The 71,194-nt window shown below is 39.4% G+C and overlaps 6 protein-coding genes across 6 annotated transcripts; 3 read left to right on the plus strand and 3 right to left on the minus strand.

Moving 5' to 3' along the window:
- Window positions 1-14,278: 14,278 nt before the first annotated feature.
- ATP5MF (ATP synthase membrane subunit f) lies at window positions 14,279-17,451 on the plus strand. Its single transcript, XM_053470703.1, has 4 exons — window positions 14,279-14,413; window positions 16,107-16,214; window positions 17,084-17,200; window positions 17,326-17,451. Exons 1-4 carry the CDS (start codon window positions 14,398-14,400, stop codon window positions 17,352-17,354), a joined length of 270 nt encoding a protein of 89 aa, XP_053326678.1. The 5' UTR covers window positions 14,279-14,397; the 3' UTR covers window positions 17,355-17,451.
- A 4,592-nt stretch (window positions 17,452-22,043) lies between these two features.
- Window positions 22,044-26,821, minus strand: CPSF4 (cleavage and polyadenylation specific factor 4). Its single transcript, XM_053470697.1, has 8 exons — window positions 26,571-26,821; window positions 25,433-25,483; window positions 24,969-25,121; window positions 24,682-24,777; window positions 24,498-24,591; window positions 23,944-24,016; window positions 23,694-23,864; window positions 22,044-22,393 (listed from the first exon to the last, which is right to left on the minus strand). Exons 1-8 carry the CDS (start codon window positions 26,671-26,673, stop codon window positions 22,325-22,327), a joined length of 810 nt encoding a protein of 269 aa, XP_053326672.1. The 5' UTR covers window positions 26,674-26,821; the 3' UTR covers window positions 22,044-22,324.
- Window positions 26,822-36,682, plus strand: PTCD1 (pentatricopeptide repeat domain 1). Its single transcript, XM_053470678.1, has 9 exons — window positions 26,822-26,882; window positions 27,354-27,866; window positions 28,699-28,839; window positions 29,923-30,141; window positions 31,375-31,476; window positions 31,671-32,354; window positions 32,902-33,018; window positions 35,311-35,493; window positions 36,166-36,682. The coding sequence occupies exons 2-9, from the start codon at window positions 27,402-27,404 to the stop codon at window positions 36,331-36,333; spliced, it is 2,079 nt and encodes a 692-aa protein (XP_053326653.1). The 5' UTR covers window positions 26,822-26,882; window positions 27,354-27,401; the 3' UTR covers window positions 36,334-36,682.
- BUD31 (BUD31 homolog) lies at window positions 36,441-40,232 on the minus strand. The gene is made up of 4 exons (XM_053470701.1): window positions 39,978-40,232; window positions 38,743-38,865; window positions 38,162-38,328; window positions 36,441-36,610 (listed from the first exon to the last, which is right to left on the minus strand). The coding sequence occupies exons 1-4, from the start codon at window positions 40,069-40,071 to the stop codon at window positions 36,560-36,562; spliced, it is 435 nt and encodes a 144-aa protein (XP_053326676.1). The 5' UTR covers window positions 40,072-40,232; the 3' UTR covers window positions 36,441-36,559.
- Window positions 40,233-40,409: 177 nt separating this feature from the next.
- Window positions 40,410-52,107, plus strand: PDAP1 (PDGFA associated protein 1). The gene is made up of 6 exons (XM_053470700.1): window positions 40,410-40,741; window positions 45,813-45,904; window positions 46,861-46,968; window positions 49,568-49,689; window positions 51,327-51,478; window positions 51,814-52,107. The coding sequence occupies exons 1-6, from the start codon at window positions 40,729-40,731 to the stop codon at window positions 51,873-51,875; spliced, it is 549 nt and encodes a 182-aa protein (XP_053326675.1). The 5' UTR covers window positions 40,410-40,728; the 3' UTR covers window positions 51,876-52,107.
- A 4,561-nt stretch (window positions 52,108-56,668) lies between these two features.
- ARPC1B (actin related protein 2/3 complex subunit 1B) lies at window positions 56,669-66,408 on the minus strand. The gene is made up of 9 exons (XM_053470692.1): window positions 66,343-66,408; window positions 64,788-64,892; window positions 64,135-64,357; window positions 61,549-61,656; window positions 59,765-59,971; window positions 58,870-58,945; window positions 57,849-58,045; window positions 57,434-57,524; window positions 56,669-56,919 (listed from the first exon to the last, which is right to left on the minus strand). Exons 1-9 carry the CDS (start codon window positions 66,404-66,406, stop codon window positions 56,881-56,883), a joined length of 1,110 nt encoding a protein of 369 aa, XP_053326667.1. The 5' UTR covers window positions 66,407-66,408; the 3' UTR covers window positions 56,669-56,880.
- Between the last annotated feature and the right edge of the window lie 4,786 nt (window positions 66,409-71,194).

Consider the following 71,194-nt stretch of genomic DNA (forward strand, 5'->3'; position numbering starts at 1 on the left):
TGAAAGTAGGATTCTCAACTCTTTTCTGCAATTCTTCGCTAATTTTAATTGTCACAGCAAGTATTCTAATTTAAGTAGCAGATATTATGCAATCTTGCAGTGCATTCCTAACCATGACCAATAGTAAAATATATATTTTGCCTACCTCAGGTAGTGTCAGTGTTCATTAATACAAATCTCACCTAGTCTTATGTATGTGCCATATCTGGAACTGGAGCCCTGCCATGCATTATATAAGTAACCTGAAAAGTTACTTTGTCCTTGCATTCGCTTCTTTGTCAGTAGTCATTGCGCAAGTAGTCATTGTTACTAAATAAAACCAATTATAAGAACTCCTATACTTTCAACCCAATTGCCTTGGGCTTGTTGTCTTGGGAATATTTTTTTTATTAAACAACCACCTAGATTCTTGTGTCAAAATGTGAGCTACATGCAAGGAGCATTTTTCCACAAGATTGACTGCAATGCCCTATTTTCTAAATCAGGCAATGTTGCATAACAAATACAATGCAGGTGTGTTTCATAGTCCGTTAAACCATTTTTTTTTTAAATGAGAAATGCTCCACTTTCACATTGATTCTTCTTAAACACAGATGTATTTGTTGTCATGCTTAAGATAAAACATTTTATTTCCCTAGTTTGAAAGAGTTTTTTGTGGTTCTGCTTAACAAAGTCAAGCACACATTCCAACTGTCCTGAATCAGAGGGATTTTGAGGGATCCAAAAAATGTGCAGAGCAGGGTAAAGAAGGTAAGGTGGAGGGCTGAAGAGAGTTTATATCAATATGATTTTCTTTGGGGTTTATTAAAATAGGTATGCGTATACAGAAAATGCTTGCCGCACACATAAAAGTATACTTTTAACCAGATAAATATGCATTCATCAACCACAAAAACATTTAATATAAAGATTAACAAGGAGATGACTGCAAAAAGACAAATGCAAACAAATATATATTCTAAGATGACCAGAGCAGTTTTTGTGCTTTTGCTATGTCTTTATTCAACTGTGATTACCCACTAAATCATTTAGTGCACCCCGACAAAATATATATAGTTGTTTTCAGCACAAGTAAGGCTTTCTTTTGAAATAATAATTATATATATATATATATATATATATATATATATAAACATAATTTAAGATGAAAAATATCTAGAGAATGTAGAGAAAATGTAGAGGAAATTAGGGAAAACTACATATACAGCCAGTACAAATAAAAAAAATCTCCAAAATTCTAATTACCGTATTTGCTCGATTATAAGACGAGGTTTTTTCAGAGCAAATGCGGTCTGATTATGAGACTAAGATGCAGCGGTGCGGGGGATCTGGATCCTCCTGTCTCCCCCCCCCATACACACACTTACCGGTGCTTCCTGCTGTATTGCCGGGGCAGCGATCCGCGTAGACAACATCCGCTGCAGCCGGAAGGAGGTGTGGCTAGCAGCGGGGGTTGTCTGCGTCCGACGGAAGGAGACGTCAACCCGCTGCCCCGGCAAAACAGCAGGAAATTGGAAGCACCGGTAAGTGTGTGTGTGTGTGTGTTTGTGTGTGTGTGTTAGTGTGTTAAATGGGGGCATAGGGCATTTCACCTCCCTATATGCCACTCTGCCCCATAATATGCCTTTTAACCCCCTAAATGCCAGAGTGGCATATAGGGGTATAAGGCATTTCTGGAGGCAGAGTGCTCTATACAATGCCTTTTAACTCCCTTAATGCCACTCTGCCTCCTGGAATGCCTTATACCTCCCTATATGCCACTCTGCCCCATAATATGCATTTTAACCCCCTAAATGCCTAAGGCATTTCTGGAGGCAGAGTGGCACATAGGGGGTCAAAAGGCATACCATGGGGCACAGTGGCATATAGAGGGTTAAAAGGCATATCATGGGCCACAGTGCCATATTGGTGTGGCAAGTCTGGGGGCAGATGTGCGTAACTGGGGGACAGATTGGAAAATACAAGAAAATAAAAACAAAAAAAATATTTTTCTCAATCATAGCTTTTATTAAAAAAAATTGTTTACATGAATTAACATTTACTGGTAAAACTTTTTTCCTTTAGGGTCGTCTTATATTCAGGCTTTTTCTTTTTTTCCTAAGTTAATATTCAGATTTTGGGGGATCGTCTTATAATCAGGGTCATCTTATAATCGAGCAAATACGGTAGGTATCTGTCCTGTTTTTGGAAACACCTCAGATGGCTGTTTGAAACGCTCCTAGGACTTTTTGTGTGTCACTGAATGCCTCCATATAGTGTCATTTCAGCAACACTGACTATTCAACACTGATCAAAATCGCCTCCTAAGAACTTTTTTTAGCAGCCGGGCGCCACCATAATTGACAGGCATTTAGCCTTTTATCATGGTGAATAGCAACACATACAATAATAACCCATAGATTCATAATCATACCTCCTTTTGTGCATATCTAGAACGGAGAAAGCACACCCTACAAAAAGAAAGCAAATATGGCTAGTGCAACTTAAGCTGTTTGGAAGAAATTGTGGTATTCAGTCATAAGTAGCAAGTGTGACATATATGGACTTCATAATTTACAAGAAATTCGTAAATCGGAGAATTATTGCTTTGGGGAGCACAGGAGGGACAATAAAATAAAAAAAATGATTTATGTTGACTGAAAAAAAAAAAAAAAAACATTTATATTTAAGCCACATTTTACATCCCCAAACAGTTGCATAATAATTATCTATTGTACAATATTAAATATTGAATCTTAAATCACCCATTAAGTGTGTGGGGGGGGGGGTATGTGGTATATATATATATATATGTCAGTGTAAAATTATGAAACTTGTGAAAGTCAGTATAGTGAAACTGACAAAATATGTGTTGGAGTGTATAGGAGCGTCTGAATGTATGAAAGTCAATATAGTGTTGGCCTGACAAAATATGCGTGAAAGTGTATGAAAACGTGTAAGTATAAAAATAAAAAAAAAGATAATCAGTACTAAGTTTAAGATAATTCTTAAAACAAAATTATGTCCATGTGACCAGTAGGGGGAAAAAAGTGTAATTCTAACTAGAATATGTGATATAGTGTAGAAGAGTAGTTGGATAATGGTGAAGTCCATGGAAAAGAGAAAAAAACCATAAACCCCCTTAATGTACTATAGGTCATATAGCAATGATATTTTTAGCTTTCCACCAATCTTGTGCCTTTTTAGGCGAATCTCATATATGTACTTGTCCATCAAAAGATAGTTTTAGGAGGGAAACCCCATGAACAGCCAATATTATTTTCTCTGAGTGTCTCAGTAATATCCTTTTATTGGGCTCTTTGTTGACGAGTTCTCCGGGATAAATCTTGGAAGAAAGTTACATTTTTAAATCTGTTGTCTTCTGCATTATATGATCTTGCGGCTAAATAAATATTTTGTCGCGTTCGAAAAGTTGTAAATTGAACAATCACATCTCTGGGCGTTTCCAGAGCAATGGAGTTAGGTTTCGATATCCTATGTGCCTTATCTGTCATGCTCTCGCTTTGCGCTTCTTGAAGTCCCATATCACGAAATAATAATAATAACCATTGGATTAAGATCTTTTGTAATCTCTTTCTGGACCTCTAATTCTTAGGTTTTTACTCAGAGTTATCTTCCAATGAGAGTATTTTATTTGCAATATTTGCAATATCTATTTTTATGTCGAAAAAAAATGCTTTTTAATTCTTGTTTTATTTGTTTTAGTTGGTGCTCTGCACCAGCTTGGATACAAGACTGCAAGTATTCTTGAGTAAGTATTTCATCTTGTTTGGTAGTTATGTTTGAAGTACCCTCTTTAGTAGTTATCTCTGCTATTTCTTCTAAGACATCTCCAGCTGAAAGTATGGAACTTTGTTCAAACTCATCAGATGTCTGATCAAATGCTTTCTTTTTTTGGAGAGCAGGAGAGAAGAGTGTAACCAGCTTTTTTTCTTTCTTATTTTCTTGTTCATTCTTTGTCTCTTTCCTTTTTTCTTCTGCAATTTTTCTTTGTGACATTTTGTCCCAAATTCAGTAAAATACGATTTAACAGTGTCTCCCCTCTTTTTTTCTTTTCTTTTTCCTTTCTTTTTTCTTCTTTTTTTTTCAAATGCAGAGTAGTATGTATATAATCTCCAAGAGGGATAATTCACTACTTCTGTATCTTTATATTTTCAGTTTTAATCTATTAACCGCTTCAGAGTGTTTATGCAGAAAAGTATATATATATATATATATATATATATATATATATATATATATATATATATACTCGCAAAATGTAGTAAACTTACTACATCTATATCTTTATAATTAGAATTTTAGTAAATTTCTCATTAGGCCTTTCTTAAATCAGTCACTCAGAGCCTTTTGTCCAGAATTTAGGACTTAACTTCTCAGACTATAAATCTCAGTGAACTTCTCTATTCATCTTCATAGTTCAATATTTAAATATTTCCCCCTTCCCCTCAGGCAAGTTCATATGATATATATAACGGATTTTAAACAGAATATCCTCACCAATAGCACACAGTAGGGTGGCCACCTCGCATTTTCTCTCCACTGTTTCCACAGTGAGTTTTGATGGAGCGTAACACAGGTATGTCTAGCCAGCTATTCACATTGCTCTCGGGAAGGGGGTATATAAAATTTGTTTGCCCGCAAACGCCAGACGCTCCACCCACCTAGCATCTCACGTCATGACATTCCCGGAATGGCCAGGTCTCCCCTTGGGCTACCATTTTAGTCCCTTGGACAAGTAGATTTTTTTAAAATTTCCACACCCCTGTCTGTTCTATGTTCTGTGTATCCCTTGGGAGTAGAGCGCAGCTAGGCGGACAAGGGCCATGTGGTGTGATAGTGAGGAGGGGAGGAGTCCCGTCTAGTAGGACATAGAGAGGTGTCACCTCCCCTCACCCTTCACTTTGCCACTTTTAAATCAATGGCTTGGTAACAGCTTTCCACCCACCCTCCCTCTTATTACTTGTTTTGTTTTGTATGCTAATGCTATTTCATTGTCCTCCTCTGTTATAGGAACATTAATATATCCCCCTCAAAAAATGTGCAATAACTTTAAATATTGGTAAGTAAGAAAGTCAGGTGTGTTTATATTAGCTACAGGGTCTTTACCAATATTTAAGATTGCTATTCATTTTTGGGGAGATTATCATTAAGCGCATGTATCACCAATTTTGGGTTGTTTTTAGTCTGCATTTTTTTTAAAGGGGAGTCACATAGATTTACAGTGCAGCTGGTGCTGGGTTATGCAGCAAGTATTCTTTTGCAACTTTTATCTGCATTTAATATATTCCTCGTTAGTAAGTCTCCTGATGAAGCAAAATACCTCTATCCACTAAAGGACAATAGCAATCCTCTAAGGGACAATACTGTTTCATCGAACTGTTAAGTGTGTTAATGTAGATTGTTGGTTCTTTGTTTTAGCATTTCAACCAAAACTAAAAGCAAAATGCAAAAAGATCTCTCTAATTTGTGTGCTCTCTGTTAATGTTTAGGGGAAGCTGCTGGCACGCCCTCCAGTGGCCAGCTGTAAAAAAAACAATATTGGAATCTTGTTTGAGCTTCCTATAGATTCCAAAGGGTAAATGGTTCCCTGGTGCAGTCTGGCAGGATACAACAAGAAAAAATCATGCAGAAGGGAGCCATTGCCTTCCATCTTTACACCGCACTAGCTGACTAACCCTGAAAGTTAAGAATACAATGCTGCTTGTGCTTAAGTATGGCACATTTGTATGGCACAATATTAATATTATTATTATGATCTTTTATTTATATAGTGCCAACAATTTAAGCAGCTCTTCATACAATACATATATTCAAGGAATATGACAAGACTAGAATAGACAGACTAAGACAAACTGATACATTAGGTGAAGAGGGCCCTGCTCGCAAGCTTACAATCTTGAGGGGATGGGGTGAGGACCAACATAAGGCACAGAGAAAGGGTGAAAGGTAGTGTGGGGTTGTGTCAATGACAGGAACGTTCTAGCAGCTAAGATGGTATGCTACTTTGAAGAAGTGGGTTTTGAGATGTTTCTTGAATGTTGAGAGGGAGGGTGAATGCTGAAGTAGGTTCCAGAGATATGGGGCAGCCCAAGTGAAATCTTGTTGACGGGAAAAGGAAGAGGTGATTAGTGAGGAGGAAAACTTTAGCCCATGGGAGAACGTAAGGATCAAGTAGGGGAGTATTTGGTTATGAGGGCATAAATGTATGGAGGAGCAGTGTTATGGAGGGCCTTATATATTATTACCAGGATTTTTAATTTAATTCTAATAATAGGTAATAGGGAGGCAGTGGAGGATTACACATAGTGGAGAAGCGGAAGAGGAGTGGCGTGCAAGGAGGATAAGCTTAGCAGCAGCATTTAGGACAGATTGTAGAGGAGAGAGTCCACAGCAGCCAACATATGATCTGCATCCCTGTACCTCAGTCTGTGGATGGGGCTCTGGCATCCTGCATCCCAGCGCTTCTGACTCTCGTGGGGGTTCTTCTGTTCTGCATCTCTGTACATTAATATGCAGAAGTGGATCACATTCCAGCTTGTCCAAAAGCTGTGGTGCTTCTCTTGACCTGCATCTCCGTACCTTTGCACTCCTCTGTATTCCTCGATAACATCTATGTTCTTGAGACCACACAGTTCCTTGTGAGTTTCATAATAGTACTGGAGATGCTGGGTATCCATTCTGACTCGGTCTGTGTCCCAGGTGGTGGTTTGGACCGTCTGTAAGGAGTATCAGATCCCACTGCTGCCAAAAATATAACAGGAACCAGGGGGTTACTAGACCCCCTGGTTCCAGTTACAGTGTCATTTTGTCTGATCTGTCTGGGATTAGTTCTCTTGATATGCAAAGGGCTGTTAGTATTGAAATGTAACTCCTGTGCTTCTGATATCTGCGCTTGCAAGGTTGTAATACCTGTGGTGCTATATAATCTTGGGATCAGGCCCGGACTGGGACAAAAAATAGGCCCGGGCATTTCAGACTGAGCAGCCCATTTTTATGAAAAAAACATATATATACATACAAATACATAATACTTGGTCATTCAACATGGGAAGCCTGAAGCCACAATTTAGTACAACTAATCCTTTAAAAAATATTATAGAGTAAATAACACAAAACCTTATCTTTTCCACTAAATGATTTCAGGGCCTTGAATGTTTTGTCCCCTGAAGTCACTACAAATTCAGGAAGGCATTTTATCTCTGGATAAGTAAAAATGAAATAGTTCCTACTGTAAATTAAGGAAACAGATAAGCAAACACACACACCAGGACAGGCTTTTCCACACCGACACCCAGACACACACACCAGGACAGGCTCTGCCACACCGACACCCAAACACACACCAGGACAGGCTCTGCCACACCGACATCAAAACACACACACACCAGGACAGGCTCTGCCACACCGACATCCAAACACACACACATACCAGGACAGTTAAAAAAGAAGAAATGGTTCATCACTCAACTCCCAGGAAGCTGGGAGTTAGCAGGAAAAAAGGGCAAAACAAAAACAGAAAGCATAACAAAAATAGCAATGTTTGGCCGAAACGTTGATTTTTTGTTTTGCTTTCTTGGAATAAAGTAACCTAAGGATTAGAAGCTGATTGGAGTGCTGTGGTTCTTTTCTGTGTTCAAACACACCAGGACAGGCTCTGCCACACCAACACCCAAACACACGCCCCAGGACAGGCTCTGCCACACTGACACCCGAACACACACACTAGGACAGGCTCTGCCACACTGACACCCAGACACACACATCAGGACATGCTCTGCCACACTGACACCCAGACACACACACACCAGGACAGGCTCTGGACAGGCACACCGACACCCAAACACACCAGGAAAGACTCTGTCACACCGACACCCAAACACACACACCAGGACAGGCTCTGTCACACCAACACCCATACACAAACACACACCAGGACAGGCTCTGCTACACTGACACCCACACACACACCAGGACAGGCTCTGCCACACTGACACCCAAACACACACACAACAGGACAGGCTCTGCCACACTGACACCCAATCACAAACACCTGGACAGGCTTTGCCACACTGACACCCGCATCCGGAGGGTTTCCACGGACGGTTTCACTCAGCCTGCCTGTGGCATCTTTGCCACTAAAACAGCCTGCCTGTGGCATCTTTGCCCCCCCTTACACATCCATGCTATCGCACACACATATTCATTCACTCTTTCACAAATATTTATTCACTAATTCACAGATAATAATTCCCTCATTCAGATACTCATTAATTCCCTCATTCAGATACTCATTTACATATACGCATTCACAAACATTCACTCACTCACTCCTTCACATATACTCATTAATTCATTCTTTCATTCAATCTCTCATACTCCATACAGCCTCCCTCACCCCCTTACCTGAACTAATGATGTACGCGCCGCTCGCAGACTTCCGCAGATCTGCACAGGGGAAGCAGACGCGCAGCAGGGTCATGTGACGTACGTGACGTACGTCACATGGTTCCGTTAGATTCCTGCGTCCCCCTGGCGGTAGAAGAGACGCTGCTCACGCGCGTCTGCCAGGTAAGTAGCGGGCCCGCTGCTAGAGTTGCGGGCCCGGTCGCAGTTGCTGTGGGCTTAAGGGGCAGGTGCCCCTTTTGCCCTGCATCTGGTCCTGACTGGGCCTATTTTAAGGTAGGGGCCTGGAGCTGCAGCTCCATTAGCCCCTAAGTCAATCCGGCCCTGCCCCGGCCCGGCCCACCAGGTAAATGCCCGGTGTGCCCGATGGCCAGTCCGGGCCTGCTTGGGATACACTTATCATAAATGATTATATTCGCAACTATTCATTAGATGGTCTAGCTTGTCTGTGAGAGTCTGAATTTGAGAAGCTTGTGAAATTATTTCACCTTGCTTCTGGGTTGGCAACTGCATTCTCTAATATCTTGTGGCCTTTATTTGAACGAATTAAGTTTAAATCTTCTATGGATACACCAGATTGTCTATAATACCAACAGAATCAGGTCCATTGGCATTGCTCTGTCTCTGTTCAAGAGACCAAATTCTGTTTGTATTATGTGAAATCTGTTGTAAAGATGTATCCACAGATGAATTCATCTTAATGAATTTATATTCAAATAAAGGTTGCAGAATATTAGAGAAGGCAGTTGCCAACTCAGAAGAAGACTCAATTATGTTGAGATACGTATCAGATATGTTTGGAGACAAAGAAGGTGTGGAGCCCCAATGAAAGAAAAAAGTATTTATAAAAACTTTAAAAAAAATTATAGTTCTCAAGGAAAGCAACCAGAACAGTTTGTCAATGATGACCAATCACATGTTGGGGTAATACAGGTACCCATCTGAATGACCAACCTCGACAGCTCATCTCGACTCGACCAACTCATCTGGAACACGTCCTTTCTAAAGATGTGACCAAAGTACCGTATTCATAATGCACAGTACCAGGTTGAGCAAAAACCAAACACAGCATATCAGCACAAACATCTTTTACTATGGGCTTTTTTTGCAACCACAAGACCTGGGAATCTTGCAGTACCACAAGACCTGGGAACCTTGCAGAATCAAATTTAAACTTCTAACCCTGACTTATAGAGCCCTCAACAACTCAGCACCCCCTTACATCTCTACCCTCCTATCCAAATACATCCCTACCCGCCCTCTTCGTTCCTGTCACGACCTGCTGCTTTCTTCTACTGTTGTTACCTCTTCCCACTCCCGTATTCAGGAGTTTACCCATGCCGCTCCCCTCCTGTGGAATCCCCTTCCCCGTTCAGTCAGACTTTCTGCCTCGTACACAACTTTCAAAACCTCTTTGAAAACCCACTTGTTCAGGGAAGCGTACAACATTGCTTTACAGTACTCCCAACCATCATCCTAATTACAGCCATCGGAACAAACAGCTTCAACACATCAGAAGCAGATCAACTCATCCTCACCCAAGCTGTCCTCTCCTATTGTCTCACTCCCCTCAACCACCGGCTACATTGTACTTGCAAGAGCAGGGCCCTCTTCTCCTTTGCACCAGTTTGTTATTGTATGTGTTATTGTGTTTGTTTATAAATTGTTCTAATGAATGTAACAGCGCTGCGGAATTGGCCGGCGCTTTATAAATAAATGTAATGTAATGTAATGGGGGATCTAGATCTTAGTCTCATAGTCAGACCTAGTTGAGGTCTGATTATAAGACTACCCCGATTATAAGACGAGGGGTATTTTTCAGAGCATTTGCTCTGGAAAAAGCCTTGTCTTATAATCGAGCAAATACGGTAATGTTTTTGTGAAGGTGTTGCAATGGCCCACTCAAAGTACAGACCTCAACCCAACTGAAATGCTGTGGCAGAAACCTTAGAGTTGTGCATAAACAAACGCCGCAAACCTCAATGAACTGAAGCAACTTTGTAAAGATGAGTGGGACAAAATTAATTCACAATGATGTTAGAGACTGATAAAGTCAGAAAGAAAACAATTACATCAAGTTATTGCTGCTAAAGGTGGTTCTACAAGCTATTGAATCATAAGGTGTATTTGGTTTTTCTCACATGGCTTCTCAATTTTGGCTGTATTTTTGTTGAATAATATATCATGTGTTGTTGTTCATCTGAAGTTGTATTTACCTCATTTTTAGACCTGCGAAGGAACGCATGATTGTTATTATGTCCTCATAGGTAAAATCATTGAATTCAAAGAGAATATACTTTTTTCACATGACTGTATATCTTGGGATAGCAGTGTTAGCCAAGTAGGAAAAAAACTTAACTTCTAAATGGACATACAAGTGTTGGACCCCCTTTTGCGTTCAGAGCTGCCTTCATGGCATACATTCTATGCAGTGCTGTAAAGATTCAGTTGGTACTAAGGGGCCCAAAGTGTACCGAACCGTTGATACAAGGCAGGATGGATCCATGCTTTCATTTTGTTTGCCCCAGAAATTCTGACCCTGCCATCTGAATGTCACAGCTGGAATCAAGACTCATCAGACCAGGCAACGTTCTTCCAGTCTTCCATTGTCCAATTTTGGGGAGTCTGTGCAAATTGTCTCCCATTCTTAGCTGACAGGAGTGGCACCCGGTGTGGTCTTTTGTTTTAAGGTTAGACGTGTTGTGCGTTCAGAGATGGTATTCTGCATACCTTTGTTGGGTGGTTATTTTCTCCCCATTCTCCTCTGACCTCTGACATCAGCAAGGGATTTTCTTCCACACAACCGCCGCTCACTGGATATTCTCTCTTTTTCGGACCATTCTCTTTAAACCCTAGAGATGGTTGTACATAAAAATCCCAGTAGATCAGCAGTTTTTGAAATACTAAGACAAGCCCATCTGGCACCAACAACCATACCTCGTTCAAAGTCACTTAAATTATTAGCTATTTGTGTTCACAAGCAATTGAACAGGTGTACCTAAAAAAAAGTGGCCAGTGAGTGTGTGTGTTTATATAAAATAGGCAGCAAGTGAACGTGATGTCTTAAAAGCAGGAAAAATGGGGAAGCCAAGGGTCAGATTGATGGCTAGACGACTAGGTTAGAGCATCGCCAAAACTGCAGTTCTTGTAGGTTGTATCTGGTCTGCAGTGGTCAGTAGCGATCAAGTGATCCAAGGAAACAAAAGCAGTGAACCGGCGATTATGTTATTATGTCCTCATATGTAAAACCATTGAATTCAAAGAGAGTATACTTTTTCACATGACTGTATATCTTGGTATAGCAGTGTTAGCCAAGTAGGAAAAAACCTAAACTTCTAAATGGACATACAAGTGTTGGGCCCCCTTTTGCGTTCAGAACTGCCTTCATGGCATACATTCTACAAAGTGCTGTAAAGATTTAGTTGGTACTAAGGGGTCATGGGAGTCCAAGGCTCATTGATGCACATTGATGCAAAGGCTGGCCCGTGTGGTCAAATCCAGATGAGCTACTTAGCTCAAATGCTGAAAAAGTTAATACTGGTTCTGATAGAAAGTTGTCAGAACACACAGTGCATCGTAGTTTGTTGTGTATGGGGCCGAAAATGTGTCTACAATGGGCATGCGAGCATGAGAACTGGACCACTGAGAAATGGAAGAAGGTGGACTAGTTTGATGAATTATGTTTTCTTTTACATCATGTTACAAGGCCAGATGCGCGTGCATCGCTTACCTGAAGAATACATGGCACCAGGATGTACTATGGGAAGGCAAGCCGGCAGAGGTGTGATGCTTTATGCAATGTTCTGCATGGGTCCTACCATTCATGTTGATGTTACTTTGACACGTACCAGCTACCTAAGCACCGTTGCAGACCATGCACACCCTTTCATGGACACTGTATTCCCTGATGGCATTGGACTCTTTAAGGAGGATAATGTTCCCTGCCACAAACAAAAAATGGTTCAGGGAAGGTTTGAGGAACACAACAAGTTCAAGGTGTTGACTTGGCCTCCAAATTCCCCAGATCTCAATCCAATTTAGAATCTGTGGGATGTACTGGACAAACAAGTCCGATCCATAGAGACCACACCTCGCATAATACGGGATTTAAGGATCTGCTGCTAACGTCTTGGTGCCAGATACCATAGCACACCTTCAGAGGTCTAGAGGAATCCATGCATCAAAGGTTCAGGGCTGTTTTGGGGGCAAATACACAATATTAAGCAGTTGACCATTTATGCCTGGATCATCAGCTGGTTTTATTTGATAACGTATTAAAAAGTTGTTAAATATTATAATCAGTTCATACTTATGATTTAGGAGTACATTGTTTAAACAACGAAACTAATTACTTTATCTATAAGTGAAATTGCCACTTACATCAATATCCTGTTCACACACCATTTGTTTATACAGTACATTTTTAAGATTGGTGTGATACTATGTATTTAATTCAAAGGCTAACATCCCTGCACACTAGTGAGGTGAATTAGTCTTTTAACAAATTAAAAGTTAATATTAATTATATTAGCGCCCCACTTCCTTTGAAGAAGGCCATCAGTTAAAATACCATTTGTAATCATGTCAAACAAGCTCAGTGAACACTTGGAGGACAAGTTATTCTCCAGGCTGGAAACCATTTCCAGTGCAAATTGCTGCTAGGTTCACATTTGAAGCCCAGCTGATCTAAAATCATCTTAATTCAGTAAGCAAACACATGTGGCAAAGTGAAGCCTTCTTGGGAGAGTAGAAGTCTCTAAAACAAGTCTTTGCATTTAGTACGGGCCAAACAACGCACAAAGAAGGCTGGAAAAATATCCCGTTTACTGGCAAACAGTTGCATGAGAGGCATGGTGTCTAAAACCTACAATTAAATACGATGCATGATATATGGTGTGTGGGTGTTTTGCCTATTCTGGAGATGGTGGCATTAACACATGGACCAAGTAAAAGTATGACTATTCTGCAGATATATGCCTTGTGGCTTACATTTATGTGGAAGATGATTCATTTTCCAGCAGGTCAACAATCCTAAACACACATTGAAACTGGGCCAGGGGTATCTGAAGTACAAGCAAGAGCAAGGAATGCCAACTTGCCCACCACAATTACAGGACTTAAATCCCACTGAACATCTTTGAGAACATCTTAAAACACACTGTGACATTTCTAGACACTCTCTAGGATGCTCTAATTACTGTGCTAAAATAATGTGGGTTATACAATTTTCCACAATCATATAGAACCAACCAGGCCAAATTATAGTAGTAATTTTAGAAACAATGGTCATATCAAAGATTGGGATTTTTTCCCAATATGTATTAACATGTTTTTATTACTTTGGCTAGTGACATAAACAAATACGGTTTACTTCGAAAAAAAATTTTCTTAGAAATTATTAAATTACAGATAAATGCGACAAAATTGTACGTGATTAAATAATTATTTGTATTAAATGTTTGGTTGTTCTCTATGATAAGAATGATGTTTATTTAATCCTGCATTTAGTTTCACTTCAATGCAAGTTTATCAGAGTAGAGGGGACAGCAAATTTAAGACAAAAACAGTAAAGGTCCCCATTTTACAGAAAAAGATTGAGAATCGGAAAAAGTATGAGGATTGTGGTTCAAAATTGGAAGGACAAAACTTTTGTGGTATATGGGATATTGCTGAATTGAGGCTAAGGCAGACAATATCAAAGCCGAAAACGCACATGGAAACATTATAAGAAGAAATAACATACCCACCACGAAGTTGTATAAAACATTTATTTTAAATGATCGATTGTATATTGGGTCGCGTTAATTATTTTAATCTACGGTTGATTTCGCACACGTACATAAAATCCCCTTTCAACATGGTTGCACTAACTGGATGACTGGAAGTGACGAAATTTTATAGCGACGCCTAAATCCTTTTCCTGTCACGCCTCTGCACAGTCTTTAAGATCTTCCCACAGTTCCAAGCAGCAGTGACATTTCGGACAGCAAAATGGCGGATAAACCTGGTAAGTGGAGGAGGTCAATGGGACACGATAAGAGAGGAAACAGAAAGTCTTTGACGTTAGTTATTCTCAGCATATGTTTTCGAAAAGAGAACGGTGAAAGTTTAAATTCAATTTAGAGGGTTGTATCCGAGTTCTGCAACGAATGACGCTGATCTGTGGTGGTTTATCCGATGCAGTCCCGATCATCATATGTAATTCGGTACACCCCCCCCCCGTACGTGTGTATATATATATATATATATATATATATATATATATATATATATATATATATATATATATATATATATATATATATATATATATATATATATATATATATATATATATATATATATATAACGTAGGGCATAGTAGTTACTAAGGTGGAAGATAGCATTTGACAAACGTGTCAGGTACTTATTTAGTGTTCGTGTTAGTTTAAGAATGCAGTAAGAGCCAAATCCACGTTTAAGGAGAACTTATTATTGAGTCTAAATCAAGAGGAATTTTGGAAACCGGAATGACCTTGGGAAGGCAAGGTAGCTACAGCCGGTATCAACTGCGTTACCCTCTAACTATTTTAACTAGCGCATTAATCTAGAGACAATGTAACTTTAATTAATGTTTGCTATAATGTGATGCACTCACTTTTAACCCTCTGTAGCAAAATGTATAATTGAAGATAAAACACTGGCCATAAATCAAAAAAGGCTGTTTCAAATTAAGCTCTGTGCTCGATTTAACACAGAGAGCTGGTGTTTATTGTACACAGCTTTTACTTGCAATGATTTGAAATAAACCGCACACCTGCAACAAAGACAGAAGCAACATCGTTATTAAAGTTTGCCAAGCTCTTGAAGCAATGAAAGCTTCTAGTTACAGAACAACTTGATATCACAATACAAAATAGTCTTTAAATTTTTTTCCTCCTGAAAATTAGAATCCAACAGCATGTTTTTCTGAATAAACCCTTGTCTGTGTGCTTGTATTGTATGTTGGGGAAATCTATACAAACTCATTTTGAACTTTTGGTAAATGTAACAGTGCTATCAAAAATGAAAACTCACACAGGTTAAGATGGAGGCAGCTATTTTTATTATTCTTATAGGGTTCAATCTTGAGAAGATCAAATATTATGCTAAATATGATTCCTTATCTCAATTGTAATAAAATAATTCATTTGAAATATCTACCGCTTTGCTACCTTAATATAACATGGAAATAAAAAAAAAATTAAAAATCTATATTAATATAAATAAAACTTTTGAACAGTATTAATAAAAATACTGACTGTTGAATAATTATCATTATCAGAATGTTGAATAATTATCTTTTGTAATGTCAGCCGTTCACTGGCAGGAAAGTGTTCCCATTAAAATTAATTGGAGAGCCAAATGCAAATACCAATAAGGAATCTTATCAGAACCCCTGGAAACCTTTGTGCGAGTCAGTGATGGGCCTGGTAGGAGGTGCACTGTATGATGGATTCTCATGAATATCTCTGCATCTGGATAATATCATATCAGCCCTCATATGCATTTAAGTTGACAAAAGAGAAAAACCAACAAAGGCAGCCAGTTAAAAGTGACAAGCCTTATGGGAGACTGTGCATATAGGGCATTATAATAAAATGCTGACCACTGATTTTGTTTCTGCCTACCCCTATTCCTGCTATAACTTCTTCTTTTTTTTTTTGTATCCCCTGTGTTAGTGCCCATTGCAGAGAGAAGACTGCTGGATGTTAAACTGGGACAGCTACCTAATTGGTTGGCAGGTCGTGATTTCACACCAAATGGCGTTATTGGAGGATTCCGTCAGGGTTAGTACTTATTTATTTGTTCTACGTGCTTTGATATTTGTAAACATTCTTAGTTTAGAACAGGTTGAAAACACCAGACATTAATGATCTACATTTGTAATCAAAGTGGGTTAGTACAAATAAATGCTAACCTTTAATTTTATTTAAATGCCATAGTCATTATTTCCTATTTTATCCATTGGGTTGTGTTGGTGTTGGCCTGCCACTTTGCAGTGGCAGGGGGTGGGGAGCACTCAGAAGGATCACTTACTCTGGAAGGTTGGTGCTCAGAAGGGTTGTGTGACCCTAAAGTAGTAATGTGACAGGTAACATGTGTTGTAGATACTGGGATTTATTCACTAACGTGGAAATTTGCAAAGAGGTTCTGGGTTTCAAGTTCTTGAATCGCATTGTAAATGACCTTAAATGTGAATATTCATGTAGGAAGGGTTGGGCTGAGCCTTTTAGAATATATAATTCAGTCATGGAGTTACTGATTTAAATTATTTATGGCTGTCCATCTTCCATGGTTCCAGTTCTTCTCCCAAATTACCACCTTATATTGGGCTTCAATGTTTGAGTTGCTTTTCTTTTTGTTGTCTGGCATGTTGATTCATCTTGCAAATAACCTTGTTATGAGCCCAGAAATACCCCCCCAGGATGACAGAATTCAGTATGATTGTATGACATTTTGTGCTTTTTGCAATCGCCATCTAGATTGGCCTTGGTTGAATCGGATCCCTTTTTATATTGTGATGGATCAGTTCTTGCTTTGGCTAATCCCTCTTAATAAAATGTACACAAAGCATTCTTATAGCAGGTCATGGGTGATGTAAACATACAGATTGCCGCTAATTGTGCTTTTTTTTTTTTTTTTTCTTTCATTGCAGGTTACAATCGATATTTTAACAAGTACATCAATGTTAAAAAGGGTGGCATTGGTGGTTTAGCCATGTTTTTAGCTGGCTATGTGGTGCTCAGTTATGTCTGGGAATATGATCATATAAGTAAGTTGCCTTACTAGAACTTAAATGCATATCCATGCTGGGCTATGGTTATATTTGTGAGATTCGAATACATTTTCATTTTAAAGCAAGAATAATAGTTCCTGGTTTTTTTTTTTTTTTTGCAGAACATGATCGTTCAAGGAAGTACCACTAGCTGTTTGAGACACTGCAGCTCTGACATCTGTTTGTTATTGTCACTGTTCCTGTATATATGAAGCGGTTTATGACCAATAAACTCTTTTCTGCTTCAAGTGTTTTTTCTTTTTCCTTCACGAAAATGAATAGTATACTTGTCCTGTTTAACACCTGGCAACATATTTTGTCAGTGCTTCATTGGTCTATGTACAATACATTTTTGGATGCAGCTATAATGAAAACATCCTTTAAAACCAATTCTTCCAGGTGCTTTGATTTGTACTTGGAAAGACCCATTTGAAAATCCATATTATCAGTGTTATTATCCAAGTCAGGTTTTGAAGGAAATATCCAAAATTCACAGGGGAAAAGATGGGATTAATCTCGCTAATGCTCCTTTTGGTTTGACCCTGTGAATTTTTTGTTATGCTGTGCAGCTTTAACAACTGCTATTTGCTATGCAGTGCTGGGACTGTGCGCCAGGATTATACAGAGCAATAGAATGCAGAAAGCATAAGAATAGTCTACCTAGGACCATTGGGGATATCCAGTGGCTTTTTTCATGTCACATAGATTCTGATTTCCTGTTAGTTAAAAACGCCTTAAAGTTTCTGCTACAACCGACAATTAAGTAATGTAGCATCACGGCAGCTTGAGGACTACAAGATACTGTATAAACCTCCCCACAATTGCTTCCCTTGTGGGCTGCAGTAAAGAACAGAGCAATAGTAGCTTTGCATTTATAACTTTCACAACATTGATTAGGGCACATGTAGTATCCATAAAATAAGATTTTCTAAGGGGGTTGGATCTGGAACAGTGTATTATGAGCTATTCTTGATTTTTTTGATGACAAACTGGTTTATTGTTGAGATTGTTTTAAGTTATGGAGATAACTCTTAAGGGAGTTCTTCTGAAAAAATATACATTTTTGGGTCATAACTGTTTATAACATTTATATGCCTAAGCCATGTAATTTCCAGATTGTTCCATCTGGAAACCTGTGAGAGAATTCTTGGAGAAATCAATAAGTAAAGATAAAACCTTACCTTTGTCATTTTTGTACCTAAATATTCCATGGCTTGACTTTTCCAATAAAGTCTGTACAAGGAACCAAGCTCATCTAGATCAGCTTGAGTAGTAAAGGTGGTAATTACCTGTGTCTTTCCAAGGTTAATTTTAACTAGACTTGGGCACCAGGGGGCTCTTCGTGCTCATCTTCGGCAAAAAAAAAAATCTTTGTATTCCGTGACTATTCGCCCGTTCCTGTCGTCTCTTCGGGCGAATGTTCGTGGACATTCTTCGTCTTCGTTTTTTCCGTTTTTTTTTTTTTTTTTTTTTTTTTTATAAGGGGATAATACGGGGTTAATGCGTACCGCAGCGGCTCTGGCGGCAGGAGTTTAAATGTCCGTATGAGCAACTCTATTGGTCGCTAGCAGGGGGCTCATCTGACGAGGCGACCCTATTGGTCGCCTACAGGGACCTCCTCTGGCATGAACCAATTGGTTGATGCCAGAGGAGGTCCCTGTAGGCGACCAATAGGTTCACTCGCACTGCCCTGTAACCCCTGATGGCGAACCTACGGATTTCCGTTTCTGTCAACTCCTGCGATGCTGCGAAGATAAGGTAGGCTAGATAGGGAAGGGACCAGGGAGGTTAGTAGACGAAGACGATCACGAAGATTCGATCATGAAGATTTGTGTTGTGTGTCTTCGTCTATGTTTTACCGCCGCTGTCTTCTCTTCTTCATATCTTCGGAACGAACACGAAAACGCACTCTTCGTGTTCATTTTCATGTCCCAGCGCAGAGATTGCATACATAGGGCTGGACCCAGCACCCACATATCCTATTTCCCTTTTCTCCCCTTCTCTCTATCTTTTCCTCCTCTCTATTTATTCCACCCTTTTTCCTATCCCTCACCTTTTGGTTTAACCCTCCTTTCTGTTTATCTCTCCTGTTCATGCTCATTATTCCTATTCCTCTTTGTCTCTCTTTTCTCCCTACCTTTTTTCTTTGATCCACTTTCTCATTTGCTCTCCTCTTTTTCTTTCTTTCCCATCTCTATTTCTCCCATTACTCGTTAACCCCTTCTCCTCATCTCTCATTATTTCACCTATTTTATTTATATCTCTTCTATCTCATTTCACTTTCTCTCTCCTTATTCATTATCTCAAGATTTCTTGTTTTGTTTGCAACTTTCCCCATCTCTAATTTCCATTCTCTCCGATCTCTCTTCTTTCTCGTTACCTTTCCCTTCTCTCAATCTCGTCCTTTTTTCCTCCTCATTATCTCTCCCCTTCACTTACCTTGCTGAGGTCCTGTGGTGGAAGCGCAAGACCTCTGTTTCGCTTCTCCAACGCAATGGGAGCGGATTCGGAGCCTGACCACGGGAGGGGCACTCACACTAACACACATCTAGACAGTCACACAGACACTTACACCTAATACACATCCACACAAATATTAAAGACACATGTTCATATGCTGACATACCCAGACACACATACATACCCAGGGAGGCAGACACTAACATGCAGCTCACTTTACCTTTCTTTTCACATGGCTTCCCCTAATTTCTGAACTACTAACATGTTTGCAGTACTATTATTGCCAGCTTAAAATATTCTAGAACTGTTCCTGTCGATAATAAATGGTTAAATAAGTACCGCTGACTCACAGGTCTTTATTCGGAGAGCTGAAGTAGAATGTTTTCCTCAAGACGTTTAATGTTTTGTGTTTAAATAATATACCTTCATTTCCGTGTGGATAGTTTACTAGATAAAATAGGGAAACCACACAACTTTCACCCTTACAAGGAGATCCTGTTAAGCTAACTTCTGTGGTTGACTGGGTAACTAAAATAGTTGACACTGTACCCCATAGAAAACGTATAAATTACTGTTTGGATGCAAAATAGTTAAAATAAGCAATGCAACGGTTGAGTGATAGGGGGCAGAAGTTTGTAGTTGTGTGTATAGTCATAGGAAGGTCTTGTCACTTGTACCTCGGGGATCAGTAATATTACAATCTTAATGGTAAGGTATATCTTTTTGCAGTTGATGCAAAGGTCTGCAACAGGGTAGCCCTTCCAGTGCAACCAGTGGAACAAAACTGCAAACGATTTAAGTAAATTAGGATGATCAAGTGTGCGGCAGCTACAGTTTAACGATGATAAATGTAAAATACTGCACTTGGAACATAAAAATCCCAAGGCAGCCTATGGCACTGGGGGCATTGCTCTGTCAATGACAACAGAAGAGAGGGACCCAGGAGTAATTATTTCTGAGGACTTAAAGGTGAGCAAACAATACATTAAAGCATAGGGAAAAAGCATACAGGGTGCTGGATTATTATAGAAACAGGAATTACTAGGGGGAAGGAGTGGTTCTGCCACTTTGCTGATCTCTGGGCAGGTCTCACCTAGAGCAGAATAAAAAGTATCCGGGAAGGCTAAGGGATCTTAAAATACACAGCTTGTAGGAAAGAAGATATAATAGAAACATTTGAATACTTTAAGAGGCAAGCTTATTTGTAAGGAGGAGCAATGTTAGAGGTCATAGTCTGTTTTAGAGGGTCAGGGGCTTAGATGTAATGTAAGAAAGTTCTACTGTAGTGAGAGTAGCAGAAAAATCAGGCTCCCGGCAGAAGCGGTGGAAGGTAATACGGTAAGGAAATTGAAACAAATATGGGCTAGACAAAGATGTTCCCTCACTATCGGACCAGTTCAAGGACTAATAGGGGATTCAGCCCCTAACTTTAGGAAAAATGGGCTGATTGGTTCTTATCCACCGTCAAAATCTATGTTTCTTTGTTTATGCTTAAAAGGCCTACAATGTGCAGAAAATCATTCAAGAGGGTGCTAACAGTTAAAAAGCAGATATGATATAGGAAAGTAAAAGCGGATGACATTTAAGCTAATTTGCACCCTTTCCCTCTTCATTAGCCAAACTTGGGCTTGACATCACACTGGCTAATCCACTGAAACTGGTGGCTGATAAAGTGGAATAGCCTTCCAACACAAGCTTAAACAAGATACACATAAGGTAGACTTGTGCAGATTTATACAAAATTGCAAATTTAATGAAGCTTTCAGATTTTGTCAATCCCTACGAGTCTCCAACAAGGCCAGACCCCCACGAAACAGATGAAAACAAACCAAAAGGTCCGAATTATCATCCGCTGCTGGTGACGTCCTCTAGAGTGATTGGCGTGTCGGGTAGAGAACATCAGCGAAAGCTCCATCATTTTGACCCAAGATAACCCTGTGTGAAATGGTGGAAGCCTCTGGTGACGTCAAACAAAAGTTTGATTCTAAATCTACAATGCCCCTGATTTTCATCCAAAACGAATGGCCAGGAAACTTTGTTTTCCAAAAACTAATAGGTCGGTATTGGACAAAATCATTCTTGGCCCATTTGCACATTTAAAGGATATCCTAAACATAAGACACACCACAAATGATCGAATGTGGTTTGATGCTTCAAAGGCAAAAAGGCATAGAGCAAGTTGGTTAGAAGAGAATGAAGGGAGCTATCAAAACCTGGAGTGCAAACACAGAATTTCACAGCAGATAAGAACCATTTCACTCATCTAGTCTGGCCATTATTTTTGCTGTACCAAGTCAAACTTTTGGTAAAACCAAATAGATAAATAGCCTTTTCTTGAGCGAGTTAGACACAGTTGTATTAAAGAAAGAAAACAAACAATCAATTAATAATTTTATTTAAAAAAATAGTTCATTTTGCCACTGGTTCTTGGTATGGGATGAACATCTCTAGAAACTGCTCACAGTAAACAGAAATAATCCTGATATATTTACACCAAATTGAATATTGATGGGAGTCCTGAATTCAGTTTAGAAATTAAAAGACATTTTGAAACATAAGCAATTAAAAAAAAAAAAAAAATCTGCCCACTCGACTTAGAAAGACTATACAGGAGACGCCTTGTTTGCCCACTTCTGTCTTCAAATGATTTAATAGTCATTGTTATTGGCCGCTCAGGAACGCCAAGTGACCTTTGGTACATCTGTTGGCATAATGTCCTTTCTCCCCACACTGCAACATCAAACAAAAATATGGTCATTATAAGGTTTGTATCTGATTTTTCAAGTAAGTTCTCTATAGTTGCGTGAAAATGTATTTGTCTGATTCCCTGCATTGTTGCATATTTTTCGCATTGAATTTAGTCAAATCATTGTGCGAGCACTATATTTATTAATCAAACATGCAGTCTTCAGTTATGATGGGCCCCTGCCCTGTAAACTCCTTAACACCCAGTGAAAATAATCCTTAGGGTCGGGTGTTGAAAGACCTGTATAAAGCCTGATCTGGAACTGATATGCCAACATAAATCTGACTTTATCCCTTTTCTATCCCAGATTGAAATAAATTCTGAAGTCACATCATGCTAGGTTCATTCCTGAACAGCTTGAAAAGAGGCATTGCTGGTGCATATAAGTCTAGAACTTAGAGCTGCTTATATAGCCTTTTACAAGGCTCTGGAGTCCCAACCAACCACTGTTAGAACCATACTGATCAACTGGAGAAGGTTTGTGACAGTATTGAATATTCCTAAGATTGAGCTTCCTGCCTAAATAGCATGGAAGTAGCAGACATTGCCCAGAGAACATCAGGCCTTTTACCGCCAGTCATGGGATTCATGACAAAGTAGCAAGGTCTGGAACCACTGCTCTCTAAAAACATGAATGCTTGTCCACAGTGTCATTTTTTGAGCAACATGGGCCCTGTTATATCTGGTCAAAATAAAATAGCGCATTATACATTAACCACCAGTGGACGTATCAATATCCAGACCTAAAGAGATGTGGGAACAGGACCTTTAAGTAGTTCTGCATGGCAAAGTCAGCTAAAATTCCTCAGCAGTGTTGTAAAGTTTAACTACAGGAAGCATTTGATTGCAGTTAATGTTATGAAAGGTGGTATAACAGGTAATAACTTTTTCACAAGGGGGGGTGCATACATTTCTTTCACCTGTCAGTGCCAAGAATATATAATGATACAGAAAAATAGACAGGAGGCAAATGAAAATGGCCACTTTCCTTCTAGATCTTAAGTACTGAAGACTGATTCCAATAGGTTTAAAGTTGTGAAAAAGAACTGATGAATTGTTGGATACCAACATATAGTCCATATTTAAAACAGACACAGTAAAATTAGAAGGGACTATACACAAAAGGCTTCACTGTTAGAATATAAAGTCTGTTCCCGCAGTGATATATATATATATATATATATATATATATATATATATATATATATTTGACTGTTTTGTGTGGAGGTGTGGGTTAGCACACCGATTCATTGTTTACTTATTTTTCATAGATTTATCACTGACCTTATAACATGTGACTTGGTCTAGTGGTCTAGGTCCCCGATTTCCCATGTTGTTGCTTTGTGACTGCATGACACCGATAGTCTGTGGAGACCGCTGCTGGCTGACAGGAGAGCTCTGGCTTGTTAGCTGGATGAGCGACGATGATCTCTGTAACACCTGATTATTGTTTTGCTGCAAAAAAAAAAGGGAAAAAATAATAGAAAACACTTCCACGTGCACTGTTACAAGTAACACATGGAAAGAAAGATACCTTTTGCTGGGTCTGTGTTTGCTGAGGTAGAGGGGGCTGTTCTGTAGTACCCATAGGCAATTCAAACCTTGGACTGAAAAAGAAAGGCTACTCATTTAATCTTGCAAACATACACAAAAGCTGCACAGAGAACTACAAAATATGTACAGTGTTCTTTAGATTAACAGATTAACAGTGAAGAAGCATATTACTACTTTATGTAGTTTTAGGGATTCATTTAGCAAAATTTGTAAGAAAATGAAGGCTTTTTCAGGTGAACGCACCATAATACATGTGAGGCGCAAACTACATTGCTATCCACTAAAGCAGTTAGACAACCCAGAATTCCATTTACAGCAATATGGCTGCCGTTGATAACATTAGTCTATGTGTTACAATAAAGGTGCTCTGAAAGTTGTTGAATGCATAACTGTTTAAAATGCCCCCCTAAATATTGGGCAGTATCTCCTCATCTTAACTAAAACAGGATAATGAAAAGTATTGCTTAATTAAACTTTTTATAAAAACATAATTTAATGTACACAATACAGTACTTAAGCACAACTTATACTCACTGCATGAATTTACAGTTAGGACCCTCCGGACAGAATCCCACAAGATAATTAACACAGATAACCCTGCGTGTGTGCCGGTGCCTACACAGAGGGCCTAAGACAACATAAATTTGAGCATTAGATACAGAATGACACACAGTCACATTAACATACTACTTGATGACACCAAGAAACCCCATCTTACCATGCTTGCAGAAGCCACGGTCATACCAGGGACAATCTTTTATCTTAGATTCCGGGTCAATATGTAAAAATGGACATTCTTTGTTACTGCACTCTCCTGTCACACAGAAAGATACAAGCTAGCATTAAGACGAGCATAACACATAATGTTTTCATCTATATGAATATAACACACAGGATCCCGCTCAAATCAATGAGTCTGACCTTAAGTATAGTACACTGCACTTACCCAAAGCTTACAAAACAGTAAGACACAGAATAAAATACTTTTGAAGCACTATTGCTTACCAAACTTTGAGTAGAAGTAGCACTCTGGCATCTTGGTCATGTCATACTCATGGAGAAACTCACACTGGTCACCTTTCTTGCACAGACCTCTTAACCAATGTTTACAGACCACTGTCTTCTCCCCACTGATGTGTCGAAACGGGCACATCCCTCCTACAGACAAGAGCAAAGCAAACGAGAACATGGCATAAGACATGGCATAAGACATGGCATAAGACATGGCATAAGACATGGCATAAGATACATATAGCTATAGCTGTTGAAAATAAACGCAAGATTTTTAGCAACTACTTTAAAGGCACAGATTGTAGGCTCAAGAACAATGGTTTATGCAGTAATATGAATTTACAGTCCAGCCAAACTAAGAGGTCCCTTCAAATTTATGTGGTGTCATGGGGGATTCTGCAGAATCAGAAAGATTTAAACAAATCACTGGGTATATACAACCACTCCCAACCTGTTACCTTTCCCACATGCTGACTTGAGGAAGAATTCACATACAGCCGCCCCAGATTCTGAAACAAGAAAGCATCAATGCATTAATCCACAGATCATTCTCTTTGGAAAACTAGAGCTGGAAAAATTCATTCAGCTAGTACTTTCTAAATAAAAACATAGATCTTAAGCTTTTGAGACAGTGAAGCTAAATGACATATAAAAACACCCGTATTAATAGCTGAGAAAAACCATGTCTTAACTCAACATTTTGTAAAAGAGTGAGGAAAATTCTAACATCAGATACATGATATATATAATTTTAGAATTCATGGTAGTTGAGTGGGTTTTTGAATGAGCTGGAACAACTTCAAATAGCATTTTAGCTATTTACAAAGCCTTAACACAACGGTTAGCATCATGAACCCTTTATGGACCCCTTAACTTGGAGGTTTTCTCCCTGGGCACTTTAGGTCTTTGGATCAGCTGGAAAGCAATGCGCTACCCACTAGGCTTTCAATCAAGGGTACTGAAGCAAGTAGTCACCCAAAAAGTACACAACATGGACAAACAGTGTAGTATTTCATGTTAAGGTCACTGGGAAAAATCCCATGTGAGACTAAACTTGCTATATACTCTGGGAAAGTGGTTGCTAACAAGTAACTCCCAAGCTGCACCTGAGTTACTTATCTCACGATTTTCACATAGCATTTGGCAATCCAGAATTTGCTGGATGTCAGAATGTCTGTTGGCTTCCCTGGCTCTAGAGACTTCGTACTTTTATGCTCAAAGCCACTGCGGCAGGCTGAAGGGGTTAACCCTCACGGAAGGGCACACAAGAGGGCGACTGCACCCCTCCCGAGCTGCACTCATGCAAAGATGTAAAGTCTCTACCTGTTAAAAGCAGTTCCACATCAGAGATCCTACAGTAACTAACTACACGATGACTGGGTCATTCGCCTGACTAATGAGTTTACAATGTATTGCACTTTACTAGGGATGGATAGTGTATATCGATTGCAATGGTTTATAGTGCTTTGGACTGCTTTAGCCTGCATTGGCCTCAGGAGCAAGTCCAGTAGTTTTTAACAATAAGCAAACAAGTGTAGGGGCTGGTTAAGCAATCCGTGTCTCATACTTTATGGAAAAATACGGCCAGAAACTCACTGTCCATCCCGGGGAAGGGAAGCGGTTGGGCCCCCAGCTGCTGTTCCACAGCCAGCTCCAGATCGAACCGAATATGATCCACACAGGCGATAAGCTCCTGCATTTTGACGGGTTCCGAATCTCACAACCCCTGGCGTCAGCATCGGACTTCACCAAGAATTACTGACGGCGCTCCGAGAGCGATTGGACCCACTGACACAAAGCACGCCGGGAGGACATAGGTCCGATGCACGCCGGAAACAGGAAGTCACGAGGCCGAAGCATGGTGGGAGGAGATTAGTTCACATGGAATAACACTACGTGCTGCGGGAAGTGAGTGATCGTATTTAACCTTTACGGAGGAATTTTTCCCTAGTGCCATACGAAGTGTAACTTTTTAAATGACGGATGAGCGTGCGGCTTGAAGGCTAGGGGACAACCTTACAAAATAATTGTCATAAGAACAGAGTTTAGGTAACGTTTGATAGTGTTTATTGGGTCAACCCAGAAAAAGATGGCAATTTACACAAGTTTTCGCTCCCTTATAGATCTCTTGTTTCAGACGTAAAACGTATGTAACGTGTCTTATTGTGATGGCCCAATAAAGACACTCCTTTTCTGTTGAGATAACATGGTTATGTACATTCTTCATCAGTGTGATGATGTGTAAGTATCACTGGTGATACTTGTTGGTGTTTCACATTCATCACCCGTAATCATTGTTTTGGGATAGACAAAAACAGATGGATCATTACTGATTCAATACCTGAACAATAAAAACGACATTTGTTCTTTTATCTTTAGTACGGTTCATACAAAGAACATTTCCGTCCATGACTGAGACCAGCAAACATGAGGTTCCTGCAGTTTGTCACTCGGTGTGTGTCACATCACTACCTGCTTCCTAGATGTGTGTGCCATGCACCTGTCGTGACCTCCGAAACATATAGTTTGGACTTTCATAGAATGTGGCTCATGTCACCCAAAAGGACTATGGCTTCCAGAGGTCAGAATGGCGGCACTTCCTTGAGCATCCTCTGTCTAACTCCAAGAAGTACACAAGTCCGCACCATCCAGACAGACAACTCCAAAACCTGTATGGACGCCGATGATGTGATGGAAGAAGACTTTGGGACATTGTCACAAAGGTATTCCTCCAGAGCAGCGTTCAGGAAAACATCTCCGGATTTCCAAAATTTAAAGCATGCAGAGGTTGAAGTGGAAAAGAAAGAGGCAGTGCAGCTATCCAAAAGAACCAGAAGAAACAGTCCCTACTGGTACTTCCTACAATGCAAAAGCAAAATAAAAGAAGGGAAGGTAAGTCACAAATACTGTGAGTACACTATTAACCATGTCTTTAATGATGTTTACTGATTTGTTTAGCTTTTCCCACATTTGTACCATATATATATGTTCAAGCATGTTTACCCTTTTAATTTTCAGTGTGTTCATACAAATTACGGTATATAACATTTCTCAAGGACAGATATGGCTTTATATTTATACTTTTTTTTATACCTCTTAGATGTATAGTACAACATTGAGCATGAATAATATAAAAATATAAAAAATGTTCATTAATATGTTTAGGCAAATACCCCAAAATATACATTAAGTGTCTTGATTTTGGAAATAGCCTTTATATATAACTTATAAAACATAAATATTCCACAGAGTGTATATTTCTGGAAAAAAGGAAACACATGGTATTTCATCAGGAGCAATTAGACACTTGCCATGCAGCCATTTGGCCACCAACGTCTGCCAAATATAGCCACACTATTTTTTTTCTATTAACTTCTGTGACTGTTTCATATTGTTAGCAATTTTAATGCAGGTTACATGCAAGTGCAGAGAATTACCAAAACGTATTCAGCTGCATTATAAAAATACCCCTTGTGTATTGCTTTTTGAGTTGTTTTGGAAGTTCCAGGACACATTGCATAAAATGCTCCATTAAATAGGTAAGTGCCGTAAATATACACCCTTTTGCATCTCTGATGTGTGTGTATGTAGATATATAGTGTCCAACTTAAGGAAATTAATCAAAAATTAATCAAAACAAAAATCTTAACACAGATGTAATATGAGAAATATTCTCTAAATTAGTTCTATAAAAATGTGTTTTTTTTCTTTCTTGTGTATCAAGTTGGCTGAGGCACTGGAGCTGTTCGAAGTAAAAATGCTACAGGAAGAACACCTGCAGCCTGAGGAAAGTAACTACACCGTTCTAATAGGAGGTTGTGGCAGGGCCGGCTATGTGAAGAAAGCCTTCCGTTTATATTCAGATGTAAGTAATACAGAGGGTTCCAGTTGTGTTTCAGGTGTCCTTTGTGTCTGAAGGCCTCACGTGGCACTTCAGACTTGTTGAAATCTATGCAGAATTGCCTAAAGATACTAATCTTGGTGAAACTCATGAAGCTTGCATACACCTTTCACTAGAAGATGAAAGATAAATGATATAATATATCCTCTGGGTAACAAGCTAATGCAGGGTGTAGCTCTTCATCCTTGATATTTACACACATGAATTTTACTAGGTTATCATAATGGAGAAATATATGGCATAATGGAACACACCTGAGTAATCTGTATCAAAACAGGACCCTAGAGTAGGTTGCTATGCGCTATGCTCTTGAGTAGATTGACCCGGGGGATTGGATTTAATGCAAGTTTGAGCTAATTGTCTAAACTCATTAGACACATAAAAGTGTATCTGGGTAATACAACTGTTTTCTAGAGATCTTAAAATTTGTTCTGCATTTATATTTCTCTTCAGATTTATAAATTGGTTTTGTTTTAAAGCTGGAACTAGGCAATAGTTCCTAGTGTTCTGGGTGTGTGCTAAGCAAGCTAGGGTCACAGACACCTGAATCCAGTGTGTGTGTATATATTGCATGCACTGATTACAAAATTGTATTAATACATGCATAAATTATAAATGCACTATAGAGCCATATATCCAGTGAAGCAGATTGGAGGATAAACACTTGATAAACAAGTGTTTAGTGTTTAATCTTTTGTTATTCCCACCAGCCTTATCTGCCCTTATCACTATAACGTCTCCATGTTCTGAATTTCTGCCTCCCATTCCCCTCTGCTCTGAACCGCCCCTCTGCTCTTACCCCCTCTTTCCAGTATCTCTCTGCTCTGGCACACTACCTCCCACTCCCCTCTGCTCTGACCGACCCTCTTCAGGTCCAGTCTTCCCTGCCTCTTCTCTGACTCTTCTTCCAGCACCATTCTGCTCTGACTCATCCCAATGATCCTTCTGCTCTGATCTGTCCCCTATAGCTCCTCTCTACTCTGATCCGCCACCTCTGATGTGTCCTACACCCTCATTCACCAATCAATTCGCTTTATCGTATTTTAGATGAAGAAGCGGGGCCTTGAACCTACAGATGCTACGTATACAGCTCTATTTAATGCCTGTGCTGAGTCCCCCTGGAAAGACTCAGGGTTAGAGCATGCCTTAAAACTACGTCAGGAATTGAGGGACAAAAACATCCAACTAAATCTTATTACATACCAAAGCTTGATGAAAGTTTGTGCATTGTGCTCTGACCTGCAGAGCTGCTTGGAGGTATTCAAGGTGAGTTGGATGTGCATGCATTAAACGTTATGGGTTGTACTAAACTGTGAATGAGCTAAACATTTAAACTACCTAATATTACTGTGCATTGTAAAAGATCAACTGCAATTAGTTTATCCTTTCAAGGGATACATAGTTTTATATGATTATTTTGATGTTTAGGGGTAGTTTCACCACAAACGCATGATGTGTGCCTTCCTGGGTCAACTGTAAAACAAAAATGAAATTAAATGTGGTATCTATGTGCTCAGAAAAAGTGGGACATTGTTACAAAATTGTATTCATGCATGCATGCATGCATGCATTATAAATGCACTATATAGGCAAGTCATGGCATTAAACAAGCTTAGAAAGTGATCTGAGAGCACTTTATTCGCTTAAATTGTGTTGCTGTAATGTCTCAATGTCCTCCTAAATCTATATTATATCTTAAATACCGTATTTGCCTGAATATAGGCCGCACTTTTTTCCCCCACTTTAAGTCTTTAAAGTGGGGTTGGGGCCTATAATCTGGGGTTAGTGCAGGGATGCGCAATTCATATCGCCCAACGCCCGGGACATGCAGTTCCGGGCGCCAGGCAGGCAGCAGGGTTAGGATACAAATCCCCTCAGCGCTGCAGGGGACCTGCATCTTACTCTCCAATACGCTGAGACAGCCTCTCCTGCCTCCCCTGCCAGCACTTTCCACTGGAGGAGTGCCGGCAAGGGAGATTGTTAAAGTGTATTGTGCAGACGTTCACCGGCTGCGGCGATGCGCGTAAACAACCTCCGCTGCCGGCACGTCTGCTCGATGTGCTTTAACAATATCCCTTGTCGGGACTTCCCACGGGGGGTGCCAGCAAGGGAGATTGTTAAAGCACATCGTGCAGGCAGCGGAGGTTGTTTACGCGCATCGCCGCAGCCGGTGAACGTCTGCACGATGCGCTTTAACAGTCTCCCTTGCCGGCAATTCCTACGGGGGAAGTGCCGGCACTGGAAGTTGTCTACAGGTATTGCACAGATGTCCCCCGCCGGCCCCGCTAGACACCTGGGAGTCTGCATTGGTAAGTCTAGGGGGGAGGCATGTCCCGGGGGGGGGGCAGAGTGACAGCATATCCTGGGGGGGCAGAGAGGCAGCATATCTGGGGTGGGCAGAGTGGCAGCATATCTGGGGTGGGCAGAGTGGCAGCATATCTGGGGGAGCAGAGTGGCAGCATAGCTATTCCACTAAGACCTGCTTATTCTGTCTTCAAGGAGATTGTACAGAAGGGGCATATTATCACTACGGATACTTTCAACATCCTTCTTATGGGCTGCATCAAGGACAAGATGCTTGGATTCCGTTACTCTCTGCAGGTATTGTCGGTTTTCTTATGAGCTAAGTGCTGGGTATGTGATTGAGTCTTTCCAGATACATATTTTTTGCGCTAATACTGTGAGAAAGGACATTTTAAATGTAGACTTTATTAGGTTATTCTGCTTTATGCCTGTTATGTCCTTTTACATAAACCCTCGTAAACAATATTCATTTGTCTTGTCTGATTGTGTAGGTGTGGCGGCAGATGTTGTGCTTGGGGTTGAAACCAAATATTAACACCTACAATCTTCTGCTTCGAGCTGTGAAGGATTGTGGTATTGGTGACCCTGCAGTGGCTTCTGAGGTGTTGCTGTCCAGTAAAAATCCATTCCTCAAGGCCAGAAGTGGCAAACCCAGGCAAGGGAAAAAAGAAAACATAACAAATAAAATTACAGAGCGGGAAGTAGAGATGCTGCAGCACCAGCTGCTTCTTGGGAGTCCAACAGACTCCAAGGAATCCAGTCTCAATGGAGTTCATGAATCTGCTAGAGTTAAAAGAACATCATCCCCGTTACCTTCTGAGCCGGTGTCCCTTCACTTAAAAACCATACCCAGCGACTCTGTCCAGCATCTTCCAAACCTCCTAAACCCTAATGTAGACACAAGCATGGTGGTCTCGCTGGGAAACATCATCAGCCCTTCTGATAGACTTGCTTTAATTGGAGACATGGAGGGAGTACTTAAGATGATGCAAGAGGACAATGTGATTCCTACTGTAAAAACATTCACACAATTGGCTGAAGTGTTGAGACCTGACAGCCAATTAGAATCCACCCTTCTCAACATCATGGACTCACTGAATATACACGCAGATGTGACTTTTTTTAATACTTTGGTAAAAAAAAAAAGTAAAATGTTAAGCCTTCAGTCAGCTAAGGTAAGCATGGGGTCTAAAACATACAATGAAATCTTTTATTATTTATTACATTGTCTAAACAATAATGTAGAGATTCTGTTAGTATTCATGAGGTGATAATTATTCTCATCATTTGTAGTCCTTAAAATGGGTTACTATTTTTCAAGTTCTACAGATTAATTTCTCTGGAACTGCTTTGGTATTTAGCAAAAAAGTGAAATGTGACTTGCTATATGTCAGAAACAAATTATTTCTTTACCTTAATAGGTATGTGGTCACTAAAAATGGCTAGAAATCAGCACTGTAAACATTCTTGAAAATTGCTTTTTAAAAAAGTGTGTGTAATATGTCTATTGTATGCCTACAATATAAAATCTAGAAAACACCAACTTTACAAACTCAAGCTCTCTAATTACCCAGCAGTACCAAACCCTTAACCAGGAAAACTAGTTTTATGTTTTAAGGTATAATTTTGTTAGCTGTACATTATCATGGCATAATTATAAAATCTCAGTTCAGCAGCAATATCTGGACATACTAACCCATGTGCTTCTGCCTCTGCTTAAAGGAATCACTATCTATTCTGCATCAAAGAGGAATTGCACCCAATATCCAAACATTCTGCAATCTGGCTATTGCCTGCCACAAGAGAGAAGATGGGCTGCAGCTCCTTGAAGACATGACGGTATAAACATACGATTTCCACTCATTTTATATAATTGAACAATCCAATACTTCGAGAAAGAACTTACCAGGTTCTGCAAATACCTTTTTGATGTGGGCTCACAAGATACTCTGCTATTTTAGCAGCACACAGCTTGTACCTACAAACTTTGATTGTCATCCCAGTAGCAACTGTTTTTTTTTTATAATCTTAGTAGACATCTGTACTATTAATCGCAGATGGTTTACTTTTTAACAGCCATTAGGTTATCAGACTTATTTTAATCTCCTAAAAATCAGGGATGCTCCAAAAATGACTTCCCCCTTTTTAAAAAAAATACACCATGTATATGAAATATTATATATATATACAATATTAATATATGTATGATTGCTAACAGAAGTCACACTTCTATCATGCCCAGGCAACCAGTACATACTGAAACCTGGCTAGCTGTCCCACTTGTGTATTGATGCTGTCAGCACAGATTAAACGCTGCCCTGCAGGATGGGGTCTGCACATCACCTCCCCCACACACACACTTACATATCCATGCTCTCACAAATATATTCATTCATTTACTCATTTGCAAACATTAATTCATATACTCATTCACAGATACTCATGCTTTCCCCATTACAGATACTAGTCATTCACAGGTACTCATTCATTCCCTCAATCAAGCATACTCGTTCATACAACCCCCCCCAACCCTTTACCTGAACTGCAGATCTCTGTGTTGCTCGCAGACTTCCGCAGGGGCCACTGCTTCCCTCTGCATTGCTCGCACTCTGTGCGAACAACCCCTCTTGTCCCGCCCAGGGGAAGCAGGAACGGAGCAGGGTCATGTGATGTAAATTTATATGACTTCACTGGGTTCCTGCTTCCCCTGGGCAGAACAAGAGGTAAGCAGAAGCAATTGCCCCCGGGCCAGCCCAGAGCTCCCCGTTGTTTTTTTTATTTCAGCATTTTGCAGATAATGCCATTTTCGGCCGATTACAGTTTTTCATAGTTTATATATTACCCACAAAGCATTTCCAGTGTCACATTCTTATAAACTTTTTTCCAAGGACTGATTTATTAACCTAGAATTTATGCCATCAAAAATTTAGAACAATTCTGGTTGTAGTGTCAAACTGCGGGTGATTGAGTCCCACAACTATTGTGCTTTAATAGACCTGTCACCTTCCAACTCCTCACCTAAATGAGGGCATTCATCCTGACCTGGTTTGAAGACTTATTGCTCACTATAAATTTAATCTACATCTTTGACAGTGTCAGGGCTTATCAGCATCCACTGAATACAGGCTTGAAGGTGAGTTCAGGGCATCTGTGTAAGTAATCTAGCTATGTAAAGCTGAGAATTTAGGTTTTAAAAAAAGCTTATAAGAAATATCTTCAAACCCCTTGCTTCTTGCACGTGCGGTGATGCATATATCTTGCAGCAAATCTTCATTCATCAAATGGCTGCGCTTTTTTCTTTCCCAATATGAAAACATTGACAAGAAGCATCCCACAACACCAACCATGTGAAAGTCAGTGTCAGAAATAAATAGTCCTCATTACAAAATACCAGCTGTCTAATGAGACCAAGTGTATGCTATTAGTTACTAGGTGTTTGCCATTATGAAGGTAAATAATTAAGTGAAATCCCTTGAGTTTATACATGGTTTAATGCAGAGTATTATTTGCACAAATCTGTTGGTGTACATTGTACCAATCAGTAGACTCCTACTTGGTACATAAATTGGTCAGCATCTAAATCTAGTTGATTATTACTACATAGGTCCATAAAAGTCATGCAAGTATTCACTTTAGTAATTATTTACCAGTTGTCTTATAAAGCCGTATGGGAGATAAAATGTATTGTTTATTCTTCTAGTAGGCTCTTTATATTCTAGTGTACAGTCACAAAGTTGTGTTGTATAAAAAGAGGGGGCCATTTGTTAGTTACACCCCTTCTATTCAACATTTTCAGCTGAGTTAAATGTTGAGTTGGAGCAGTTGCACCCTTTTTGTTGTTAACCTCAGCAGACATGAAATAATAAAAAAAAACATAAATGAAAAAATACCTATGTAATCTTACCATTTTATTAACACACCATATTAGCAATATTTGATATTTTTATTTTATAAATTCCATGTTGGGGAAAGAAATATATTGAACAGTCACAGACATTACTCTAGACTACCTTCTCTTCTGTCTTTCCCTTGTAAAAGAGAAGTTTGTAAATGAGAGGTCAGTCAGGAAGTGGGGGGGCTTTCTGATACTTTTTATCCTTTACTGAATGTCAATCTTTTGATTACTTCTAGATTTGTGGGATTTCTCCAAACAACTACATATATAGTTCCCTAATAAATGTGGCCACGAAGCACCTAGATTACATCTACATCACAGATATCCTTCGGGACATGAAAAAGAGAAACATAGCTCCAAACGAAGTGGTGATTCGGCAACTGGAGTTTGCAGCACAGTACCCACCAAAGTTTGACAGGGTATGTACCACATCAGTTGAAATACACATTGAAAATAGACATCATAAACACATTGCACTTTTGAAAGACACCATAACAAGCCTCTGGGCCTGCATAATGTAACATTTTAGATGAATAAAGTAAATTATATTTGAACTGGAATTCAGGACCAAACAGTAATATGTTTTGGGAAGAATGCTCATATACCTCAAGTAGCACTCAGTAATTTAATCAAGCATTGGCAGGATTCTGCACGTTTTCTTGAGCAACGCGTCCATTAAATGAAGTGTGACCTGCATTAAATGAAGGTAAACCCACTGCAAAAGTTGATTAACTTGAATGGGCCTTGGGTGGAGATATCAGTGGTACTTGTTCTAAAGTTAGCCCTGGCCTGGTTGGAATATATCACCCTTTAAGTAAATTAACAAAATGAAAATCCTCCACACCCTCTGCATCAATTGTTGGAAGAGCTGCGGGCTTGTTAAGTTACTGCATAAGTCGTGATGTGGCATAGTATATTTCAATATCTATGTAATCTCTGCTTTAAAGCAGTACAATTTTGAAATAAGGCGGGGACTGAGAAAATAAGATTACCCACAAAGTATGTTACCACCATCACATTGGCATTACATTTTAACAACTGATACGTTACATAAGAGTTATTTTGTTCTAAAACATCTTTCTTCACTCTAGTATAAAAGTAAGAATGTGTTTCTGGAAAAGATTGATGGTTTCCGTGGCTATTATAATCGCTGGCTTGACTGGATGTCAGCAACTGAAACACCGCACCCCTGGGAGAAATATAGGACAACCACCAAATTTAAAAAGCATGGCCTATCCCCCGAAGAAGAGAGAGCATGACAATGGGCTGAAGAACTAGAACATGTTTACTTAGCATGCTTATAATTACTTTGCTTTGTGTCATCTGAAAGAGTTGCCATAATTTAATAATAAAAAGAATCATCAACACAAATTAACATGTTTATTACACACTCTATAGATATACCCATTTTTAAAAAAGGTCACAGAACAGATACAACTTCTGAAAACTACAGCATCTACATTTCGGTGTTACTCGAAACATCCCTTAGCCGGAACAACCTCGGCAGCCGCAGTGAGTGCATTCAATAATCCTCCCCTACAAAAAAGAGAAAACAGAGGAACGATAAACACAAAACAAATACATATTACAAGTGCAGTACAAAGAAAACCAGTTCCACTGCTACTTTACACAAATCAAGACACAACATTACTTCATAAAAATTGTTTCAAGATTATATTAAGCCAATCTAATTGTCAGAACTGTTAAATACATTGCTTATTTTGGAATGCTATGCAGTTTACAGTAATACTATATTAATTCTTAGACAAATTATATTCACATAATTAAGACATTTTCTTTATAGGGACAGATATATACACACACACACACACACCTTTCCCTCAAACAGAACCACATGTTTGGTTACTACCTTCTAGACAACCTCATAATGACACACAAATGCTGGCTAAACTTGGTTTCGGAATTTGAAGATTGTTCATCGACTGGATGATAGCAAGAAATGCTTTCAACATATCCTGCCACTGTGCAGTACAAGAGATTCCAGATCGAACAGGCAACTATCCAATGTCTAATACAAAGCCCACTCGATTTAGGTGGCTTAGTTCAAGCAAAAAGAATAAGCTGAAATGCTAACAGCTTTATTCAGATAAAGTTCAAAAGGCCTTTATTAAGTGGCAATAGTGTTTTTTGTCCTGTTTCAGAGAGTTTGCTCAATTACACATCATGTGTGTAAAAACATGGCAGCTCAGAATAAGGTGATGGTGTGCTGATTATGTAAGTCCTGGAAAAAAGAACTTAAGACCCCGCTTACAGGGTCAGGTGTTTATGGGAATGATCTCATTTCTCGCCATGGGTGCGCAAAGATGAATCATCTTAGGGTTTAACATACAGATAGGTAAAGACTCATTGGCTTTTACGTAGAAGAACCCTTTTAGGCCAATCCGCGGACTCAGGAACAGAGGGAAAAAGATAGAGCAACTTCAAAATAAAAATGGGAAGAGTCTCTGGCCTTAGATAATTTGCCAGAGTAAGAATGGCTCAGAAAGAGTGACTAACTCATGAAAAGACTCGGCATTGCTATATAGTATCAACCTAGTGTGGTATTTGAGCAGAAAATTACTGGAAATACTGCCAATAATGCACCTTGTGTCTTCATGAATGCTATGACTACTGTTTTTCTATGCTGGAGCTCTGACGCACACAGCCTACCTATTACACAAAGAAACTGGATATTATGATCTAAGAAACTGATTTGTATAACAAAAAAATTGTCAGATGCACTCAGTGAGTGAGGACTATCTCAAGACATTTCTCTGACCATAATTATGGTCTATTTATTTTCATGTATAGTACTACTCTGAGTGCATGAATTACTGGAGATAATAGTGCAACTAAAAGTGATCAATAACTGTGATCAAGGTCCAGATACCTAGCACTGTGGTTTACTGAAGATACCTAAATTCTTGAATGATTTCATCCCCCCTTATACTAAACTTCACATACATTTGTTCAATACTGCTTTTTTGTTTCCGTGCAGCCCCCTCCCGAACCCTAATCAGTAACCTTCTTGAAGAAAGTAAATTTATGTTCAATAAACATCAATTGGAAATTCAGTGAAATATTTACCACTTCCAGTTTGCCTTTGGGCACCCGACAAATGCAGTTGGTTCCAAAGTTGGTATCTCTTGTCTGTATACAACGCAAACAGCACAGATTTTCATATCCCTGCTTCTTCCACTTGGCAATGAGATTTTTATCAGCATAACCTTCTCTGATACAGTAATCATACAACTCTTAAGAAAGAACAAAATTGATATATATATATTACAGCAATTAACAAAATTATTCTGTAGGATAGATTAGTCTAGAAATGACGATATCGCAGCAGTTAAACATTCATATGTACCCCAAGACCAGGATGTAGGAAAATCCTATCGGCTGTTTTTTTTTGTTTGTTTTTTTTTTTAACAGTACATGGTATATTCTTGTAACCATCTTGCGTAAATCATAATGTTATCTGTTGATGGAATATATAGTTATCTTAGTCCTATTGAGCTGCGGTTTAGTGTTCAGCCGTTTTAGAACTATAACCCCCATTATGCTGGTTAGTCAGTAGGTCGGCCGAGCACTGTGGAAGTTGAAATTCAACAACATTTGGAACATCATTGTGTGCACTGTTAAGGTGTATTTTAAGTAATACAACAAACCTCTGCTTATAGCCTTCCTCTTGTAGAAGAGGTCAAAAATGTAGCGGGTTTTCTGGTGATGAATTCGGAAAATAGGCCACAAGGATTCCACTTTCCTTTTTCCTTCATGGGGCTCTGTCTCAGCTGTAAAGTAAATAAAACGACAATGTCAAGGCTTTCTTCTGTGATTCAACTGTAAACTGTGGCCTTTTAAGTGCATAACCTACTATAGGCTATGGAAAGCAATAGTTCCTCCGTTGTGGGAGCGGATACACAGAAAAGATTTTAATGCGGCTGTCTGGAGCAGTTGACAGTTTATGAAAAGATAAACTTGGGCATACATATGAAGCACTTGTAACATGTCATTATAGACATGGCAGGATTGTTACTTTAAGAATGTTCTTAGACTGTTCTACTAAACCTTGTGATATTGGCATTGAAAGAATACTTGTTAACCACTTCAACATACCTAATCACTACGTTATGTACCAACATGTCTTAATGGGTTAATTATATTGTCAATTTTGTATACTGTCAATTTTAACATTTTTTTCTCACAGCCATTGTAAGAATACAATAGATAAAAATATTACGTATATCTGGTACACAAATCGAAATATGTCTCCATCAACAGTTAGAGAATTACAAATCAAACAATATTTTTGGGCAAAGGGTTAAACGAGACCAAAAAAAAAATCCAACAAATCCTGATTAGCCTGACTTGCTCCATTTATAAAAGGCATGGCTACCTGTTGGAACCCAGCATGCTACGAAACCGAATAGTTTTAGCTTTGATACATATTGTCAATTGACCCTTTTTATCTGGTACAGCACATAAGATGCAGTCAACTGAACAGAAGTCCCACATTTCTGAGCATTAAAAGCTTGCATCGGTCAATTACTGTATTTATTTTTAAAGAGATCGGGAAGCAAACAGATGTATCAAGAAGAACCACACTCCCCTCTTCTGAGCCAGGCGTTTGGCCTTTATGAAAATATACAGATCTTGGTATAACAACTAGAGATATGCAACACCGTGGAAACATCAACATTACATTAACGGATCGAATATATATATATATATATATATATATATATATATATATATATATATATACACACACACCACTTATTAAACATGGCTTCAATGTGCTTTATATATAAATAAAAAACAGGTTCCTGAAAGCAATATCGATAGTGTCTATAGCTAAACACATATATCGAAAGAAATAATAGCCAAACGAAGTAAAACTCACCTTCTCTCATTTTCTGGTCAAGCTCATCCAGTGTGGGCTCGATCAACTCCCACCCGTCCGGCGGGGCTTTTCTGCTTCGCTTTACTTTAGGCATATTTTCTAACGCTCAGTGAACTAGTACAGCAGTAGTAAGCAGGGTGATAGCGATGCGCAATCCTCGTTCTAATAAGGGCGCTTACCCAAGCAACAACCGACTCTGCCTCGATAAACAGTGGGAGGACGCAATGCGACGCTATAGAAAACACAGTACACCAAGCTCTCTTCTCGTTCCCAAGTTAATACTTCCTGTGGGCGCCCACTGATGACGTAAACGCGCGGCTAACTCCCAAGCTAGGTTTCCGGTTGTCGTGTAAAATTACGTCATCGCTGTACCGCGTTGTATGTTAGCGAACCCAAATCGGCGAAGGGAGTAAGGGACGGTGGTTAAGTGAGTCACGAAAGGGAGAAGACTGCCGGTGAGGGGGCTTAAGGGAAGGGCCACTCGCAAGTTGCGTCAGTTTAGCTGGCTGGGTAGTGCCTGAACAGAAAGCAGAGACTAGGGAGTCCGGTGCCAAACCAGATCCCGGAGAAGTGACAGACGGTGGACTCAAGAGGAGAAGGCGATATTACAGACAATTCCTCATCACCTCTGATTACAGTATCGCTTATCAGTTCCTGACAGAAATCAGGCGGTTCCAAGGGTGTCTGCTCTACACAGCTTGTAGCCGCGTGCTTGCCAAAGGGAGGAAAAGTAGAATACACCGGCGGAATCATGCCTAAAGGAGGTAGGAGGTGTCAGAACGAAGTAGGTTTTAAGTGGGAGAAAAAAATAGTGGCACACTGAGTTGGGGGGGGGGTAAGGGCTGGTCGTACTTTTCAATCATTTAGAGGAAGCGTATTCTTTTGTGAGGTCGCGTATCGGTACTTGATGTAATGTGAATCGCTACGTACGTACGCGTTGTGTAGGTTATCGTACAGATGATGAAAGTGCACGTTTATCTACAAGCAGAAAAGGGCTGCGGTCTTAAATGCTTATGCTTTAAAATAAGTACATTTTAAATTTGACAAGAGCTGACCAGCGTTTTATAATTCAGATCTTTTAAAGAGAATAAATCATTCCCCTGGCGTTTACTGAATTGTAACAACCAAATTTCCTGAGACCTTCTTTTGCTACTGGTAGGTTGGTAGTGGTATTGATTTTCCGAGGTTTACAGGGTCTCCATCAACCTGGCTGGAAATAAGATGAAGGGGAGAAAGTAAGAAAAAAAAAAGTTTAAAAATGATCTTTTCACTATCGTGACTAATGTAATTGAACTGCTGTTGCATTATCCCTGTGGTTGCTATGGTAATGGTACCAGTTTTCAAGCTGTGCAAAATAATCACTTTTAACGCACATTCCCCAAAAGTTATATCGCCATACGGCGAGTCCCTTTTTTATATTCACTGATCTTAATGGGACGCTCCAGCAATTATGTGAGCTTTAATGCGTATGATAGCTGAGCGGTCCCTTTCAATTTACATTCTGCAGGATCCCCCCACCCAATGGCATTTGCCACCTCCTGACTATTTGCTCTGTAGGAGATGTGTTCCTCTGGATGCGTTTCCTTGCACAAGATATACTTACCGCCAGTCATGGCAGATGGCACACCCCATGTGCATGTCTGGATCAGCCTCACTGTTTGTTCAAGCAGCCATTGGTGCCATTGATTCTTATTGGTGAGAATCTTTGGACCCCAGATGAGGCAGGTAGCTGAAGCTCCAGGGCTGAAGCTTCTACCAAAGTCATATTAAAGCATGCACATTATGTAGGCAAGTACTTTAATATGCATTTTTCTTTAGTGGGGCTGTCTCTATAATAGTAGTCCACTCTTACCTTATATCTTAGCTTCAGACCTGATTGTCAATTTGCAGTTATGGACAACATAGACTTACAGTATATTGCCTTCTCATCATGTAGTTTGAGAGTGAAAGTAATGGTTCCACATTCCCATCTGTTTAAACAGCCTATCAGCCCTTGATAATACGGGCATATTTTATAAAATATGTGATGCAGCATATGCAAATGAAAATCCTTTGAAGAGTACTATATATATATTTATCTGGATCAAAGTATTTTAAAAATGCAATGTTTGTGAACCCAAGACAGACTCGAAAACCAAATAAATCTTTAGGGTCCTTAAACTCAAGAACTGTACCTACCCATTTTCTTGCACAAAAAATGTATGTTTATGTCAAATTATACCAAGGGTTACACCTGAGCAAGCAATGAGCCTTTCAAAGGTTCCGCATTATAGAAGACATATTTGTAGCAATGACAGCTGGTATTATGTCCCCGTTTACTGATGAGGTAGTGGGTTACTGTTTAACTGGCAGGAAGGTAATATCAAATTTTATTAAGATACATCTTTTGGAATCTCTAAGCTTATGTTGTCAAATCATTCCCGCAGCCCACATGTTCTTGAGATTATTCTGCAAAGATTTGTACAGTCTAAATCTACAACCCAAAGTGTTTATAAACCCTGCCCTTAGGTACTGCTTATTTGCCCATATTTTGGGACAGTACTGAGAGTACTGATATATAGTATAAGGCATTAATTTTCACCAGAGGCTTTAGCTTTTAAAGGTGAAAGTTGTTGCATCGCTTGTTGCACATTTCACAGTCCAGTCTGTAACTTGGGCTCTTGGCACCTCAGTTAGTATTGGAGTTCCCATCCTGCGCTGATCTCACGTCCCCTTTATGGACCAGGAGGCTCAAGGTTGCCATAAACAATGATCAGATTAAGTCTTTTAAACATAATTGATAGTTATTCTGCTACCACAAACCAGACATAAAGAAAATAAGTTATTATTAGGTTGACTAAAAACCATTTTCAAAGGCAGATGGTGTGTGCCTTTATATAGTGCTGGTATACATTCTCAAGATTGCCAAGAGTGTAGGAATGACCTCAGTATACAGACACACATAGGAAATGATTAAGGACACCAGACTGTATCTTTAGAATACAGTATATCTTCTGCACCTCGCATATTTACTCATTTTTTTACATGCCCTACCAAAACTGTAAGGACAACACACAGCATCGGTCCGGCTATGGCATGGTAAATCGGTGTGCTTCAGCCTGTGAGCCATGTGTACTAAACAGTACATTATCAGACATTTTGCAGTTGTTTACTGGGTGCCTAGAGGGTACAGGTAGATAACGTGGAATATGTTCAGGCTTGCATAACAAACTGTCCTAATCACTTAAGAATAACTTGGTATACTGATCTTTTAAAAGAAACAAAATATTAAAACCTTAAAAAAAACCAAAAAACATTGGTGTTCCCTTCTAGTAACAATTGACATATTTATTCCAAACAGGATTCTTATTATTTTATTGTCAGTTAATTATGGATGTATATGTTTGCCCATTACCTTCTTATTAGTCCCTCGAGGGTAGCTGTTGCTGTATACCCATGGGGAACATACTGACTGTCTAGGCTAGGGTATTGAAACAATCTTAATTGAGAAGGAGCCCAGCCAAGGGCAGTGTATCAGTCCTCACACACTTATAATATTGATACAATTATAAGAAAATGCGTAACAACTAGGTGTTTTCTTTAACAAAGTATTTGTTAGTATGTTAGTTTTGTAACATTATGAGTGTTATGCATTATCCAAACGTGTGAGGAGGGAGGAATAAAGAACTTACCTTGGGTTCAAGCTGCTGCTCTCTATCATGGCCACTCGTGGTTATTGTGCTACTGGTCAATCAGCCATTGGTCTTATATACCTAGAGTCCATGGAAAAGTATGTATCACTCAGTAGAACGGTTATTAATAAATGAAACAAAAATGCCTCCAGCTATGTTTTAAAGTGGTTGTGTATACCATATAACATATATATATATATATATAATTTATTGCATCTCTCAGCCGCCTTGTCTGCTGCAAGAACTGTATATTGTTTGTATAACATGGATACAGTCGAAAGAGGTGACACTAGAGCTGAAACACACAGGGTGTAGACATCCACCCACATGCAGAATTGCAGAAAAAAACATGTTTGTTCTCTAATAATTATCACAATAAATACATTGCTACCTCCAAAATATGTGTGGAAATAGCTTGATGCCTCAATAACTACACTTTTTGTTTCTCAAACAATGAGTAGAAGATCACAGGGCTGATAAAAACAAGACGGGGCTCAAGTTACAGTATTATCAGTGTGCACTACTACCGGCCACCATTTTAGTCATTGGGCTACCTGCCTGCGCTGTGATTCTCTGTTCTTCTCCTGTGGCTGCCCTGTGTGCTGTAGACATGCTGTCCGAAATTGTATATTCTGCGCCGAGGCTGTATTTTTATTTTTTTCTTACTGTAAAGCAAGTGCAAAATGTAAATATACATCAATTGTTTTTTTTTTCCTAAGATTTTTAGTATACAAATACACAAAAATATAGGCAATAAAAAAGACATTATGGGTCCATTACCATCAAATTCCCCCAAAAATCCTTTAATCTGTGCATTAATGTCATTATGAATAAATAATTCATCATATTCCTAAAGAAGTTACGTGTACATAATTTTTCATTGCTTCACCAGGCACTAGATGACTTTTCAAGCAATTTACAAAACTCCTAAAATGGCATTAAGAGGAGCAGGTTCCACACGTGTGCTCAATAGACATTAGGCATTCACCAAGCCAGCGCTAGAGCTAACTGGTGGTAATTATATAATGTGCAAGGAGATGTGTTCAGCCAAACTCATCTGCATGTAATATAACATGTAAATTTAAAGGGCCTCTCAGCTATCATGACGGAGAAGCACCGACGGAAGTGGCGGTAGCTGAGTTTGTCTACGCACATCGCGCAGACGTCCACTGGCCGGCCCCAATAGACACCGGGGAGTCTGGGGGGGGCAGAGTTGCATTTCTGGGGGGCATAAAGCACATCTGGGGGCAGAATGGCATTTCTAGGGGGCATAAAGCATATCTGGGTGGGCAGTGGGGGAATATCTACAAGTAATGTGCATTATGAATTAAGGGGGGGGTTAAAATGGCTATTGTTTTTTTGAATTTCTGTTTGTATGTATATACGATATGTGTAATAGATAACAGGAATACATGTATTCCTGTTAGGTAAAATGCTCCTTTACCATTCCACTAATGTGTATCTTTTCTTTAAAAAAAAAAAAAGAAAGAAAGTTTTCTTTAAAATAGCACCAAAGGTTTAGGGTGTGGCCTATATTCGAGCCAATATAGTATATGGCAACCACTATTAGGTCGTGGGGGGGATACACTACAGGAGTGTTTTTTGCTTCACTATTTTAAAGCAATTTGTGAATTACAAAACACCTAATTACAATGTATCCCACTTGCCTTTGGTGTGCCAAATCAAATAGGTTATCTATGCATTTATTTTTTAATATATCATCCACACATGTACATTTGCATCTATGAAGAATGCACCCAATCCAGCGATTTGACATCTAGCATAACACAAATATATTCTGTAATACTATGTGTTTTAGTATTTCTTATGTCCCCTCACTGAAAACAAAATCCAGTGAGGGAATCTCTCCTATTTGTTATTGATCATCTTTCAAGTATCTCAGAGCCACAAAATGTATGTATTTTCGGAAAGTGTAATCAGGAATTCCACCTTTAACAACTCTCCTGTTTGGTTATGCCAAGAGATTGACCCCTATCAATAAGAGACAATTCTGAATTTCTTGTTTGGTCAAAAGGTAGTTCATAGAAGCCTGAATATTATCGATTACAGTACACACTATATTATATCACCTTAAGTGGGTTTCATGAGAGATTTACATCATTAATGCACGACATTGATGTTAAATGTTCTATGTCTTCTGCAGGTAGAAAAGGAGGCCACAAAGGTCGGATGAGGCAGTACACTAGTCCAGAGGAGATTGACGCTCAGATTAAAGCAGAACATGAAAAGGCACAGGTGGGTCCCAATAACACTTAAACATGTATACGTACATAAATCAGTAATTTACCTTTTGAGCTACCAGGCACGGTATTTAGGTTTTGGAACATTTGCTGTGTAATTTAAGAAAAGTCTGATACATTGCCAGTTCTTAATCGTTTCATTTTTGTACTTCCAACTTTCCACTTCACCATTTATCTTGGCTATGATTCCTTATGCCCATCTGTTTACCTTCTACTCCATTTGATACCAAGGAGTCCATACCCTCAAGAAATTCTCTTGGTTAAGCTTAATTTGAAATACCAAAACGGACAGTTATTGGCCACAAATAATTTGGATCTGCTACCCCTCTCACATAACCTCTCCACACAAGTCATTCAAAGGGGTCTAAGTATACTGAAGAGTGTAGGCACATTACCCATCTATACATTTCTCTGATAATGATGTATGCTGTCCAAGTTAACAGCTTGGATTGCAGCACTCTCTGGGTTGTTAACTGGCCTCCCTCCCAACAACATATGTAGTTCTATATAGCCCCTTATTTTCTCATTTTTCTTTCAAGGTGGTGAGGGGTCTGATACCACACACCAAATCACATTGAGCCCTTGAAGATCTTATTGTGAGGTAGGACTATTGTCCCAGACCCTCAGAGACCTTTGTCAATTTGTGGCCTAGTTTACCAACTCATAGAATGTTTCTGATTGCTCTACATACATAAGATGGCGCTCCGGTATTCTGCGTAAAACATCATTATATATTTCTACTTATATAGTTGCTGAACCTACTATGATGACAACTTCTGTCTTGCAGTTTTCTCTACATGAAAATTCAAAAACACAAACTGAATCATTTAACGAGTCTTCTTCAATGTATTTCAAAGATGCAGAAAAGTGCTCTATGTCTTGATATTCTTGCATGTTGTATCTACACTTAATAGTCTTTATAATTCACCATAACCATTTGCTTATGAAAAGGAAGCAGAGCTTGAAGAAAGCGGACAAGGTGCTACAGGTGACCCAACCAAGGAGCAAAAGGATCATAGTTCAGATGAGAGTTCAGATGAAGATGATGATGACTATCAGGTAAGAGCTTTACTACTACTACTGCTGCTACTACTACTACTACTACTTATTGAACAAACACTAAATGCAGCCTAAAGTTACTGGTATACATCTTGGCTTCCTTAGTAGATTATACAAAACCTTTTTATCATTTTAGTAGATTATGGCAGCTAATAAAAAAAAAAACAAATAGCCATTATAGTTCATTCACCTCACAAATCCTAAATGTACTATTTATAGTAATAATAATTTATAATAGTCAGATAAAAGTGATGTTATTTTTGAAGCAACCAACAATAGACTACGTTTTGGATACCACAATTGTTACATATGCATATTTGCCAGTTTGCCAGTTAACAAATCCAGTTTAAGACTGGATGTAGTGCATGCTGCATACAGGTGAAAAAGTGCCCTTGCTGACTAACTTTTTATGTTGAATTTAGTGCACCTTAGCACAATGCTGTTAATGGTTTGGTAGGTTAGTACTGTGCCTTAACACAAAGCTGTCAGATCATCCTTAAAGAATCACTTGCATTGAACTTGATCAGTCAACACAGAGCCTGTGATAGAGACTCTGATAGATAGATAGATAGTCACCAGAATCAGGAATCTGCACACACTCCCCACAGGAACTCAGGTGCTTAGCTGTACCAGGAAGGGCCAGCTCCCCAGTAAATCAAAATAAAAAAAGGCTCCAGGCACTCAAGGGTTCCATCAGGCAGATTTATTGAAAGAGACGAACAACAACGTTTCGACCTCACGATGAGGTCTTTATCTATCTGATAGATAGATAGGCCTGTGATAGGACAGGCTGCACCTCCACATTACAGAAAAACTCCAAATATGTTTTGTATAGTTACTTTTAAATCTGCAGCGCACACTATGCGGCACGCTGCGCACCAGCACACAGTACCTAATTTAGAATGTTTGTGGGGAAAACATACAAAAATACCACTGCAAACTTTGGTAAAATTTGTTCATGTTAAGAGTTTAAATACCAGCATAAATATTCTGGGGTGGCTAGTTTTCAAAAATGTATGGTTTGGTGGGGTAAATTGCATTAGCTGGCTTTAAAGAAGCATATTGAGTGTGAGTATTTCTAAACTCAGAACAAACAGTAGAATCTCTTTAGCAGGTTTTTTCATTAGCATTTATATCTAAAGAAAGTCCTTCTTGTCTTAAAAAAAACCACTATATAACTTGTGTGGGTTCAGTAAATGGGAAAGAATAAAATTACAGCTAAACACAAGTACCACAGAAATGTTAAAATAGCCATTGTTGCAAAGGGTACAAAAAAATCAGCCATCGTCACAAAGAGGTTAATGGGTAAATCTGTATCGTTGCTCCATGTATAGTGTATATTTACAGGACACACTGCTTTCACTTACTAACCTGCATTTAAACACACAATCAGCGCATATGCATTCTCTGTTGTGCCACTGACTCACACATGCTCACAGTATAAGCATATCTCCCATTTTTTCTTTCTCTCCTCTCTTTCTCTCTCTCATCCCCCTTTTTTTTATCACTTTCCCGTTTCATTATCCCTCTCTTTTCTCCCTACCCCCCTTCTCTTAATTACTATCCCTTTTCATCATCTATCATCATCTTTTCTTTATCTCTCCACTTTCTATTTCTCTTGTTATTTATCTCCTCACCCTTTCTCTTTATTTCTCCTCCACTTTCTCTCTCTCTCCCCTTACTATTTATTTCACCTCACCCTTTTTTCCATATCTCCACTCTTCCATGTCTCCCATTTATCTGTCGTCTTCTCATTATTTCTCCCAACTTCTCCCCTTATTGATCATCTCCCCTTTTCCTCTGTAACCTTCCCCACCTCTCATCTTTCTTCTATCTCTCGCCTATATCTTTCTCTTCCCTTTTTCACTCCCATCTCCCACTTTTCTTAATCACTTACCTTGCTAAAGTCCTGTGGTGGGAGCGCAAGGCATAGTTCTTACTGGGCCATCACAGTACACACGGCTTCACTTCTGAGTGCTGGGATATGACTTAATATTCCGGTGCACAGCATCAATCGGCAATAACCAAACTGAGCATTGAGACAGAGGCCTCGCTGTCCCACCACAGTAGTCATGCTCCTCCATCAACAGGCAGTCCAGTCCACCGCAGAGGACAACGCTCAAGGCCAGCACCTTCCTTGCTGATAGGTAGCGCCAGCCCCAGTGTGATGACATGAAATCAATTCCCCTCGGCCATTTCTAACTTCTCTTTAGGTCCTCTCTCTTTATTGAGACACGGAGCTCAGCCAAGTCATTAAAAAAGCAACTTTTGGATAAAGGGAAAGCTGCAAATGGGGCACATTAGGAGGTTTGGGCCCTGAAAAGTTGTTGTTGTTCTTCTGCCCCATGGTAAAGATAGCATTGCTTCACTAGTACTTCGTACATCTTAATTTTTTATAGCAGCATTTTAAAATTATTAATTTTAATAATTTATACGCATTGTTTGTACAACTAAAGTTGTAAAGCGACTCTTAAAACATCAAATTCCTACCCCTTACGTATGTTGTGTTTTATGTTTTTTTAGGTTTCATGGAGCAAGTTTTTTTTACTTTTGATGTTTTACATGTATTTGCCTAAAATACTTGTTTTATGCTTTCCAGCAAAAGCGCAAAGGTGTGGAGGGTCTGATCGACATAGAGAATCCAAACAGAGTAGCACAGGCCTCCAAGAAGATCACTCAGGTTGATCTGGAAGGACCTAAGGAGTTGTCACGAAGAGAGCGGTAACTTAAAGATACACACCAAGATATATCCATGACAGATGTGTTCTCCTATGTCGTGATCAACTGTAATTTCCCTCTTTCTCATTTAGTGTACCCACACAAATTTATATATGGTTTTGTTCCCAAACCATATTCGTCTATATAAAATGAAGATTTTTTTTTGAGGGGGACACCCTATTCAGTTTTACCTCTTAATTTCTACACGGCAATCCTCTGTTCTCATGGATATAAACTATGGCAAACACAACACAGGTTTATCAAAAAAAATAAAAAAAAATGCTATACATGTATGGCACCCTTTTAGTTAATACTTTGTGGTATACTTTGCCAAGATAACCGCTTTCAGTATTCTCCTATAATGCCTGATGAGGCTTGGAGAATACATGGCAAGGGATCTGAGACAATTCCTCCATACAGAATCTATTTAGATCCTTCAACATTTGATGCCAACACTGGTGAACTCTCCTCTTCAGTTCATCTAACCATAGAACCTGATCCCATTTGAAGTTCCAGTAGTGTCTGGCAAGCTAAAGACAGTTGAGTTTGGTTTTGGACGAGAGTGGAGGTATTTTCCTTGAAAACCTTCCAAACAACTTGTGGATATTTAGGCAATGTTGAATTGTTGTTTTGGAGACTTTCTGGCCCCAGGACGCAACTAACTTCTGCAATTCCCCAACTGCGATCCTTGGAGAATTTTTGGCCACTTGAACCATTCTCTTCACAGTGTGTTGAGACGCATTTCCTCTTCCAGGTTAATTCGTAACATTTCTAGTTGACTGGAACCTCTTAATTATTGCTCTGGTGGTGGAAATGGATACATTTGTGTTGTGTTTGTAAGCACCAATTTTAGCAACATTCCCCAAGTACAGTGATTCCCCCCCACGTTTTTTGGTTTGGAATGTTTTGAGGAAGCGATAAGGTCAAAATTGGAACTTGACAATTGACAGCCAATCTCCGATGCACTGGCCGAGATTTATCTCTTCTGATGCTTAATGTGTTGGGTCACAATAATAACTTTTAAGAGACAGTAATCTCCGATAACAGTAACTAAAATAGGGTATAGTATTTATTCAATATAACAAAACTACAATACAAATACATTTACAAGGACACCACAGCCATAATATGCACTTTAATGTTTCTTTTGAAAATGCATGAGTAGGTTACGTAGGATCCACGCCATATGCATTTGTCTCTTTCCATACCCCTAGCTAAATGCACTGTAGGAGATGTTTTCTGCTGAACCTCCAGTCAGCTCCAGTGGTACCCCAGGTGAATGTGGCATGCAGACCAGGGGACACGTGTGGAAAGGTCTGCCATTGATTTTAATGGGAACATTGCGTCATACAGCTAATCGGTGGCCAGAACAGTCGGACCATGGAGGCAGCCCCTTTTGTCTGAGTACTTTAAAATATGTTTTACTTTAGAGGAGGGGTCAGGAATTAGACTGTACCTTTTAAGCTCAAACCCTAAAACAGGGAGTATAGAGTTTCAAAATGGTTAGTGCTCTACACCACCAGTTCATATCTTTCAAAAGGCTAGAGAAATTGTCGTTAACATTGCCTCTTTTCCCCTGAAATGTGTGCCATCTTGTATTTTATATAGAGGCTGTGATATACATCTTGTGTTTTAAACAGGGAAGAGATAGAAAAGCAAAAGGCAAAGGAACGTTACATGAAGATGCATTTAGCTGGAAAAACAGACCAGGCAAAGGCTGACTTAGCCCGTTTAGCAATTATTAGGAAACAAAGAGAAGAGGCCGCAAAGAAAAAAGAGGAAGAACGGAAAAGTGAGTTTTTGGTTTCTTTCCTGCTCTTATACTATGTATTCCACTATGCATATTGGCCTTGCTTGCCATTATCAAACCAGGAGTCAACATACAGAATTTGTTGTTTAATTGCACACATATCCAGATAAACTTTCCTTCTCAATCTCTTACCCTCAAGTCTTTTTTTATTTAACTTGCTTGCTATGTGGTATTTTTTTTAAAAAAAAATTATTTTATTCTAGTGTTTACATGCAAAGGTACAGTCTCTAAGTATTTTCAGTGTAAAATGATTTAATATTGTACCTTCTGTGCAGAATTTGTACCTTGTTCGACTAACTCAGACTTTTATTTTGCAGCAAAAGATTCAGCACCGGCAGGAGCAGCAAAAGGAATGCAGTCACTGTCCCTTAATAAATAGCCTGTCTCACAAGGAATAGCAACTACGGTATCCTGCGTCTCTCAAATTACTTGACAAATCACCTCCCTTCTCCCCAGCATACCACCTCTCCATTAAGTTGGCACAGAGTTTCCAGCCCAGGCTACAACAGTCAGAGACTGGATACACACTTATGCATATTATTGAAACACGGAGTGTTTTAGGAGCTTGTGCTCTTCAAGGGAGGAAAATAAAGATTGGAATTCAAATGAAAGCCTATTCTGTTTCTTTCTCAATTGTGTATAGAGTTTAGCAGTGTAAATGTCAAACACATGTTGTTAATAGAACACATTTTTATTAATTTGGGTTTGTAATGTAAAATATAAGGAAATGTGGTAGGAAAATATTTAGTTTATAGCAATGTTAAGCTCAGTCTATTTTCTACTGCGATCATTACACTTGGATTATACAAATTACAGGAAAGGAGAAACAAGACCACAGGTATCCTTGCAGTGTGTAATTTTTTTAAATTGTTTTATTCTTATTACTTAGATACTTAATTGTGTTTTTCTCCTTTCTTTTCTTCTGAGCTGGCCACTGCTAAGCAAAGGTCCGTCGGCAAATTAGAATAACATCAGTAGACAGTAAGCACCTTTGTTTAGCAGTGGCCAGCTCAGTCCAATAATCAGACTACCCTTCACTTACTTGCTCAGTAATCCCCAAATAAAGTATCTGTCCTTCATTTGCCCCGATCTACTCGCAAAACCTGTCAAAGCCAACATTTTTGTTACCGTTCATTGGGGTTTATTGACTAAAGTTAAAGCTGATAAGAGTTTGCAAGAGAATTGTGTTTGTTTCTTCACTTTCTCTTTATTTTATAGATAAGTCCTCTATAATGTATAGTTAAATCAGTGAGATCTGTTCAAGGTCTCTTTACACATTGAACTATACATTATACAGGGCCAGTTCAGCCACCCGTGTTGGAGAAACTTTCTAGTGTTGGGCCTTCATAATGAATAGTGAAATTAGTGATATTTGGAGCTTTCCTGCCAACTCTCCTATTAGTGTAAAACAGCCATTTTGTCTAATGCGGCCATTGCCTCCATCGCGCAGACCTTCCCCGGCTGTCAGAGATCATAGTTCCCCGCACCGGTCAGAGATTAGAGTTCTCCACACTGGTGAGGGGAATTCTGACAGCCGGGGAAGGTCTGCGCGATGGAGGCAGACAACCCCGGCTGCTAACCGCACCTCCTTCTGGCTGCCGTGGAAGTTGCCTACGCGAATCGCATAGACGTCTACCCGATGCCTGGAGAACACATCGGGAAGTCAGAAGCACCGGTAAGTTTGGGGGGGGGGGGGTAAATGGGGGGGGCATAAGGCATTTCTGTAGGCAGAGTGCTCTATGAAATGCATTTTAACCCCCTTAATGCCACTCTGCCTCCAGAAGTGCCTTTTAACCCTCAATATGCCACTCTGCCTCCTGAAATGCCTTATTCCTGCCTATATGCCACTCTGCCCCATAATATGCCATTTAACCCCCTAAATGCCAGAGTGGCATATAGGGGTATAAGGCATTTCTGGAGGCAGAGTGGCACATAGGGGGTCAAAAGGCATATCATGGGGCACAGTGGCACATAGAGGGTTAAAAGGCATATCATGGGGCACAGTGGCATATAGAGGGTTAAAAGGTATATCATGGGGCACAGTGGCATTTAGAGGGTTAAAAGGCATATCATGGGCACAGTGGCATATATGGGGTATAAGGAATTTCTAGGGCAGAGTGGCAAGCCTGGGGGCAGATGTGCATAACTGGGGGGGGGGCGGCAGGTTGGAAATAAAAACAAAATGTTTTTCTCAATCATAGCTTTTATTAAAATACATAGTTTACATGAATTAAGATTTACTGGTAAAACCTTTTTCCTGTAGGGTCGTCTTATATTGAGGCTTTTTCTTCCCCCCCCCCCCCAAATGAATGTTCAGATTTTGGGGGGTTGTCTTGTAACCAGGGTCGTCTTATAATCGAGCGAATACGGTATGCATCATTTCAGTGCAAGTGGTATAAACAGTGGGTATATTTTCTATATGCATAAATGTTAAATATCAACCTATATATACACTTCCCACAACAAAATGTCACATTTGAATCATGCTTACCCATCTGATACGAGGTATAGTTATGGATGGAGTTGTAGACACATTTTAGAACGACAGATGCAAAGTCGTCGAAGTTTTGGTTTTCCATCCACTTCACAAACTGTTGAAGCAGAACACCAGTATATGATGTCATCTCCACAGTAAATTATGAGGTGGTCCACTGAGCCTCAGCTCAGCGAGTATGACCAGCTCCTAACTCCACTAACTTGTACAGCCAGTAACATTTTTTTGCAGTAAAATGTCACTGTATGTCATGTTTTGGATGTGGTATGTTTCAAATTAGATCATGTACACCTACTTTTTCTTTATTTAAATTTTTATTGACGTTTTATGAATTTTGCCTAAACCTATGGATCTGCAGTGTTAAGTCCCTTAAACTCCTTCAAGCTTGCGTGTAGAGAAAAAACTCTAATACTGCTGATCACTATGAGTGATCAAGCAGCAAAAATGAAAATTTTATAAAAAAAAAAAATTTTTTTTTACTCTCCTCAGCCATCTTTTTCTACCTCGTTATCGGTATGAAGCGGATGTGCCAGTGATCACTGCAAATAGCAATGTTGGCAACGTGCAAGTGATCGACTCCTCAAGCATTTGTTTTAAGACTTGTGGCTTTGTAGATGATAGCCAAGCATTGCAGAAAAGATGCAATGATATTGAAACTAAGGACTTGTCTTAAAGTGTATTTAGACATAGTATCATCCGGTAGCTTTACAACTCCAAAAGCCGCCATTGTTTGGGGTACAATTGATGGGTCGTATACTACTAACACATAAAAACCCTGCTGACAGCTCTGAATATCCTAAAGCAGTCTATTTCAAAAAGTACATACTACTAATTCTAGTTTTTGCCTATGGCTGCTTTAGGAAGATATGATAGCAAAAAAATATACCTCTCCAAGGCCCAGATTTGAGGCTAGATGGGCACAATTATTTCTTCATTCAGGCAATGCTTTGAAAACATGTGGGTTTGTGCAGGTACGACACCGAAAAAGTGTAATTGTGGCTTCCCATGATGTTCCTAAACTAGTCCCTTCCATAAGAGTAACATGGTAATAAATGGATTGGTTTTGAAAATGTATTTTGGTAGGTACACTAGGCAACACATTGTCTAGCGATTCAAATAGGACTGTGCTCACCCGGAAACAATATCAATACGTTTTTGGTATGAGATAACCAAGGAGTTAAGGCATAGCCAATAAATACATCTGTGGACCCTATAAACGTTGCTTAAAACATCTTAAATAAAATGATATGCAAAACATAGCTCCTACGTTGACTGTACATGCGATAGACGTTGGTGCTCCTCTAGTGGGTAGAGCTCCCTGTAGGTCCGCTATATGACCGTATTCCAATACCGTGCTGCAGCACAAAAGAGGAATCAACAAATGCCTGGGCCTAGGTGGCAAATATTGCTTAGGTCATACCTAATGAAGTAAGATAAGTGGCTTTTAAACAGCATTAATAGGATTTCAAAAATGTATTTAAAAGGGACATTTTACGGTCCATGACAGCATCTTTAAAGAAGAATATATATTAAAGTACGAATGACGTATGAATGACATAGGAATAAATAAACCACTAAAAAAGCACTTGGCTTAGGAAGAATTTATAGCTGCGTCCGCCTCCATTAAAGCAGCCAATGAGTGGAAGCGAAATCAACAGGAATGCTTTCGATGCATGCACACGGGTTGTCAATTCTGCTGAGCTCGCGATGGCGCTATCTATAGTTATATGACAAGTTAGGAAATTTGTTCAGCCAAACGTATCTCATACACTGAAAATAACTGGGGCAGGCAAATGGTCCACTGCATATTGGGGCTTCAGCAGAATACCCCCATGTATTTGCAAGAGGGACACCATGGAAATTTGAAGAGACCTCTAAGTTGTCATATGAATTAAGGTGCATTAGGTGGATGGAGTGTCCCTCTAAAAGATGAGCGCCAACCTATTTTGTGGCCTCTTTTGTTGGCACCTACACACAATTGAGAGAATTGTTTTTACAAAACCCACGTTGATCGGGCATCTCTTAGAATTTTATAGTTTTTTGGTTTGTTATGTTATGTCCTTTTTTTAACATCAATAATATCGAAAAACGTCCTTCTAAACAGCACAGGTAGTATACACAAATTTGTTTTTTTTGTACCAGTAAAAAAATGCCAAAATTAAAAGGCACACTTGAAGTGACGGTACTGTAGCAATTTATACAAGTAACCTGCAGAGGGTGCTGGAGAGTTCAGTGTGAGTTGTAGCAACTGGAGTTTGGAGCTAACCAGCTCAGCATGGCAGTTGTATGTTACGAAGCTATGCACAATAAAGAAGCCTGTTTTACCCTTAACTGAGAGTGCATCAATCTATGCATAGGAGGTATCAAAACCACATCTGTAACAGAAATATACATACTAATTATTTTTTACATATCTTTATGCTAGAATAGCAGTGTCTTTTGTGCACTTGCAATACCTTTATAAACCACCTTTTGCTCCATACACAATGTAATATCTGTGAACCCGAAGAAATTTAATTCATTCAGAACAAATCTTACTTTTGTGCCCAACACAAACAAATTTTGCATACAGCCTGTAAATCACAGGAAGGCTGGTGTTTTGTTTTTTAGTAATTTTTCCAGTGGCAAGACTTCTCATTTTAATGGTTTTCTTTCCAACAAATAATCAATGCAAAAGATTTAGTAGTTATAAAAGATTTATTGGATTGATAAAGTAAAAAATTATGACCAGCATACTTTGTTTCATCATTAAAGCTGCAAAAAGTAGTTACTTATCATTGCAATATAGAAACAGACCTTGAAAGTACGTAATGTAATTTAAGCTTTGCATATGCTTTATATATGGTTGAAGCAGTTTGGTCAAATTACTGATATCATGACTTTGTTCTGTTCACTTTATCTTCAAATCTTTCATTGCAGATTCCAGACTCTTTGGGATAAGCAAAAACAATATTATAAGTTATATATATATATAAGTCAATTGAATTGTTTTATTAAATGATAGCACAAATACTTGGCTCTGAAGTAAAAAAGTTTGGGGGCTTTTTTCCCCTCATGTTTTGTTTACTTAATATTTTGTTAACTTGTCAACTAGCATACAAATTATGAAAAAAGGTGGAGGGTTTAGAAGGGTTCCATAACTAACCATAGTATTATGTGTTTCTACAAGGTGGGTATAAATAAATACTGAAATATCACTGAAACTTCTTCTAAACAAAGTTTTTATATAGCTAATGCTTTTAATTTAAGCTAATTCTTTGTTCATTAATGCACTGTTTTAACAGACCCATTTACAAACTTAAAGTGTACAAAAGTACAGTGTTTGAAGACTTTGCTTTTCTATAATTTAGCGTGGAATGAGCCAACTTTTATTTTGTTGTTTTTATTTCAAATCTAACTTATTGTATAAAGGACATTAACCGGTATAGGAGTGTGTTGCCTACCTTGATGTCCCAGATGCACATTCCTCCATCCATTCCTGTAGTGCAGAACTTGACACATTTTGCTTTACCCCCACTGAGCGCAGATATTTGACTGTGACATACAGATGAAAGTTAATGCACGATCCTATAGCACTTTTTCATAGAGTGAGTTTAAGTTATACAGCTTCAACTGTTCCTAATAGGTGTAGAAGACTGGCACCACCTTCCCCAGGTGCTTCTAGACTAAAATCTACTGCTGCGCTCTCACCTCCAAAAACATGAATGAAATCGGGAGGGGGTAAATTATACTTTAAATCATGCCCCTCAGTTGTATTTTACGATATCAATCGCCAGCATAGCTTAAGCTATCATTTGTTTTAGTTGTTGCCTCTTTTTTCCAGTCTAGCTCTTCCCACTGTGCCTGTTCCATCCTTACGTGATGCTATTCTTGTGCAATGAATCGAGGGAGACGTTGTTGGTATCACTGCTAGCCTTCTTATCCAGGTTTTGGAATCTCTCACGTGCAGTCAGTCCTCTCTGTGAGCTCTGCTTGGGGACATCCAACTTGGCTCCAAAACTCAGGATCCCCTGGGCTTCATCATAGGTGTACAGCAGAGGGTAACAATCATGACCCTGGAAAAGTGAAAAAAAAAAAAAAAAAAAAAGTGGTGCATATGTATAATTTCTGAGAATATATTGTGTTACAAATTCTATTTGCGTGGATAACAATATATTTGCATATATGCCTTTTCCACTGTACTATAAAATTGCATGTGTACCAAGAGACCATAAGGTAGACCATTTTCAGCAAAGATGAAAAGGCCACAGCTCCCAATGTCTCATGCTTACTAGAAAAACTTAGTAGGGAACCTATTTACGAGAAAAAGCTAGTCAGGCACCATGTTAGCCTTGCGTAACCAAGTGCAATGGGTCACCAAGATAAAGGCATTTCTTGATTGTAAGGGTAAATTCCACACTGAACATCTATTTTCTTATTCTTCAGCTTCTTTTTCTGCATCTTTTGTAGGTAAAGTTCAAGTCCCAGTCCTGTACACCAATTTGTGTTGATTTTTGCATCAATTAAGAGGCATGTAGTTGGTATGTTAGCTGCTTGGATTTTATTCCAGTCTCACTGTGCCAACTTATCTTGAGAAGGTAGCCATGAATATATGTGGGTGCACTTAATTATTTGGGTTTATTGAGGGTGCTAAATTCTAAATAAATTATTAATGCATGATTTTGTCCACCTACTAGTTAATCTAAACTTTAGACAAAAATGCATTTAGTTATTTTGAAAATAGAATGAAACAAAATATAATAGCCAATACAATTAAATGATGATTATTGACATGCCATTGAACATTTCAGTTATCATACAAAAGAAAAACATCCCACCTAAAGGTACACCACCCATCATTTTATACACACACACAAAAAAACCTTTTAAAGTTACTTACCGCAGCAACCAGGCTGTTTTCAGTGATAAAGGTCAAACACAGGAGAGGCAGAGTGTCTGTCATCAGGGATGTGACCCTGACAAAGGAAAGCATTGATTAGGAGAGTGGCACTCAAAAGAATAGTCTTTAAATACTGTTTATTTTTAGCCTTTAGTTAGGTGATACAGCATTAACACACATTGGTTATAAGGCACTTGAGTACGTACTGACAGGCCTTGATTTCAGAACAGGAGTGGGAGAAGCCTTTATAGTGGACCTCGCAAGTGAGCAAATGTATTGAAAAGGAAGTTTAATCTACATAACATTTCTCATGATCGTGTCATTGATGTATTAAAAACAGGCAGTAGTTTGTGCTTATTATTTTCCAATCTATTTATTTATTTATTTTTAAATATAGTTTTTATTATTTTTTTTTAAATTTTACCTAACTGAAGCTGGTAACAATGGCAAAAGTTAAGAAAACAAATATAATCAGTTTCCTATATTGAAGTGGCTTTTTGTTACCATACCCTGCCAGCAGGCAGCTGCAACCAAAAGGAAGAAATCTCTTAATGGAGAGGAAAATAACTGCTGCCAATGTATACACCTGAGCGGGGTTTCTAATACATATTCCCTTAGTATCCTGTTGGTTAATGCCTTGCAGATTTCCTACAGTATTTGTGTTTTCATTCATGTAAATTTCTTACAAACACATCTCCTCTCTATCTTCTGTTCATCTCTGTATACATGTGCGCATAGCTTGTTTTATCTTGCTAGACCCAGTCAACATTTTTTACATTATTTATTTTTCATCACTGTACCCAGCCACACAACTTTGAATGTGGCGTAATGGAACCTGCTGCCACTCTATAAATAAAAAAAATATAAGACATAGTAGTCCTACTCCTCCTCTTACCTCATCTTTTTGGTAGCATCAGCAATACTAATAGTACTGTCATGGCTCACCCAGGCCATGCGGTCTCCACTGTGTGAGAAACAGACACTGTGAACCCATCCACAACTGGTGCTGGACTCAAACATCAACTCTCCAAAAGGCATCTTGGAGCCCCAAGGAGTTGGAGCAGGGCGTTCCTCTACTTCCTTAATATAGGATGAAAAGATCCTGCGGAAAGGCATTGTTACAACATTTGTGTATGAAAGACAGACTGGCATGACCCAGAGTGCAGCAAAAAGTGGTTTCCCCTTTGAAGAAAAATGTTTTGAATAGATCCAGAAGAATAGGCTTCACGCTAGACCCAACAGTTACACACATACACTGGATTCTTGAAAGTACAAATAATAAATGCCACACACCAAAAAACAAGCAATTAAAGTAATATGCAAGGTATAAACTATCTTTTGTTAGATTTATGATTAAAAACACATACCATGGCAAAATGACGAGTGGTGAGATCGCCCTCACACTTTGACGAAAGAAAATGCCTTTATCACATTGCTACCCTTGATAACAGCATTTTCTCTGCCAACATGCTGGTGTGATCACCAACCGCTCCATGTACGTTCTTTTGCCACTGATCATTTTCACTGTAGCATGCATTGCTGTATCTAATAAACTTTGTTATTTAACATATCACTTCAGATGCTTGTTTTTTCATTTAGTGTTATGTATGTATTCAGTGCTAATTTCCTGTACAGACACACATATTTTGCTGGCACTTAGTATCCTTTGTGCATAGTTTTGACTATCCTGTTTGGCCCTGCACCCTACATACTCATTTGCACAACTTGGTTCTTCACCATCATTCCTGTATCAACATCATTTAAGCCTTTGGCTTCCAAACAGGTTTTTTAAACTTAAAAATACATTTATCTTGTGTAGTAACAGATGCCACCATATTTTCTTTGTGAAACCTGCCATGATATACACTGCAAGATTTTAAGCTGACCTATGTTATTATTATTACACTGTTACCTTTTTGTCTACATATGGCTTACTGTATGTATACTGATACCGATCAGCCATAACATTATGACCACCTGACTAATATTGTGTAGGTCCCCCTTTTGCCATCAAAACAGCCCTAACCCATCAAGGCATGGACTCCACTAGATCTCTGAAGGTGGCACCAAGGCGTTAGCATTATCCCTTAAGAACTGTAAGTTGCACGGTGGGGCCACCAAGGATTGGACTTGTTTGTCCAGCACATCCCACAGTTGCTTGATTGGATTGAGATCTGGGGAATTTGGAGGCCAAGTCAACATTTTGGACTCATTGTGGTGTTCCTCAATCCATTCCTGTACCATTTCTGCTTTGTGGCAGGGCACTTTTATCCTGCTGAAAGAGGCCAATGCCATCAGGGAATACCATGTCCACGAAAGGGTGTAGATGGTCTCCAACAGGTAGGTGGTACGTGTCAAAGTAAAATACACACGAATGGCAGGACCATTTCCCAGGAGAACATTGCCAAAGCATTACACTTTGTCTCCCCCATTTCTGAGCCTAGTGTATTTTATTTACTTATGTTATTTTATTTCTAATCTGTCTGGGAGCTCTTGATTTTTCTTCAACTGAATTAAACCCTGGACCCAGGAATTTCAATGTGTCTCAGTTACAGTTATTCATAGACAGAAATGTTTTATAATTAACACAATAGTCTAATCCACCCTTTCTTATTATCTCAGGCCCACCAGACCTTTTGTTTTTCTTATTCTTTACCAAGACACTGATCATTACTATACCTGCTTTTAAAATCACTAGATCCAGCTGCAAGGAGGACATTATTCGGATGCCAGTCCAGACTCAGCACGGTAGAACGGATTGGCTTCTTAATGTGCTTGCAAACCCACCTGCAAGAAGAGGTAGAAGGCGGTAGATTACCTCTCACAAAAGACGTTGAAGCACTACAAGAAGCTTCAATTACCAAGCAAAAACAATAGTGCTTTATATTTGGTGGCATTATATATAGACACATGAGTATAGTAGAAAGATAGCACTTCATGTCCATACATAAACATTCTTCTTGAGAAGAATATTTAAAGGAGAAGAAGCTGGAAAGGCATTGTTAAGATAATAATATCAGTCAAGGTACCGCAGAACAAACATCCATATGTAGATGCACCTGATGAAGCTGTGATAGAAGGCGAAACGCGTAGCGCTACTGTTTTTTTTTAACCTCCAGAGATCCTGCGAGACGTCACACAAGAATCCGAAAGCAACCAGTGCGCTATAGAAGAAAGACGCCAACGGACTGTTTTAGGTTTACCACCTTCCGTCTAATTAACTCTACATATGGATGTTTGTTCTGCGGTACCTTGACCGATCTTATTTATTTCTTACGATCCACGCATATAGCACCTTATTAGTTCTGTTGTAAAGTGTGAGTTTGATACTGCATCACTTTTTGATCTTACCAACTCTGTATTTAGAGGTTGCGCTATGTATTATTTGTTGTTTTTTTATGTTTCATGTAGGGCTGCAACTAACGATTATTTTAATAATCGATTAGTTGGGCGATTATTTTTTTCGATTAATCGATTAATCGGATAAAAAAATGCATTTTTTTTTTATTTCAAATAATGTAATAAAAAACGTGCAATTTACACTTTCATCTCTTTATTGCAATGGCCTCTCGCTATTCACCTTCTTATTTCACCTTCAGTTATGCACATCTGACCCCCAGCTTGCCACTCTGCCCTATATATGCCTTATACCTCTTATATGCCAGAGATTCCACTGTGCCCCTGATATGCCACTGTGCCCCAATATGCCTTATACTCCTTATATGCCAGTGATATCCAACTGAGCCCCCTGATATACCTTTTACCCCCTGATATGCCTTATAACTTCCAATATGCCACTCGCCCCCATTTATGCCTTATACCTCCCTATATGCCACTGTGCACCCTGATATGCCACTCCGCTCCCCATAAATGCCCTGCACCACCCTGAAATTCATTATACTCCCTGATTCATCACTCTGCCTCCCCCAGATATGCCACTCTGAAATTCATTATACCCCCCATACACCACTCTATCTCCCCTATACACCACTCCAACTCCCCCAGATATGCCATTCTGCCTCCCTGAAATTCATTATACCCCCCATACACCACTATAACTCACCCATGCACCACTCTGCCTCCTCCCCCCTCCCATACACCACTCTGCCTCCTCCCCCTCCCATACTCCACCCTGCCTCCTCCCCCCCCTCCCATACTCCACTCTGCCCCCCCCATTCTCCACTCTGCCTCCCCCCCATTCTCCACTCTGCCTCCTCCCCCTCCCATACTCCACTCTGTAGAGAGGCAGAGTGGCGTATGGGAGGGGGAGGAGCCAGAGTGGTGTATGGGAGGGTGGCTCCCATACAACCCTCTGACTCCTCCCCCTCCCATACACCACTCTGCCTCTCTCCCCCTCCCATACACCACTCTGCCTCTCTCCCGACTCCCTGGTATTTTGTGAACCTCCGTTGCTGACAGGCACTTACACTGCAGCTTCATAGAAGCCTCAGCGTAAGTGAAGGGCAGTAAGGGAGGCTGTCTGTGCGATGCAGACCCCACCAGCTGACAGAGAGGATGATCCTCTGCAGGAGCCGGTGGGGTCTGCACGATGCGCACAGACAGCCTCCGTTACTCACCTTCACTTGCGCTGAGGCTTCTATGAGGCTGCAGTGAAAGTGCCTGTCAGCAACGGAGGTTCGCAAAATACCAGGGAGTCGGGAGAGAGGCAGAGCAGTGTATGGGAGGGGGGAGGAGTCAGAGGGGTGTATGGGAGGGGGGAGAGAGACGTAAGTGAGAGACCGACCGACAGTGAGGGGAATCCAGGTCCCCTGCAGCGTTGCGGGGGATCTGGATTCTAGTGTTATAATCCGATCTCTGTTTGAGGTCAGATTATATAAGGATAAAATCGATAAAAATCGTTTCGACTAATCGATAATGAAAATCGTTGACAACGATTTTCATTATCGATTTTATCGATTAGTTGTTTCAGCCCTAGTTTCATGTTACAAGTTTTAAACATTCGGATAGAAGATCCTCCTACAATCTGATATAAGTATATGTACTCATTTTTTATATTTATTTCTTTCCTGCCCTTTATTTTATTTTTTGGTATCACAGGGTGTGACCAACACGATTTATATATTGATTTATATTGATTTAGTGATTTATTACTCACAGCTCACTTACTCTAAGTCACTTTATTGTTGGGTTTGGAGCTTTTATTGTTGTTTTGTCAGTGCTGTATTTCACCACCTGTTAGTTTTTTCTATTGTTAAGATAATGTTCAATTAAATCACATTGCATGTCAAGAATAACTGTACTAACCAATCATTTTCTTGTTCAAAGTAGCAGATGGAGATTAGTCTGGAGCCACTGCCCACAGCAAATTTATTTTCCTTAGGAGACCACTTCACGCAGCGTGCAGCTCGGTTGATTCTCAGAATTACCAATGTTGGTTTCCATACATTGTTCTTCAGAGTCCACACGTAGGCATTTCTGTCAGTACCACATGTCACAATGCGATTGCTATCAGGAGCCCAGTCGATACCTACGGGTATGTAGCAAACAAAATAATTCTGAAAGATCTTGAGGCTAGACACCAAGAGCCCTTGGACAGATCTCCACATTACTGAGCAGATCCACACATTTTATACCCCATAGTCTGTCTTGCCTGCAAGCGAAACACTGCTAAATAGCCAGCCCGTAAACTTCTTAAACCTCAACGTTTTCACTTTTAGCTTTTATTGCTGTTCTAGACCAACTGCATAAGCTATTATTTGTTTGAATCCATATTTCCCTCTAGTGAGCTATAGTTCCTATTTACACAAAATACCTAGTAGAATCCCAAAGAACAACCACAACTTGCTAGATCCACAAATATATGGATGTTGCCAAATACTTTACATTTTACATTATTTCAGCTCCATGAATTAATATTTCAAGTGGTGGGACAGAATAACACCACACAAATAACACACCTGTAACTTGGCCATTATGTTCTTTCAGCTCATGGATTTTGGTCCATTTATCACCCTGCTTTTTGTAGATGTGAACATCATGGCTATTTGGACAAAAGGCAATTTCTGCATTTAAAAAAAAAAGGAACAAACATGTTTTGTTTAGTTAACCAACCAAGAAGTGAAGAATGGATACATACGTACACAGGTTATAGAAGGGAAGGAAGTGGTAGGAACATGCATAGTCTTGCTACACAGCTTATACGTTTTTCTGGCTTTTTTAATTTACATGGTATACAGTGTCTTACAACTGACAAAGAAGGCTGGCGAGGTGACAAGGGGAAAAATACGTCCCCCAGCTGCTTTTTTTTTTGTAAAAAGGTAGTTAGCCTAGTCTCCATTCAGAGATGTTATAAAAAGTTATAATTCATAAAAGGACTCTGAGTGAAACAGTTTCATTCATTGGTAAGCCCAGGGTTTACCAATGAAACTCTTCTAACTTAATGGCAGCCATCCTAAAGTGTAAAGTGGCATTTTATCACAAGCCTGTCAGCCATCTAATAGAACCCAAATTGCCTACCTTTTTTATTTATCCTTTAATCTTTCCTAAACACGTTTACAATAACCTGTGTTTAATACCAAAATGCAGTTAACGCTGAATAGATTTTAAACAGATTTTTATCCTTTTTAATACTGGATGATTTTCAATCAGTGACTAAGAAAGCTTGGATTATCTAATAGAGTGTATTTCTTAGCATGAAAACTATTTTGTTGGTTAACCCATTTTTGGAATTTAGTTATTGCCTGCCTATCTACAGAGAATGAGTTGGACTTATGCAAAAATATGACTCCTTAGTATAAGGACAGCATTAGTATATGGTTTCCAATGTGATATAAATATATTTTTGTTCAATATGTATTAAACTAACACTGTAATGACTAAGCTCTTATGTGCCATAGAGAAGTGCTCTCACCCCTCCCATTAAAGTGGTGACTAACCCACTTCCTGCCTCCGGCTCTGGAGCTATTATTAACCCCTTGATAACAGAGACCTGAAAAACAGCACTTAAAATTATAAACCCCAGAATGATTGCTGCTGATATGTAGGTAGACTGACAATATGGAAGGGATTAATAATGCTGTGGGAGTTAATTAGTATTGATATAAATATTTAAAAGCATATTTGACAATGAGATCCTACTTCTCAAGTGCCCCTTCCTTGAGACTCAAATCCCACTTTCTTACCCTGATGGCCTCTTTTATGGGAGCAAATACATAATACATTATTGTATTTCTAAATGCCTTTCTCAGTTGTATAAGATCACAAAGAATGTCTTGTAAATGATAGAGCCATCCCTATCAAGCCTCTCACCAGAACCTCCTAAAGCAAAAAGTGTACGAGAGATACCACAGAGGAATAAACACAGACACATACATGCATCTTTTCTCTTCTCTTAATTAAAATACTACTAGTAGGCTGATTTTTGAGGCAGGGTTATAATGGTGTGAGGCTTACAATCTGCTTTTCTCAAATATGTCACACATTGTCAGAGAAGTAAGGCTAGTATGCACTCACGGGTTCCATCTTTATTCCAGGCATGGCAGCTGATGGGTTCCAAAAGAAAGCTGTGGAATGCCATTTCTAAAATTTAAGAGCAGAATACATGAATTAGTATAAGCACTGAGCCTCCAGCACATACATTATACTTCCATATTGGCTAACTTACTTTTTAAATCACTGGGCAACAATTATTTCAAGGACTCCATGGTCAGTATTTTTATATTTTATGAACATCATACCTAAAGTATACTTTTTAGTATAGGTTTTGTTCTTTTTTGCTAAGAATCCTAGACTCTGCCATTCAGTGAATATATACTTTAACTTGTGTAATTATATAATATTTTGGTGTGTACACTATATAGATCTTTAAGAACATACATTTTACAAATGTAAAAAAACAAAATAAAAAAGAAGAGTATCTGTGTAAGCACACATCCAATAAAAAAATGAGTCAAATACTTTCCATTTACAGTCTTCTGTGCTATAATTTTTGTGTTTTCTGTGTATGTACGGCAAAAGCTTCTTACTATTCCATGTTCTCACACAAGTGAAATATTTACATGAAAATCAGCACAGCTGTTTACATGAACACATAGTCTAGCAATCCATACAAAATCCTGTATCCAAACAACATACGCTTTATCAATATGTAACTTTTAACTCTTTCACAAAGCAATCCAAATGAGTCACATTGACCACACTAGAAAAGGCACCGGCTGTCCATTCACCTAGCATGATAGAGAATGCCATTTTGATAACGTATTGTTAGTGCTTCATATACATTTTTTAAATTAAGTTTGAAAAAAATATATTGTCTATAACACACAAAAATGCTTCATCAATGACCCCGTAATAAAACTTGAGTCATTTGTTTTCCATTATATATATATATATATATATATATATTCGACAACCAACATTTAAAATGTTATCTGATGTATCACATAATAGTTCCATATCAGGCAGATTGGCAATACCTTGTTAATATATATAATTTCATGTATAGCCAGAGTGAGAATTATATATGTGGTTTGCACTGAACAGTCCAGTGTGCATTGACATTAATGGGGAAGTGGCTGTCCTATATAACTGAGCAACTGAGTTGTTCATCTCCTTCATTCTGAATTGTCATAAACACACCAATCACATTACTGGCTCCGAATTTCGTTAATGTTTTACTCTGATTAATACCGAAAAAAAAACTAATATATTGGTATGCAGAGTCAATGTAAACACAAACCACCGTAACAAGTCCAGCTTCCTTCTGTGACGCTGGTGAAGGCAAAAACGTGGCCCCTTAATGCTCAAGAACCTGGGGATCTGGCCCCAGTTTGGACCTACAATGCTGCGTATGTGTCCGATTATAACGATTCCGGGAACAGAAAGAACTATCAGCATCGATCTAATAAACATAATTAACACTTACCAATATCTCTCGCTCTGCTTGTAAAGTAATTCGGAGCTGCGATCTGCGGACTCTGAGCAGTCAACACGGATGCAGCTTCTGGGCTTAATTACTAAAGTAAGCGACTGTCAGAGTTTAGCTGAACTTCCCTATTCCTCCGAGATATGCAGCCACTTCCTCGTACGTGGGCGGAGGGACCGAGCTAAATGCCTTAAGCAAGAAAATAAGAAGAAAAAAATAGCTGACATGCATGTTCCGCCCCCGCCCTTTCTGCTACTTGCTTTGCTGGCGTTCACGTAGGGTGACACATCTGGAGACATTGAAATAGTCCAATATTTTCCAGACGGCTGAAGCCAGCGAGCTCTTTGTATGTCTGAGGGGAAAGGGAGCAGTTGGCCCTACATTTTTATAAAAAAAAAACACAGAGATCTGGAAATTTAGCTAATCAGAGGTATGCTTCCTTCCCCATGAGAGCCCCTGATTGCTTAACCTCTCAAAATTACTATAAAAATGTATAGAGAAAAAAAAATGGGAAAGCTGACAAGAAGTAACACTGGTGCAAGTCCACCCGGAATTTCCCAGTAACGTACACTACATGGACTAAAGTATTGGGACACCTGACCACTACTTTTATAACATCACATTCTAAATACATAGACAATAATGTCCCCCTTCGCAGCTATAATAGCTTCCACTCTTCTGGGAAGGCTTGACATGTATGCCCATTCGTTTAGTAGAGCATGTGTGAGGTCAGGCACTGATGTTGGACTTGAAGGCCTGGTTTGCAATCTCTGTTCCAGTTCATCCCAAAGGTGTTTGATGGGGTTGAGGTCAGGGCTCTGTTCAGGCCAGTCAACTTCTTCTATACCAAACTCATCCAACCATGTCTTTATTTGCTTTGTGCACAGTCGTGCTGGAATAGAAAAGGGCCTTCTCCAAACTGTTCCCACAAAGTTGGAAGCATAGCATTGTCTAAAATGTCTTGGTATGCTGAAGCATTAAGATTTGCTTTACTGTTTACAGTTGGCACAACCCAATCAGGCAGGTAATGTTCTCCTGGCATCCGCCAAGCCCGGATTCGCTTATCAGACTGCCAAGCAGAAAAGCCTGATTTGTCACTTGACAGAACATGTTTCCACTGCTCCAGCGTCCTGCTTTACCCCACCTGATCTCATGCATTGTACTTTTTGAACAGAGGCTTGCCATGCAACTGCTTAGCCATGGAAACCCATTCCGTGAAGCTTCCTCTGCGCAGATTTTGTGCTGATATTAATGCCAGTGGAAGTTTGGAACTCTTCAGCTATGGAATCAGCAGAACATTGTCTGCTGTCCCTAAAATAATAACACTTACAGTTGACTGTGGAATATCTAGCAGAGATGAAATTTCACAAACTGACTTATTGCAAAGGTGGCACCTTTGAATTTGTTGAGCTCTTTAGAATGACCATTTTGTTCACAAATGTTTGTAGATGAAGACTGCATTGCAATGTGCTTGATTTTATATACCTGTGGCAATGGGTCTGGTGAAAACACCTGAATTCATTAATTAAGAGATGTGTCCCAATATTTTTGTCTGTATAGTTCATGTGCTTACACAATATGTAACATACAAACAGTGAGAGAGCATGAGTAAGAGTGTAAGAGAATGTGAGAAAGCTTAAGAGAGTAAGTGAGAGTGTAAAGGGGCATGAATAAGAGTAAGTGAGAGAGCCTGAGTGCGAGAGAGCATGAATGAGAGTGTGAGAGAGAAAGTAAGAGTTTGAGAGAGTGTGAGAGTATGAGTGAGTCTGAGAGAGTGAATGAGAGTTGATAAAGCGTGGATCAGAATGAGTGAGGGTGTGAGTTATGCTGTACCACAGTCAGTGTCTGTTAGAGGAGCAGGCTCGGTTGGGGAGATCAAGGATCTCCCTCTAACTGGCTTAAAATCAATCAAGGGGGCGGGAGGTCTGTGCAGACCTCCGATCCTGCTCCGTTGCGATGCGCGCGGCAACTGATGCTGTGCGTCGGGATTTGCTGTCATATCCTGGCGCACAACACTGAAGCCTCGCCCACCGCCTTCTGCGCTCACTGCACCCGAAGGACACAAGTTTTGAGTCAATTTATAAGAAGAAGAATGAAGAGGAGGAGGAAAAGGAGCTGTAACCTGTAAAGGAAAGTGTCAGGTGCACAGTAGGCACCAGGTAAATGCTGGTGGAGACCGGAATGGAGGTAATAGAAAATCAAGTGCAGTAGGCCGAGGACAGGAAAATGAGAGGTCAGCAACGTCACAATAAGGATAGCCGGATCTGGTACATGGGAGAGCAACCTCACGATAAGGATAGCCGGGTCTGGTACATGGGAGAGCAACACCATGATAAGGATAGCCAGGTCTGGTACACAGGAGAACAACACCACGATAAGGATAGCCGGGTCTGGTACATGGGAGAGCAACACCACGATAAGGATATCCGTGTGAAGCGCAACCACTACCCCCCTGTGGCTACTGTTCTACTATCCAGCCAAAAAGAGGGATCCTTGGCAAGTGGTTTGCAGCTGTATATCTACAAAACCTTCTATAATAGAAAGACTTTAACCAATATTTAAAAACTTATTTTACTACCTAATTGTTTTATCTTTCTAGCGCTTTTACCCTTTCTATTTTATTTATCCTAGGAAAATGGTATGAATACCTGGGAAGACCCCAAATTAGACTACAGTGAGATAGGCCGATAGGCCTTTTCTGTAGGCAACTTCACCTGTTTATCATCTGGAGAATTCTTAACCCCCTCAAATGGATTACACATTTTATTCATGACTCCCTCACATCTTTTGGGGAAGAGATCAACTGTAGATTTTAGTCTTACTATAATAAACTGGGAAGGTGTTCCCCTGACATGCACACCTTTCTGGCTTCTGTGCAATGACTTAAAGTTGGGAAAGGCACAGAGACTGATGGTCTCCTGGTGGAGTTCTTTAAAATATTGAGAGATAGGATTGTTTCTAGTCATACACTCCTTTAATGTCTCCTCGACGAACCTGACATCAGCACATGCAAATACAGTTAAGATTCTTGTTCTAGGGCCATGATCCTATCAATGAATCTTCTAACAGACTTATTTCATTGTTAAATAATTGCACATAATATTGTCAGACAAGTGAAAATGTATTCTCCCATGATTATCTTACTGGCCCAAAAGCTTTCTCACAGATAGATATTCTGTCACAGCAGCCAGATATATTGTAGCAGTGGTGGTTAGAACAAAGGACCACCTGATGGGCCAGCTAAAGTGCCTTGCAAAATATTCACCCCCTTTTTTCATATTTTATTGCATTAGAATGAAAATGGATTGTTATTCTTTTTTGGAGTCTGCAACACCATTGAGCAAGGGGCACCACCAAGCAAGCAGCACCATGTTGTAGTATATAGTAGTATAGTATAGTATAATATAGTAGGTTGAAAAAAAGACTTCAGTCCATCAAGTT

The sequence above is a fragment of the Spea bombifrons genome, chromosome 7 (genome assembly GCF_027358695.1).
Source record: "Spea bombifrons isolate aSpeBom1 chromosome 7, aSpeBom1.2.pri, whole genome shotgun sequence".
NCBI lineage: Eukaryota > Metazoa > Chordata > Amphibia > Anura > Pelobatidae > Spea > Spea bombifrons.

What these genes read in the sequence shown, in the direction of transcription:
- ATP5MF (XM_053470703.1), top strand. An exon ending in TATTGGAGGATTCCGTCAGG is followed by an intron (nt 16,215 to 17,083) that starts GTTAGTACTTAT and finishes CTTTCATTGCAG; the next exon opens with GTTACAATCGATATTTTAAC. An exon ending in CTGGGAATATGATCATATAA is followed by an intron (nt 17,201 to 17,325) that starts GTAAGTTGCCTT and finishes TTTTTTTTGCAG; the next exon opens with AACATGATCGTTCAAGGAAG.
- CPSF4 (XM_053470697.1), bottom strand. Translation starts at nt 26,673, where the DNA reads ATGCAGGAGCTTATCGCCTGTGTGGATCATATTCGGTTCGATCTGGAG. An exon ending in CTACTTCTACTCAAAGTTTG is followed by an intron (nt 24,778 to 24,968) that starts GTAAGCAATAGT and finishes TCTGTGTGACAG; the next exon opens with GAGAGTGCAGTAACAAAGAA. An exon ending in CCGTGGCTTCTGCAAGCATG is followed by an intron (nt 24,592 to 24,681) that starts GTAAGATGGGGT and finishes ATGTTGTCTTAG; the next exon opens with GCCCTCTGTGTAGGCACCGG.
- PTCD1 (XM_053470678.1), top strand. Translation starts at nt 27,402, where the DNA reads ATGAGGTTCCTGCAGTTTGTCACTCGGTGTGTGTCACATCACTACCTG. An exon ending in GCTGCTTGGAGGTATTCAAG is followed by an intron (nt 30,142 to 31,374) that starts GTGAGTTGGATG and finishes TCTGTCTTCAAG; the next exon opens with GAGATTGTACAGAAGGGGCA. An exon ending in GATTCCGTTACTCTCTGCAG is followed by an intron (nt 31,477 to 31,670) that starts GTATTGTCGGTT and finishes CTGATTGTGTAG; the next exon opens with GTGTGGCGGCAGATGTTGTG.
- BUD31 (XM_053470701.1), bottom strand. Translation starts at nt 40,071, where the DNA reads ATGCCTAAAGTAAAGCGAAGCAGAAAAGCCCCGCCGGACGGGTGGGAG. An exon ending in TGACCAGAAAATGAGAGAAG is followed by an intron (nt 38,866 to 39,977) that starts GTGAGTTTTACT and finishes TTTACTTTACAG; the next exon opens with CTGAGACAGAGCCCCATGAA. An exon ending in GAGGAAGGCTATAAGCAGAG is followed by an intron (nt 38,329 to 38,742) that starts GTTTGTTGTATT and finishes TTCTTTCTTAAG; the next exon opens with AGTTGTATGATTACTGTATC.
- PDAP1 (XM_053470700.1), top strand. An exon ending in AAGATGATGATGACTATCAG is followed by an intron (nt 46,969 to 49,567) that starts GTAAGAGCTTTA and finishes TATGCTTTCCAG; the next exon opens with CAAAAGCGCAAAGGTGTGGA. An exon ending in GAGTTGTCACGAAGAGAGCG is followed by an intron (nt 49,690 to 51,326) that starts GTAACTTAAAGA and finishes TGTTTTAAACAG; the next exon opens with GGAAGAGATAGAAAAGCAAA.
- ARPC1B (XM_053470692.1), bottom strand. Translation starts at nt 66,406, where the DNA reads ATGGCATTCCACAGCTTTCTTTTGGAACCCATCAGCTGCCATGCCTGG. An exon ending in TCTAGTGATTTTAAAAGCAG is followed by an intron (nt 59,972 to 61,548) that starts GTATAGTAATGA and finishes GCCTTTCCGCAG; the next exon opens with GATCTTTTCATCCTATATTA. An exon ending in GATGCTACCAAAAAGATGAG is followed by an intron (nt 58,946 to 59,764) that starts GTAAGAGGAGGA and finishes TTCCTTTGTCAG; the next exon opens with GGTCACATCCCTGATGACAG.